At 44.7% G+C, this 69528-nt stretch overlaps 5 protein-coding genes and 2 long non-coding RNA genes across 18 annotated transcripts; 2 read left to right on the forward strand and 5 right to left on the reverse strand.

The window, feature by feature from the left end:
• Positions 1-9248: 9248 nt before the first annotated feature.
• On the reverse strand, positions 9249-11540 carry LOC127344655 (caffeoylshikimate esterase). Its single transcript, XM_051370972.2, has 8 exons — positions 11277-11540; positions 11161-11193; positions 10972-11065; positions 10844-10876; positions 10586-10732; positions 10330-10460; positions 10069-10206; positions 9249-9923 (listed from the first exon to the last, which is right to left on the reverse strand). The coding sequence occupies exons 1-8, from the start codon at positions 11469-11471 to the stop codon at positions 9591-9593; spliced, it is 1104 nt and encodes a 367-aa protein (XP_051226932.1). The 5' UTR covers positions 11472-11540; the 3' UTR covers positions 9249-9590.
• A 1225-nt stretch (positions 11541-12765) lies between these two features.
• LOC127344656 (uncharacterized) lies at positions 12766-18346 on the reverse strand. 4 transcript variants are annotated; one of them, XR_007878113.2, is made up of 8 exons: positions 17850-18346; positions 17525-17649; positions 16326-17403; positions 15613-15790; positions 15098-15174; positions 14302-14508; positions 14073-14151; positions 12766-13776 (listed from the first exon to the last, which is right to left on the reverse strand). It is a non-coding gene; the product is annotated as an uncharacterized lncRNA (long non-coding RNA). The 4 variants fall into 4 exon arrangements; XR_007878111.2 differs by having other exon boundaries at positions 14328-14508; positions 16326-17353; positions 17850-18343; XR_007878110.2 differs by having other exon boundaries at positions 16326-17353; positions 17850-18343.
• A 688-nt stretch (positions 18347-19034) lies between these two features.
• LOC127344657 (uncharacterized) lies at positions 19035-24909 on the reverse strand. 7 transcript variants are annotated; one of them, XR_011755912.1, is made up of 10 exons: positions 24267-24909; positions 24044-24118; positions 23846-23950; positions 23550-23641; positions 22915-23045; positions 22753-22811; positions 20290-22397; positions 19943-20005; positions 19484-19852; positions 19035-19347 (listed from the first exon to the last, which is right to left on the reverse strand). It is a non-coding gene; the product is annotated as an uncharacterized lncRNA (long non-coding RNA). The 7 variants fall into 7 exon arrangements; XR_011755913.1 differs by having other exon boundaries at positions 20290-20370; positions 21308-22811; XR_007878115.2 differs by having other exon boundaries at positions 19484-19849; positions 19961-20005; positions 20290-22811.
• A 1165-nt stretch (positions 24910-26074) lies between these two features.
• On the forward strand, positions 26075-30999 carry LOC127344658 (26S proteasome non-ATPase regulatory subunit 12 homolog A). 2 transcript variants are annotated; one of them, XM_051370975.2, is made up of 11 exons: positions 26075-26213; positions 26356-26544; positions 28365-28472; positions 28559-28663; positions 28789-28845; positions 28929-29125; positions 29677-29776; positions 29849-29961; positions 30058-30211; positions 30298-30375; positions 30489-30999. In XM_051370975.2, exons 1-11 carry the CDS (start codon positions 26211-26213, stop codon positions 30705-30707), a joined length of 1323 nt encoding a protein of 440 aa, XP_051226935.1. In that variant the 5' UTR covers positions 26075-26210; the 3' UTR covers positions 30708-30999. The 2 variants fall into 2 exon arrangements, with proteins under 2 accessions (XP_051226935.1, XP_051226934.1); XM_051370974.2 differs by lacking the exon at positions 26075-26213 and having other exon boundaries at positions 26347-26544.
• Positions 31000-33167: 2168 nt separating this feature from the next.
• On the forward strand, positions 33168-38849 carry LOC127344659 (FBD-associated F-box protein At1g61320). 2 transcript variants are annotated; one of them, XR_007878123.2, is made up of 6 exons: positions 33168-33317; positions 33767-33882; positions 34333-35169; positions 35245-35403; positions 35493-35959; positions 38495-38849. XR_007878123.2 is itself a non-coding variant. In XM_051370976.2 (5 exons), the coding sequence occupies exons 1-5, from the start codon at positions 33248-33250 to the stop codon at positions 35859-35861; spliced, it is 1551 nt and encodes a 516-aa protein (XP_051226936.1). In that variant the 5' UTR covers positions 33168-33247; the 3' UTR covers positions 35862-36274. The 2 variants fall into 2 exon arrangements, 1 of the variants encoding a protein (XP_051226936.1); XM_051370976.2 differs by lacking the exon at positions 38495-38849 and having other exon boundaries at positions 35493-36274.
• On the reverse strand, positions 36315-38013 carry LOC127340083 (caffeoylshikimate esterase-like). Its single transcript, XM_051365862.2, has 9 exons — positions 37981-38013; positions 37880-37900; positions 37689-37782; positions 37564-37596; positions 37334-37480; positions 37120-37250; positions 36860-36997; positions 36679-36777; positions 36315-36575 (listed from the first exon to the last, which is right to left on the reverse strand). Exons 1-9 carry the CDS (start codon positions 38011-38013, stop codon positions 36315-36317), a joined length of 957 nt encoding a protein of 318 aa, XP_051221822.2.
• On the reverse strand, positions 38755-39912 carry LOC127344661 (probable pectate lyase 4). The gene is made up of 3 exons (XM_071827492.1): positions 39663-39912; positions 39029-39591; positions 38755-38914 (listed from the first exon to the last, which is right to left on the reverse strand). The coding sequence occupies exons 1-3, from the start codon at positions 39910-39912 to the stop codon at positions 38780-38782; spliced, it is 948 nt and encodes a 315-aa protein (XP_071683593.1). The 3' UTR covers positions 38755-38779.
• Positions 39913-69528: the final 29616 nt, after the last annotated feature.

The raw sequence follows: 69528 nt of genomic DNA on the forward strand, positions 1-69528 counted from the left end.
TTTCATATTATATTTTTATTGGATATATTTTAGTTTTCTAAGAATTTTGATATCTCATTTATATTTTTCTGAGTTACAATGAATTTTGTAAATTCATGTAAAGTTTCAGCAATTATTGAATTTTGAATTCAAACGAAATATTACTAAATCTACCCAGACAGAGCTACACACAGCCATTGGCCAGTGGGCCATTGCCATGTTGGCTGCCACGCAGGCGTGGACCAAGTCCAAATTGGTGGCGTGTTCAGAGGCACGGTGGCCTGCGAGATGGCCGACGACGGCGATCTCGTTACTGGACGCGCGAGGGCGATTGAATGGGCTTAGGAGACGCGGCTCGGTGTGCTGAACACTATGGAGGCGGCGCCGCTCGGGAATGGTCACCGGAACCTTACCGGTGGCCATGAACTGCGGCGGTTTCCGGCGAGCGACGGCGACAGCGGGCTACAGGGCGAACTAGGATGCAATAATAGGCTCGTGAGAAGCGCATGATCACCTTGATGCTCCCAGGGTTGTCGCCGGCGTGGATAGAAGATGGAGGCGGTCTCCGTTTCCCTCGCAGAGCTGCGGAAGGGAACGGTCGATTGCGTCACCCCCCGAGCTTCCCTTGACGCGAAACTCTACCAGGAGGATGAGGACGATGAGGCGCACCTCCTGGACCTAGCGGTTGGCTCTGGGATGGTCGGAAATGGTGGGACGAGGGGAATGCCGGCGAGCTAGGGTTTCGAGTTTTGGCGCAAACGAGACGAAGAGAGGGGAAATTGAGGGCTTCCTCGCCATATATATATGGTTCCCGGCGTGTGCTGGCGGTCAACAATGCCGACGGCGACCGCGGGAAGTGGCGCTAGCGTTGCCGTGTCGAGCTCCCGTGCGAGCAGGATAGGAGATGAAGACGACGACGTCGTCTCCGTATTTATCCGAAGCGAAGGGGTACGACTGAGGTTGGGCTGTGCTGGGCTGTGGTTGCTGGGCTGGTTTGGGGCTCCGGCTTGGGCCAGTGTTAGGCCACTCCACGGGCTGCACGGCCAGGTAAGTCTCTTCTCTTTTTTTTTCTATTTTCTGTTTTATATTTTCTATTTGAATCTGATTTGGATTCAAATTTTATTTGCAGGTTTCTTGTTATGTTAATTGAATTAAGATGTAGTGCAATGACTATTACACCATTCTTTATTTGAAACAAATATTTTATATTGGATTATATTGCATAATTGTGGCTTGTTCATAATAGCAAATAGGCATGGGTTTCAATTCTCATTTTAATTTCCTTTTCCTTGTGGAAAAACTATTTTGTTAAAGTTGTTTGAAATTGATGGTCTCTTCATAACAGAAATATTACCAAGTCTTGGTAATGCTCTTAATCACATAGTCAGCTCTATGATTTGAGAATGTTGTCATTTGCCTATTATTTTATGTGCCCATTTAATTAATAAAAATTTGAGTCTTAGGTTAAATCTATTCCAAGTTTGCTACTAGTATTGTATTAATTCTATCTTGAATGCCCTAGGGTGAACATTATTCTCAGCATAGTTTGGTTTTGATTTATGAGGATAAGTGGTTGATCACACATATGGTTTTAATTATAGTATTTAGCACTAGGCTAATCTTAGGTTCAATAATTGAAACCTAAGATTTAGTTTGTGTGCAATTCTAAGGTTCTAATGATATTCACCTAATGGCATATGGTTTGGAACTCAAATGTGAACTAGGTTTATGGTTATGATCACCCAAGTGATGCACAAGCTAGGGTTTAGTCTCCCCTATCCATGATAAGGTGATTACTTTCTTAATAGTTGATGTTCTTCATTATTTACTAAGGACTTGAGAATTGGTTTTATCTTCCACCAATTTACTTTTATTACTATCCTCAATTTATCATTAAAGTAACTAAAGTGGTTATGGTTCTTTTTATAGTTAACTTTGGTTATATGGATGAATGGTTTCTCACCATATAAAGTATAGAATTTACTCTAAGGTTTTCTTATGTTCTTTTATTGAGGAGTAAGTGGAATATAGATGTGATAAGATTCTATTTATGATCACCAAGTGATTCACAAGTTAAGGTTAGGATATAAACCTATGGTTGCTTACTAGTTACCTCCCTATGATTTCATGTTGTGAATAACATCTACTACTCCTATTAGGATTTAACTTATCCTCACATACCTCAAGAGTATGATCATGGATTAGGCATGATCCACTTGTTCTTAATATCCTTACCTCGAGTTCTTAGGGTTTATGATCATTACTCAATTTATAATGATCAAGGTTTGGCTTCCTAAGGATCTCTCATTAAATGGGGTTCTCACTTCCATGATCAAGCATTGTCTTGATCAATTAAGGTATAACACTTCTATTTTACTTTTTTGGATAGGCATACTATGGTTGTCTCAACAGTTTATATCCCAGGAGAATGCCTGAGATATCCACTTAGAGTTCTACTCAATGAGTGATGATTTAACAATTTGGATATATGAATAGGTCTCTCCCTTAAATCCAAGTGTTTCCTCAACTATCTTGAGTGTAACACCAAAGCTTGAGTTTTCTTCATATAGGAATAGTTATTCTATGTTTTATGGTGTCCTCCTAGTATTTCTTCCTTACTTTATCAAATCATGGCTTTGGTTTATTCAATTTTATACTAGTCAATCTCACCATGCTATGATTAATTGATTTTATCTCCTTATTCTTTTAGTTCAAGGTTATCCTTGATTCTTAATTAGGTGAAACTAGGTTTGGTATAAATGGTTTCTCTCATTTGGGAAGGACTCTAATACTAATCTAAAGTTAGGCTCCATAGAAAATAATGTGGTCACCAATATCTACGGTTAACATAAATGGATTCTCTCTCTAGGGAATATCTTGAATAATATCCTAGGGTTTCTCTCAAAGATAATGATTTGAATTCATGGATTTATATCCAAGGTTTAACTCAAAGTTTGTTATTGCTTCTCTAGTAAATAGCATAGAACTCTCACCTCTCTAGGTTTGATGTATAATAATTTGTTATAGAGAAGGATATATATTTCTAGAGTTGATATCATTTTATGTTTCCAAGAATGGAGTAGTACGAATACCATGAGGTTCAAGGTAGGATCATAGATTAGTTTAAGACATGGAAAAGATAAGTGAAGAATAGTTTCTCCAATTATTCTTACTTGATTTCCAATTAAATGGATGTTCATATGTTATGGCAAGGAATATCATGTTGTGATCTTTAATAAGATCAAGTAGTTGATCCTTGATTAATAAGTTCTGGTGTTGATTTTAATTCCATTTGATCTAACCCCTTAGATCAAATTATCTCTACCCAAAACAAGGTTTTAGCAAAGTCACATTGAGGTTTATAGCGCTTGACTTGATGAGCTACTTCAATTCCACCAAGGTCAATTGAAACTTCAGTTACTGTGACTGTTTTACTTTAAAGCGCGAAAATTCCCCAGATTTTCTATGCATGAATGCAATGCACACATCTGTTTCCTCTATTTTTGTAACCCCAATACCTGGGATAATACAGCTACTCCCATCGGGAGCGCTGGTCGCGCACCCAACGAAATTTTCTTCAAGGAAGTCTACAAACTTTTCTTCAAAAGAGAACTCGACGAAATCTTCTTCAGGGAGGAACCCGACGAAATTTTCTTCAGGGAGAACCCGGCGAAATTTTCTTCAAGAGAGGACAGGACCCGACGAAGAAATTTTCCTCAAGGAGGATCCGAAGAATTGCCCTCAAGGAGGACCCAAAGAATTTTTCTCAAGTAGGATCCCGACGAAGAATTGTTCTCAAGGAGGACCCGAAGAATTGTTCTCAAGGAGGAACCCAACGAAGAATTTTCCTCAAGGAGGACTCGAAGAAATTTTACTCAAGGAGGAACTCGAAGAAATTTTACTCAAGGAGGAACTCGAAGAAAATCTCTTCAAGGAGGAACCCGACAAAAAAAAGAGAGAAGGGACAAATCTTTGAGCCCATATACTCGTCATTTATTCCAGTCGCATACTCGATGAAAAGCATACTTCAAGGAAGTCGATAAAGAAAAGTTGAGCCTACACCCAAGTGCAAACACTCGGCTGTAGCCTCGGGGGCTACTCCCATTGGGAGCGCTGGTCGCGCACCCGAAGAAATAAAATTTAATATAGCAAGGCAATATAGAAGGAGTATCAAGATCCTATTCGACAAAAGATAGCAGCCCGAAAAATGGGTCATTACATCAGCTGAACAAGGCACTAGACAACATATTCTCGGAGCGCGTCCGCCGCGGTAAAAACTCTGAATGCCGTGACTCGTAAAAAGGTCACGAAGGTAAGACCTTTAGGATCCGTCCTGTGTGGCGTGGCACCGCCTCTGACTGCGCTCTGCTACTTTTTTCCGTATCAACAGATACGAAGAAAAATCCTAACGGACGCGTTAGGTACCCGATAAAACATGACTGGAATTCGGCATCTGGTAAGACCTTAAGCGGCACATGTCGAATTACGCCAGTATCCCGAGATCATGTCCAGGGATGTGATCTTGAAGTAGGTTTTTGCGGATTGCCACAAGAGCAGTTAACTGGTACCTGATCCGTCAGATGAACCAAATCCAACTACCGTTATCCCTGTATAATATATTTCACAAAGAAAATGTAGTGTTTCTTTGGTCTCGAGGAATTTGAAAAAGAAAAAAAGTATGGAAATTTCATTCGATTCTGTAAATATATAAAGGTTTGTAGACTCAACTCGACTCTGCGACTCGAATGGAGCCTACTCCCATCGAGAGCGCCGGATTTCATTAAGTCCTCCAACAGGAGTCGATAAAAAGAGGGGCTACGCCCAGAAATATAGTCAAGTTCTTCATCGAGTAGTACAACTTGAGTCTATGCCCAAGTGCAAGCACTTACACATAGACTCGGGGGCTACTCACATCGGGAGCACTGCCGCGCACCCGATAGAAAAATTAAATTTGAGAATCGTCGACATCATCTACGCTACACATGATCTACGACATGGACCTCGCCTTGTATTTCTTCGACTTCGGAGATGATTATGCTTGGAGTCTCTACGCAAGTCTTCGACTTCCCTAGACACTCGGGGGCTACTGACATAGGTATACCCTTCGGGTACCCATTATTAGTATACCTGGCTTGGCTCGGCCCAATATGGAGAAGGCCCAACAAGGCAACCTGAAGAAGTAATCGACTAGGACTCTTGTAAAACCCTAGACTGGTTGCGTATATAAAGCCAGCTAGGGCACCCGATAGGAGTGACAACAGATAGACAGCATAGCTCCGCCTACGGCGGCACCCTGTAAACATACATATGATCATATAGTGGATTGCTAGCAGCATGTAGGGATCCTCCACCGAGGGGACCCGAAGCTAGGTACGTTGTGTGCCTAATCTCGTCCCCGGAATCTCCATCGTCACTCTCTCCCGAAACCCAAGTCTACAATACGTAGGCACTGGCGAGGGGATCCCTCGTCATTACCTGAGTGGGTTATAATGAAAAATGAAAAAATTAAAGTGGTGTTTGCTTGGCCTTCTTGGATTACCGTCTCTTACTGTGCAAGATAATCAAGGCAAGTATTGGCAGAATGATTACTGTTACAATGATAAACACCCCTACACCACCCATACTATAATATGCATGGATAGCATACGTGTTACTAAACACTGAAGTTTGAGCTTACTAAAACTACTTTTCAAGATTTCCTCACGTTGATAACTTGTTGGACGTGAATGTAAGAATCTAATGCACCATCGAACACACCGATATGCAATATTTTACCTTGATGTGTCATTAAAAACTTGTACATGTGAAAGTGGTAGTCGCACCATGTCGTAGAAAACCACCCGTCTGAATGTTGAGCCAAAATGCTAACATGCCTGAAGTGCTCGAAACAAAGGCAATTGTAAACTTTGGTGTACATAAGTCATGCAGTTGTTTCTATCCACACATGTCTCCTCAATTGTAGTGACAAACCTCTCAGGCATGTTAATTGAATGCCAATCTCTCTGCACTGGTAGTGAGTGCGTCAAAACCCAGATCAAATGTCTCGCTCTACATCGTGACAATATCATTTTTCGTGCTGATATTTTCACTTGAGATGGCTAACTCATCGACACACAGGGGCGGAGCTCCCCTTTGGACAAGGTATGGCAGCTGCCCTACCTTAATTTTTGACAAAAAATTGCATATATATACGTATCTATAGACATACAGTCAGTTTGGTACAAGTTCTATATGTTTCTGAACTAACAAACCAAAGAAAAAAGAGGAAATGGGCCACGGGACCAAACTGGGCTCCTGCCTTGGCTGCCCGTGCGATGCCAGGAGCCAGGTTCACCGTCAAATCGATCGACTGCAATACGGGATCGAACATCAGGCCTCAGCCCCCAGGAAAACCACCCGCTCGCGTGCGACGTGCTCCCAGGAAAACGACTCGCCCAGGCAGTCCCGTGCGCTCGCTTGCCTGTTCGTCTTCGACGTGAGTACGAGACTCCCTGCGCCGCCGGCCGCCCGACGCCCTGCCCTAGCGGCTTCCTTCCAAGCGGATCCGTCCGACTCCCCCTGCCGGCCCGTATATGCACATCGCAGTTCTGCAGATCACCTGGCGCCAGTGGCTAGCGCGTCTAGGTTTTCTACGAGACTTCTGACAGTTTGTTGTTGTGGTTTTGTGATCGAAAGATGGACAACAAGGGGAAGAAAACTACACCTAAGTGTCGAAGTATGTTATTTTTTTCTTTACTTCTTTTCTATGTAGTGTCATTCAACTGATTTATATTATCTAATTGTAGGCATGTGAACAAAAGTGATATTATTGAAATATTTTTGGGTATTTAACATGTTTCAAACACAACATCTCCAGCTTTAAATAAGGCACTTCTGGAGATTTTCGCTAAACATGATCTACTTATTGAAAGATTTGATGACGTGCTACATCGAGCGAGGGATATTCAAAAGTTTTCGATCTTGGTGAAATAAAAAAAAGGAAAGTAGAGCTTTGCCATTGCCTGAAACTTCTAGACAACGTTAAACCTTTATTATCGATATGTTTGTAGGTTCAGCTTATATTTAAATATGTTGCTATTACTCCCTCTATGCCAAAATATAGTGTCTAAGATTTTTTGGAAGTCAAACCATGTGAACTTTGAGCAAGTTTGTACCCAAAAATATTAAAATTTAGAGTATCAAATCAATTCCATTTGATTCATCATGAAGTATATTTTAATATGGTATATATTTGGTATGGTAGATATGGATAATTCTTTCAATAAACTTGGTCAAAGTTAATGAAGTTTGACTTTCGTGCAAACCAATGTGCAATATATTATGGCAAGGAGTGAGTACCATAGTACCGAGTTACTATGCTTAACATCATATAAAATATTTACGTGTCAAGAAAATTTTATTTGTTTGCATCAATTTTTATGTTTGTAAGTTCGCCCGACCTAAATTTTTTTCCGTCCTTCGCCACTGTCGACACACATGAAGAGTGCAAAGTAGGTAGAAGACCAATACTTCCTTTTTTTATCCCACGAGCATCATGTGTAGCCTAGATAGCCTCATTGACGCATGTGTTGCATTACCCTGGCATTGTGTCAGGGCATATGTGACATCACATGTCTCAGTATTTTTTCCGACGGACATTCTATCAGCTATCAGCCGTGGATACCTTTAGAGTCACCGTAAATCATAGACTAGGTTGTGGCTAGTACCAATTGTGGTACAAATTAGCCGAAGCATGTGATATCTTTACTGTTGTAAAAAAATTAGGGGACAACAGCCCCCCTCCCCCACGGTCGGTCTTGTTGTCGCCATTGTGGATGGCGAGGACATGGGTGCTATCCTCTTTGGTAAACTACTCCTTTGAACGAAGCTCCAAAACTGTTAGAATTACATATAACACACATGACATGTATTCAACTGGCAACATTTTCAATGCATGCTAGCTAAGTAAATCTAATTACCATCTTTCCAAGGGACACTCCAAGAGACTGATAGAATTATGCCCGAGAGCCAATAATACAGTTGTATTATTCATATTTGTAACTTCATAATTTGAAGTTTATGTTTCGATGCTATAACTATATTGTGATTTGGAGGAAACCTAATTACATGTGTGGAGTAATAAATGTCAATAGAGTTCCCTAGTATCGCCTCTAAAACTAGTTCATATATTATTGATAGTCTTATTTTCCTGACTATTGGCATAAGTAATTCAATCCTTTGCTAAACAAAGCAAGTGCATGGCTTTCCGAGTCACGAAAAACAAAGCAAAATACCGATTGAACATGGATCTGAAGCATTTGTCATGCTCACTGTACATGTGAATCATACATGGAGAACCAACTTACAGGCAAGACACACCGGGACCAAGCAAGAGAAAAGAAATCCACCGCAAATTGACAAGAACCACCCATTGGGCGATGTGCCTTGTGTGAGTGTGGGAGGATACAAACCATATCTTCTTTACGTGCCCGCTGGCCAGGTTCATGTAGAGTGCAGTTAGAGAACTGCTGAGTTGCTCCTAGAATCCTTCATGCGCGGCCGACGTGTTTAGACTACTCGAATCTCGTATCGGTCAAACTAAGCGTGTGTTGTGGATCTGCTGTGCAGCCATGTTCTGGTCATTATGGAATATCAGGAACAAATTTACTATTGAGGGAAAGTTCCTGCGCAGCCTACTGACGTTTTATATAAAATGTCGTGTGAAAGTCAGTGGCTAGGAGACGAGATCGTGAGGCACTAGAGATGACAGCTGGCCGGATTAGAGCACTTCACGCTTCAGTTCGGGAGGGGCCACCGTCGAGGTGATCTCCGACTACATCCAATGTATCCCCTAGTTGTTGATGTTTTAGCCGTCTGAGTAGTAGTGGCTATCAGACTTTCTTCCTCTTTTCATCTCTGTGGGCCTGCTGGGCCATGGGTCTGCGTGCGTTTTCTTGATACCGTTTGTACTCTGTCGTTGTGGCTTTATTAAAGGGTGTGACTATTTCTCAGTCGACTAAGAATTAACTTCGTTCTCAGTCAAATGATGTTATCAAATCTATATTGCAACTCATGATAAACACGAATCACGATACAAATCAAATGGTGTAAAGTTGGGCTCCTACCGTCTAAAAAAACAAGAACCACCCTCAGAATGGAATTGCAAAATGTGTGAAGCCAAGTGTAACTCTGAATCTCAGTTTCAAGATCATTGTTGAAGCAGACGACACCAACACAAAATACAAGCGATACTCAGCAAAGGCGAGTTTGCGAAAGCGAGGCGTTTGAGATTTTATTTATGATAAAGGGCGTTTTATTATTCAAAATTTGTATGGCGAAGATACAAAGAGAGCTTAAAAAACCGGCCTCTACATAACTAACTGAGGTGCTCACAGCCGAGCAGTTCTGCAACCTCCTTCTGATGGCTCCGAAAGGCAAGAACTTAGGCTCGGAAATGGCAGAGAAGCAAGCGGCAATGTATTTCTGCGAGGTCTGCAATTTGCTACGTGACGGCAGTACAACTCTCCTACGCCATCGTTTTGGGAAGAGGTACAGGTCAAAGCTCGGAGCAAGAAATGAATCCTCTTACTGAACGTCGGCATATGTGGCTTATCTAGGGAAGGTTGGGCCAGTCACTTGGCGGCGCTCACCGTGGCCGTGCCGGTCCTCTCCTCAAGCCACGACGTCACGTCGGCGAAGACCCGCTCGACGTCAGCCGGCGGCTCGGCCATGAGCACGTGCCACATCCCGGCGTACAGCTTCAGGGTCTTGTCCCTGCTCGCCGCCCGCTCGTGGAGCAGCCTGCTACCCTCAGGATCGGCCACCACGTCGTCCTCGCCGTGCAGCACCAGGAACGGCAGCGTCACCTCCTCCAGGTTCTTCTCGATGTCCAGGCTGACCGCCAGGAGCTCGTGGCCTGTCTGCAGCGCGAGGTTCCCCTTGTACATGTACGGGTTGGAACGGATCTGCTCATGGATTCAGACAGAAGAGAAATGTCAAGAACAAGCAGCAACACATTCCACATCTACGTGTTTCTCTGTTCTTTCTTGTGTGATGACTGAGGATAAAGTTTTTTTTTTTTTTGCTGTTGATGTGACTACTAGTACTTACCTCTTTCTTAAACTGGGGATCTTTGCAGACTTTGTCGAGCTTGTCTGGGGCAGGGATGACTCTCCAGCTAGGCACAACGAAGGAGATCATCTTCAAAGCGCCAACCACCGCCGGATGAGGCCGCATGTCATCGCCGAGCTGATATCCGGTCAGAATCAAGAAAAGGTCAGCGATCTTCAGAAAACACTCTTGATTGAAATAGTCATGAACATTACAGTGACATGTCTATCCCCATAAATTGGTCGAAGTCAAGATGTGGACCTTGCACATGGGAGCAAGCAAGACGGCACCGTCCCAGTAGGTAGGATCCTTCCTGTGCAGCTGAATCACCACCGTCCCTCCCATGGAGAAGCCGTAGAGGAACCTCTTCTTCATCTTATTCTCCGGCTTCTCTGACATTGCAAGATCAAAGAACCCTTCAGATATCATTTCAGTGCAAAATAACGCAAACAGAGATCGCGCTGCAAAATCTGCATGTCTGTCATGGAGTTGTAAACTATGCTCAGTCATCTCTTACCACAAACGCCCTTGAAATAGTCGGCACAATCCTTGACGATGTCGCTGAAGCTCGATATGTATCCTTTTGGGCCGGGAGATTTGCCATGGCCCTCTTGGTCTATCCCGTACACAGCGTAGCCGGCGTGCACCAATCGCGCGGCGGTGTCTGAATTTGCGCGGAGTTTGTTAGCAGATAGCATGGAAGTTTCACTTCATCCGTCTTGGATGGTGAAATCGTTCTGAATCCGATGAACTTTGATTGTAAAGAAGTACTTACCTGCCATCGATATGCTGCACTCTCCTCCATAGCCTGCAAGTTTTGAGACGAAACAGAAATTAATTCATTTACTTCTTCTCACAAGCTTCAAGTATGCAGAATGTTAATTATGGGGAACGGATTGGTACCATGGCAGATAAAGATCATTGCTTTGGGCTGTAATTTCTTGGGCGTCCATTTGCAGGTGAAGAGCCTGTTGCCTCGTGAATTCACAGTGAAGCCCTGCCCAAAGTCGAAATGTGCATCTATGCGTTAGGAAACACGACCACAAAGACCCCCGGATACAAAATTTCATGACCAACATTCACAGATCATACCTCTTCATACTTGGTACCATCTTTGTAATGAGCCTGCAAAGATCGCAAAGAGCTAAGATTCACAAGAGGCAGAACAAAAGCAACCTGAAAGAAGAGCAGGTTGTTTCTGAATTTACCATGGAAAAGGTCTTCGAAATGCCGCGTATGGATACGCCAAACAATCCAAGACTCCAAGCAAGCAACCTCTCACGGTAAAAATAACCCAGGGGTGCTGAATATATATACTCCTTTTCTGTCTGAACAGGAATCACAACCAACTGATTGAGACGAAGAATTGTCTTCGGTGTTGAGAGAAGAAACACAAACATCATGCTTCAGCACTAAGAGAATGCAACTTTTCTAATCTAGCTGTCTTCGCAGGAAATATCGTGCTGGGAAGATAGGGTGCCTGGTCTAGGAATGAGTCAAAACTCAAACGAGGGAAAGCTACATGGGAAGATAGGGTGTCAGATCTTCGAGTGTATGGTGGATGTCTATATTTTTCTGCTGCTACATGGCAAAGATGCTCCGGCGCAAGAGCGCGAATGTTTTCAGGTGGTCAGCGTCACTTAATTTTCGTTGGATCCTACAATCCCATGCAATCTTGGGTTGATTGGTTCATACCAGCTTTCAACGATCCAATCTTTTGGCATACAAATCTTACAACCGTTAAGCCAAAGTCTCGGGTTGCGTTTAGGCAAATCCATCCCTCAGAAAAGCGTATAATGATCAGTCAGTGGGCGTTGGTCGACATTGATTAAATTCTGGTGTCAATGTCCGACGATGTTGCACAAAAAAAAGTCTTGAACGAGCATGTGCACACATGTTGTATTAAGGTGCCTTACTTAGAGCAAGAGCAATAATACAGCTCGTTGCCGGCTATAAACACATGCCAGGTCACCTAGAGCCTTCATAAAGTAAACATATGTACAATAGTCTGACTCTTACGTGAACTCTATGTAATATTTAACTAGTACAAATGCCCGTGCGTTGCCACGGGTCCTCAAATTTAATTTCGCAATGCACATATATAATTAATAACTCACTATGAAAATTCAAAACGAATTAGGGATATCATAATGTATTAATACCGAACACAATAACAAGACATCATTGATGTGCATTTGCGTGGTTTCAAGTTCTAGGTCTTCTAGTTACACTTCCACGGTAAGTTTCACACCTGTGTTCTGGACCGTCATAATTGTCAACTCAATAACCTCTCCTTTTGGATGTATAGTTAAATATACGTCTGTTGCCACGGTTCATAAAAAGTATTTCTGGTGGCACATGGGATATAATGCACATAAATATTTAAAGAATTCGACACATCGAGCCAACAGAGAGAACATGCATTGCCTCAAGAGCACGAGAAAGTTTGAGCTGCATTCTATCGAAAGGGTTTGACTATAAATTCTTGTTTGGTCAAGTTGATGTAGGAAGCAAGTTTTGAGAAGCGGTGGTGAATGAAGGGGTTTTGTTCAAAATTACAACACTTCTCCTCAAATACCGTTCTACAAATGCACTTCGAATTTTCTCTTAAGAAAATTCTCTTGAATGTTACTGAAAATAACAATAAACTATAGTTTAACAATTTAAGTTAATTTCTTAGGTACAATTTTCTTCCAGTTAACAGAAAACTCTGGCTTTTGATACCGTGAGCTGTAGTTCTAAGACAAATGGAATGCCAATTATTAGAAAAGTCAAGCTTATGCATCACATCCACCAACAAAGAAAATGAAGCACAAAACCTGGGAAACCATGCTCTTCATGAGCAGCAATCCGTGACAGCCAAAATGTAATGCTTTCACAGCTCTTTTCCACTTCGTATGATTCTGGTATTAGGATATTTAAACCACGTAGTAGGGTATTTAAACCAGCGTAGATGCATGTAAAATCATACAAATTCATGTTCTTGCCTATCCTTGGGGTCATGGAACATTCAAATATGAAGTTATGCGAAAAGTGATTTTGGCTCCCGACCTCCTGTGCTCTCGCCATTCTAAAAAATTTAAAAGATATTTTTACAAGTTACTAAAAAAATATGAAAATATTTTTGGAGATTGTCCGTGATACATCCCACAATCATGCAAAATCTCAACCTAGAATTATTTTTATTTTGTGCAAATCAAAAATAACAAAATCTGATATGTTTTGGAGATTTGAAAATGACTACTCAAACCTACACTTTGTCATTTTTGCGAAATTTAGAAAAAACTATATTATATTGATTGTTTACACATTTATGAGATACATCGTAGACTATATTCTGATTTGTTTTTAGAACTTTTTGAAACTCAAAAAAATATGATTTTTGATTTTGTTAAAAAAATGAGATCAGTGGTGGCCATGTGCACCAGATCTCTATCCCAAGTTACCGGAGTTTAGGACATGCTCCCAGATGCATTGAAGCAAATAGAGGCCTTCTTCATGATTTCCCATTATTTCATATGCATCGAAAATGGACGATAAACTCTTAACGCTAGGCTTGTGTCCTTGTAGACATGAATTCTTTAGGAGCATAGCACCCTAGGAAATGTTGGCTTGATTTCATGTCTTGCATAACTCCTGCAGTCGCATCATATTCACTTCCTTTCACTTCCCTCTCAAACTTGCCAGCGAGAAATATTATAAAGGAACCTAGGAGACATTTGAATATTTAGATCATGATATTAGTTAACAAAAATTGCAACTACATGTTCAAAGAATGAGTTTACATCCCAAAAGAATGAGGGCATACATATTCTCTTTGCATATAACACAGATATATCACCAGCAGAGAAGGTACTATTGTTAGTTAGGTACTCAGGTTCACTAAAATATCTATGCCAAAAGTTCCAAAAGTCAATCCATATTTCATAAGCCATCATTAGATCTTGACATTCAATGAAAAGTGAAACCAACAATATCTTCGTGGTTAAAGCACATCATTTTACCTGCTCAGTCGTTGCATATGAGCCATCATGAGATTCTTTACGAGACAATTCTCCCTAGTGATGTAAAAAATGATTGAATCTGCCAAACAAACAGTTAAATGTTAGAAGGCATCGACTAAATATCACTTCTCAAATTGGGTCAGGTATGTATAACACGTTGTCCACCACAGATGTGAATTTAAAGTTGAGATACAGTTAAGAGATTAGAGAAAAAAATAGGCTGACATACTCCTTTCTCAAGAAAAAAAAGATTACCACACATGAGGAAGCAATATTGCACGGTAGAGGAGCACGAGATATTCAGGAAAATAGGATCCCATACTCCATGTGTGCTACCCCTAAAATCGGTTTTTAGGCAACTTGGGCACCAGCATGCACCTCCGATCATCAGCTCCCCTAGCTCTGCCACTGTTTATGTGCCACCTTCAATCATCCCCTGTCATTCACCAAATGGGAATAGTATCAAGCATGAATTAATGTCATTTGCATTTTATCCATGAGATCATTTAAGTAGTTTTAACAACATGTGCTTATGCCTGATTCCAATCTTGTGAAACTGATTATATGGTACCACAAAAAACACCATCACATCAGTTTCACAACAGACAAACATCTCAAGTATTTACTAACAATAAAATCAAATTGTTACATCAACTTTACATCATCCTTTAAAATCATTGTGGATTCCTCGGAGCTAAAGCTCCAGATTATCCTTGCATTTCACATTTCTCCCAACTCATATAGCATGAACGGATTAGAATTCTAGTAATATATGTGCAGATTGTAGTAAACCAATCATTTGATTCACTGCTGCTCGCATAGCAAGAACATACACGAAGAAGTTGGGAAAACAAATGTCAGCCATTAGTTCATGATACAATATAGATGGCCTCTAAATAATCTGGCGTAGAGGAATTATACTATAGAAGAAACACAGACAATAAGCACTAAGAAAAGGAAGCTGAACAAGAGACAATTGAAGCTGCCAGGTGCCCGCACAAACAAAATAAATGAAGGATACATACATTGGTTTATCAGTGCTGAATGTTGGGACGAAGAATTCGGTGCACACGGATTATGCCATACTCTCAAATAGAAAAATCTAGCAAATGAAAAGGGTCGTTAATTTGATAACAAGGTTTTTAGAATTTTGATGAAGTTTAAAGAAATTCAATCATTTCGGTTCAGAACAGAAGAGAAATCTAAAGGAGTACATGCTCACTTTTATGATGCAAGCCGAGTGATGAAATTGTAAGCCTATGACTAATGTGAAAGGCACTGAACAAAAAATACCATTAGTTTAGCCAACTATAACCTATGGACTCAATGTGGTCATTTTAGTTCATAAGTCAACATAAGTTTGTAATCAAGAACTTTGCAGACATTTATAAATCTTTATGATAGAGAATCTAAGTGACTGCTAAAATATGAAAGATGGAAAACACATGATTGGAGATACTTTTACCTTTGGAAAGATAAATTCTTAACAAGCGCAAATTCCACACACCACTATTCGCATGAACATGAATGAAAAACTCACCAGAGTCACCGATGTGCATCTCCTCTTCCCTTGAACAGCCTTGGCATCGGTGGAGAAACAAACTCTACATTGTCGCATCTTTCTCTACCATATCTCCCACGTTGTGGCGCAACTGGTGAACACAAGCTCCTCACCGTCCTTCCATCTAATCTTGTCTAAGCAGCGAGTCGATTTAGACCTTCAAGGCACAAGAGCACACATGTTAGTGTAGAAGAAAATTAATAACTGGCATATGACATTTTGTTTGTGCAACATAGTAAGTAAATATGACCTCTGGCAAAATAAACTCACTGAAGCAATCCACTAAAAGATGATCTCTAACTACTACTGTAGTCCAAAATTTACAGCCATGCCTAGGCAGACGATTGTGACATAAAAATTAGATTTCTATAGTTATATTTTGGCACAATTAGATAGCATCTAGATGCAATAGCAAGACTGAGTTTTTTTTAGACAAGTTGTCTTCTAAATCTTAAGGTGTCATACTACATAAATAAGAAATATATGAGTAGCGCCAATCTGGTATTTATTGCATGACAAGGAACTAAAAGTAAGCTCAGTAAAAGAATAATGTTCATGCAAAAAGCATTAGGATAAAGAAATCTTGGAAGCTATAACTCAACTGGACAAAACTTGCACACAAATCATTTGGAAGCTACAGCAGATTAGCCCCATCATTTTGGACATCAGAGATCTGATAAGTTTCTACTTACTCCTAGCAAACATGGCGTGATCCCGCACTCATTTATCTCGGAATAGACCGGCCCTTTGCTCTATCCCGCCTCATGTGTCCTCCTTTATCCCTCTAAACAGACCATCGTCTACCTTTGGTCGCCAGCGTCGCTGATCCCATCCAGAAATTGCATGAGGAAAATATCACAGTTGCATACAATTCTTATTAGTATCACAAACTACAAACATTGTATGCTTCTAAGCAAAATAATCACCATTCAGTTCAACTATGAACAAATGGTATGTGAGTCTACAGTAGAATTCATTTCCTGATGCTCGCTTTCCTGGGTGGACATGGTGGTAGTTCCATCCACATAAATCCGCAAGTGCAACCAACCAAAGGAGAGGTTCAGGTTTGCCAATAGCATATATATATGAGGGAAACTTAGAGTAGAGTCATCCATCTTACTACAGAACTCAAAACTACAGAGCATAAAGATAAACTGTAAAGACTGACTCCAGATGCATGATATGAGAACAAACATTTGCTGCATATATATATCAAGCATGATATATTATAAATCTAATAAGAACTTAAGAAGAGAGAGAGAAGGGGTGCCACACAATCAGAATACCACAATACCACTGTTTGTAATTCATGTTCAGAAAGTATGGTGAGATTAATGCAATACTTGAAATACATTGGTCAAATAATAACTGATAGAGAAGGACACGTACATAGCCGAATGTATGCTTTACATGTAGGAGGCATCTTTCTAATTTTTAGTACACAAAATCGAAACTGAATACTAAAGAGAATAAAGGGATCGGGACTTCTGTTTTGTAGCACGATACACCGGCTTCTCATATATGATGAGTGGTTCAAAAAACGAATCTCCATTTACGATTTCGCAGAATCTTAAATACACTGATTGACTATATTTTCACTATTAGAAATCCATAGATGTTATGCGCGATGAAGGAGAATTTGTGAACCATAAGTGCTGAAGGCTGTATTTTTTTCCGAAATGGGGCATCGCCCAGCCTCTGCATCAATAAGTGTTGAAGGCTGTATATAAGAGGAAACAAATTGTAGTTACATTTCTGTAGAATACACATCTTGCAGCATTAACATTTGAACGGGAATCAACAATGGAATTAGTCATTGATCCATACAATACTCAAGGAAGCTTAAGGCAAAAGATAAAGAGAGGATATCACGTAGGACTAAACGACATACCATAGGAGTAGGAGGGGAGGCAAGATCTGAAAATAAGCCTGCACCTTGTCTTGCCCATCATCGAACTCCCCAACAGACAGTCATCCCGCATGTTAATAGTTGGCGAAAGACCTAATCCAAATCCCCTGAAATCAAATCAAAGATTCAATGATTAAATGCTAAGATCAGGCATACCTTGACAATGGCCTGGATGAAGTTTGTCATGCAAATATTTGCGAGCGGGTGTTGTGCTGGCGAAGCAACAAAGAATAAGGAGTAGGATGACTATGTGTTTCAGGAAAGAGATGACTGCAGCCGGCATGGAGGGGGAGAAGAGAGAACCCACTGCCAGCAGATGGTTGGTGAAGCTGCCGGCTACAGCAAGTCGAAGTTGCGGCCGCCAGTAGGAGTAGCAGCTCTGGAATGTGACCGGCGGCAGCAGTTCGTGGACATGGTCGCCGGCAGCAACACCCCGGGCATGCGACCACCAGCTCACATCCACCCCACCGTCATTCCTGCGCCGCGGTGACCTTTCTCCTCCCGCGTCACATCCGCCGGCCGCGACCGTCGCCGAGCGCCATCGTCGACCTCGTCGGCCATCAGGGCCATGCCTATCCCTTGCCTCGTTATCCCCTACCCTCGGTTGCTAGCCGTGGCGCGGCCGGCCACGGGAGCGAGCGCGAGCATGGAGGCCGGCCGGCAAGCGCGTTGCTCTGTGGTCACCAGTAGGAATGGAGGCGGCGACGCGATTGGATGGAGAGGCGGGGGAGGCGCACGACTGCGTCCTGGGATTGTGCGTTGAAGCCTTGACGGATACGGGCCGTGATTTCTGGGCTTGGCCCATTGTGGGGCGAGTGATGCGTGAGGAAGTCGAACCAAAGGAGCGACGCAGCGAGGAGTACGACAAAAGGACGACGAAAGTAGGAGGGAGAAGGGGGAACAAGTTCCTTCTTTTTAAGTACTAGCAAAAATCAGCGCGGCGGCACGCCGCACCAGGTAGTGGCTGACTGTTGGAAGATTTGGTGCAAAAATATGGATACACTAAAATTATACTAAGATTTGTTTTTTCATTATTGTTTTCACCTTGGTCTGTGAACTGGCAATAGAGAAAAATGACCACAGCAGAGCAGACAATATAGGAGCCCTTCTCTCCTACATATTCGACATTTGTGGCTTATGATGAGAGAGAGAGAGAGAGAGAGAGAGCTTGCTAATTTCAATCCCTGTCGTAAATCATGATACTGAGAATTTGCCTTCTCTAATTAAGAAACTTATTGATCTAAGCTGTCACTGAATGACGAAAGAGATCCGCGGAGAGGAGCTGGAAGTACAATTTGCATTTAGTACAGCGATTCCAAGCCAGAGTATGTTGCTTGCTGATTTTCCTTTCCAGAAGTGTGACATACCTTTGGCTTAGCTGCCATTACAATCTTGTTTCACATTTCTCCTATTAAGATAGCAATTCATACAAATCAAGAGCCATAACAATTCAACCTAGATCAATCTCTATTACTATGTTCAGGGACGGACCTAGAGCAAAATCAAGTCGGTGTCATTGTATAAGTCAGACAAAAATTTCACTTAGAGCCAGGGGTGCCATATGCTACAAATGTACAAAATATAGCAAAGAAAAGGGATTTCACCAGGCACCTGCTAGTATAACGTGGGTACTCCCCTGACTATGTTCGAACAAGTGCAAGTTGATTTACAATCTAATAACAGTCAGTCACCTACTGATATCACAGTATTTCATTTCCACACAAATGACCTGGAAGAAAACACCACTAATTGTCGGCCTTCATGAACACTGGTAAGTTCACGTCATGTCCAGTTCAATCACCTACCTGACACAGCTTAATGACATCAGAATGGAATTAAAGAATCTTGAAAACTATTCAGTGACCTTTCAGGAAAATTAACATCTCCATTATCTGCAAAAAATCATCTCATGGCGGTATTATAACATCAAAGCAATATTACCCTTGTTGTGTTCTCGAGCGGTCAAAGCGGTGCTCTCAATCTTTCTTTATGACCTCCGTCCGTCCGTCCATATCTTCCCCAATCCCCATCGAGAGCTCCACCTCGATGATTTGTTCACCTTCTATCTAGTGGAGCCCTACCTCCACCCACCTCCTGCGTTGAGCGCTGAGCTACCGCCTAACCCAAACTATTCCCCATCCAATCTCTCCGCTGCCCTGGTCTCCCTCTGATCGAGCTCCTCTGTGAACCACGGTTGTCGTCTGCGTTGGGTCTACAGGGCGATGCCTCATGAAGCCATACCTGGAGGAGTAGCACCGAGGGCGCCACCTCGGATCTGCGGGAGCTAGGTTGACGCCGGAAGCAGACCTTCTTCAAAAAAAGAATGAACTCAGATACCTCGTGTAGTCCAAAAGGTCATAGGTTCTCGTAGAATTCGTCCAACCCAACAGAGAGACTCACGGTAAATGAAGAGCCTACCATGAGTCAGAATCTATAGTTGTCTGCTTCAAAGTCTTGCATTCACTGGTCCAACAAATAAATATGAGGGCAAGTTACCAAAAATCTAAGAAAAAATGGAAACCAGCAGCAAAATTTTGTGAACATCATGGACACATGTCATGGCCGAAAACTCTTCTTGTGAAGCTATATTCCAGTGTTCATAATACAAATTGTCCAATAAACAAAAACTTCAAGGTAAACTAATATATGTTGTTTTTTAGGAGAAGGTGTTTCTTTTATTAGAATAAAGTAATTTGTATTGCTTGTGTTTGGAAGAGAAAGTTGTACGGTAACCGGCATCAACTAACCTCGACTCTCAAAAGAAGTTAGCATGACGGTAAGCCCAAATTCAGCTGCAACATAATATATAGTTTTGGACTCGCATGATCCTGGATAAGAAATTCATAGTAAAAAAAAGACTTGAGAAGATGCATGTGTTATAATCCCAATGAACGCATACAGTAAAAATGTTGTTGACTTAGCGACTACTGAAAGATTAATTCCATGTATTTCCAAATCAATAATGCATCAATAGAATGCTCATGAGATTATATCACCAAATGATTAGAATAGAAACATTAATCTAGAAAACATTAGAACAAAAGTTAATAATGGCTCTGCATTGCTTCAAAAAAACTTGAAAACGATGGCAAGTAACAGTCAGAGTGCACAATAAAAATTATAATTTAACTGCAGTAAGATTTGGCAGCCCTCAGCTTATAAAGAAAGAATCATTTCATGTAATTTGAGAACATAAAAAGCATCTTGGATGTCGCCTTCAGAGTCCTTAAACCCAAGTACATGACTTGGGTAGATAAATTTGATTTCAAGGGAAAAAGGAAAAGCACTGTGAGAACTTAGTTGTATTACAAATATCTCTCCAACAGAAACTTAAAGAGATTGCTAATTATACTTCTTATTTGAATCAAACATTGATCTGAAATAAGTCATCTGAATATTGCATGATGATTTGTCCCCTTGGCAGCAAATACAATAAGTTGCTTCTCATCCTCTTATCTTTTCTAAGAAAGACCATTAAGGCGCTACTAAGCTTAGTGCTACAGAATCGAATCATCTTGGCGATAAAAAATGCGTACCCTATAAAAGGAAAGACATGATTTCCTGCAAATATTTACAGAAAATGCTGGAAACACAAAATGATGGCAATCATGATGCGACTGAACTATAGCACCTTGCGCGTAAGAAAACACTCGACGAAATACAAAAGAAATAGCATCTTTACGTTTTAGACAGCAGGTGCAATCATGGATGATAATTTCTTTCGGAGGTATGTTAAAGAGATAAATGCTGATTACAAAATATTACCCAGCAAAATTTTCATAATGGCAGACTCGAAAGCATCTTCATGTGCACATTTTACCGAACTCACGTCTGCCACATGTATTAGATGATGCTCACCAAATATATAGCAGCTAATATATAAAGGAAGATTAGATCAGATACCAGTCTGATGTCAATGGTGTAGTCTTTTGCACATCTAAATTTTATACAGCTAGACGTCTACATCATCATGATTGTTCGATCAGGCCTTAACCTGTCTTAAGACCAAAAAAATACTGAAAAAATAAAAACATATATGCTAACAACAGACGGACAAAGACAACAAAGCAATGACTGCACCATCTAGTGGCAAAATAAAGCAGAGGGAGCCTTTAAAGCATGCTCACATAATACTAATGTCCATTCACACAACAAACAACCATCTTCTTAACATGACATTTGACCTCTCATTTGGAAAATGAACAGAGGAAGATGGTAAATATTCTCATGATATGACTAACTAACAAGAAACCAGCATTTCAAGAGAGGGGTATGACTATATATGACAAACATGTCCAAAGAACAACAATAGACTATTTTTCAGCGGCCTCATTTTTTTTGTAACAGCTGTCTGAACTGGCCACTATTACATCACATTTGAATGTACATGAACACCACAACTCTTGACATGGAAAAGAGGAATATTTGCCGCACCATCAGTTTCAGATGAAGCACGTCAACGCTAGCATCTGAGCAGTTTAAAAATCTGAAAAATGAAATAACCATGTCCTGTTTGGATTGTTGCCTATTAGGGCACAACATTCATAACATTACTGATTTATAGTGCATAAATGTGTCTATGTGAAGGTCTATCTCATGATCTTACTGATTTATTCTTGAAAACACTAAGAATGTTGATTGTTTTCTCAATAGAACTGTAACGATATCATGGTCTCTAAGGTATGGAGAGAACAAAGATATGGACAAATCAGGCTCCGACATAAACAATCGATATTCTTAGTGTCTTCAAAAGAAACATTGTTTAAGATAACATTTGCATAATTTCTCATTAGCAAGAGAAAGACATTCCTTGACCTCCATTGCATGCATGCATATAATGGGCTCAAACATCTGACTGTACATAAAAAATGAAGATTGTCAGATCGCACCCGACGGCCCTAAGATATCAAAGCTAGGAAGAAGAAGAAAGACCAAATGCACTGTATCCTACGCAGGTGAGTTAATCGGGTTGAATACATTACCTTAGCCTACACAGAGCAAAAGATAAATCTTAAAATACACTAAGTTGGTTCTTATAAGCATAACAACAAATACACACCAAAATCACAAACCAGAGAACCTAATAAATTTGGATCTTTAGTGGCAATCATGGAGATCCAACTACACTTCGCATGATCTTTTTACCAGTGGAGACTTTAAAGCATTACAAAAGTATTGGGGAAGGAGGAGATTGCGATGTTCAATCTCACCAAATCGCGCGAGCTGGCCGTCGGGGAGGGAGCTTCCCACACAAATCGGAGCCATGGTGCTGTAGGATGGGATAGAAAAGACGGGTCGGAATCAATGTAGTGAATAAAAGAATTGTGCGGCAAAAAAAATGTTGTGGGAAAGGAGAACCGCAAAACTGGTACCTGCCAAGAGATGTAGGTTCCCGTGCATTGATGTCACATGTTGTACCATCTTTGTTGGGCCAATCATCCTGCAATCCAACCTCCGCACAACCGTGCTTGCGGCCGTCACTGTAACTACCGGGCAGCTTCTCCTGCAAAGAAAATGATTGTATCATCCACAAGATCTATATGTGATATGTCGCCGAGGCCTACATAGCAGCAACAACTGCATGTGTCATTTTTGACACATGGAAGGTCTAGGAAGATATCTCGTATAGCTATCTTCTAGAATCATGATTAAGAAAAAAAATCAATTATTAGTTAAGCAATGAGGGGGCATAGTTGACAGTTTATTATAGGAAATATCTGTTTCTTCTTCAGATGCAGCATATCTAGTATTTTGCACTGCATGGAAGCACAAATGCATTATAAACTCAAGTTTTTAGTATTGTATTTAGCAAGAAAAGATTCAGACAACGGATGAACTTACTTCATTGATTGATATGTAAATAAAGTATATCAGCTGACTATTTCAGCTAATGATTTGCCAAAATGAGATAACTGAACTGGAAAACAAGACTCATGTACCTTCCAACAAAATACAAAAGCACATATAAATCGATAAATCTGTGGAAGTTAAATCATAAAATGCTCACCTTAGATCAGCTTTGGAAAAATATGATGAAATCATCAACTGAAGACATCTCTGCTTGCCGAGCTAACTATTATCGCTAAAATAAAAGGCTACCTGAAATCAAGCATGGTATTTTTCTGATGTTAAGTCTGATAAAGAAAAGAACTACAAATTCTCTATTATTGGGGATAATATCAACCTCCCTAAGAAACCATTAAATTAAGGACAATGCTCGGTAATAAACATCTATTTATAGTCAACCTGAAGCAAGAAAAAAAGGCACCAACGCCTAGATTTATTAGAGGAGCTACAGCCAACCTGAAGCTCAAAACTCAGAGCACCAACGATGTTGCAGAGTCTAGGGTGTCCTTCATAGTTGGTCCCATGTAAAGCCTAAGGCGAGAGAACGGAGGGGCACCCATACTGTAGAGCAAGGAACGGGGAAGAAATATCAGATCAAAAGGGAAATTACATGCAGCAAAAGAAAAACAAATAAGGGGCAAAGTGATTTCGTACACATGGGGCAAGCACGGCTACAGATTGATCCAGCAGCGGCAACCACGCTGATATCATTTCATTTCGTTTCCTCTCCTTGACTCACCATCAAGACTCCGATTAATTCGAGATCTTGTGCTGCTGCCTCATCATGAAGAGGCCAAATGGAGCAAACTATGCACAAACATCTATGAAGTAGAAGAGAATCAGGGGAGGAGAAGACAAATCGACCGCGGACACTGACCTGCTCTCGTCCTGGCCGTGGCCGACTGCTGCTACCGTATCTACGACGGTCATGAAGTTGAGATCAGATGGGTTGGAGTCGACAGACGGCTCGGGCAACAGCTTCTCACCGCCGCCCACCCCCTCTCCGGCTAGGCCCGCCTCCTCTCTAACGTACACCCTCGACGACTACAACCGTCTGCTGCAAGCCCTGGGCGCAGGACGGGGGTGGCTCCGCGGCGCTATGCGTTCTGCACATCAGGCGTCAGGCTTCCCGCCGGGAGGGACGCTGCGGCATACGTAGGTTGGAGGGCTCGCGGCGGAGGTCGACATCGTCCTCCCGTTGCCGGCCGCGCATTGCGTCAAAGTGGAAGGAGAGGGCGAGATTGCGAGAAAATAGATGTCTCTGAGAGAGAGAGAGAGGATGGGGAGCAGCTGGGGGTGAGGCGACCTGTTATGGAGAAGGCGCCGCCGCCTTCCTTCAGGCTTGCGGACGCGGCAGAGATGGACATCGCTGCCTCCCTCCCTGTTGCTGGACGTTGCAATATCTATCCCCCTCCGCCGCTTCTTTCGCTTTTGGACGGCGCGACAACCACCCGGTCTGTTGCCTCGGCGAGCGGTGCTGAGCGGCGATGCAGGGATAGAAGGTGGGGCCGGCCGTGTTGTGTCCCTTGTGGTGAAGGAAGAAAGACTTGATTAGGGTCCGGTGGGGAAAAGATTTTTCTAGATGGCCAGAAGCCCAGAACGGTGGTCAAAGCGGCGGTACATTAACCAAGGATATGACCCACCATATGTAACTACGGTCACACATCATAGAGACACCAGTAGATCCCCATGCAAAAAGCACACGGAAGGACTCTACAGCATACCAATTCCCACGCCATGAAAAAATACTATGGACACCTGAGTTGCACACAAAAGAATCCCTGTGAAGATAAAACATCCAAAGTTTGCACGTGTCACCACGTTGTTAATTTTAACCAGGCCCCAAAATTCTGAGAAAAAAGATGTTTGTTCCCAAATAGTATAGTAGTTACTAGTAGAGAAGAGGTTTCAGTAATCAGTGCTGCGCATGCCATGCATTGCATGCAAGACTGCAGGCCATCCAAGAGCTAGCTCAAAGCGCCGGCAGCTGGCTATTAGTGGGCTGCAGTGTATCGTTTATTGCGTTGTAGCCGGGCGCTAAGCGAAGAGCCTGCTCTCCTCTCTCTCATCTCGTCTCTCTCCTTCAGCTGTGATTTTGCTGATGTAGCATTGCTTGTAGCGTGCTGACTAGGAGCTGTTGTACATGCTCTTAGTTAAATTTCATTGAACCAGCCTATGGTTGCATGAGGAGTGGTACTAATAAAAAAGCGATATTTCTAGTGAAAAGTGCCCGCCGATAAATGTATCAGTCTCTATTTAGATGTGCTCATAGGATATATTGTGCGTGCATATGGATACATATTCTTTTTCCGCTGGGGCAATTCAACTTCACTTTAATTAAGAGAATAAATGAATGGCCCATATCAATTTATGGGTGCAGTAAAAGCTCTCTACTTCAATTGTATACTTGCAAAATTGTCTGATGACAACCTTATATTGTTACGAAGCAAAGATCAAATATTAAAAGGATTTAGTACTCGTAGTAAACTTTTTTTTCCTCGAACAATGTAGTGGAGTAGGGTATATAGATAGATTTCCAAAACTCTAGGACAATTTAGGATTTAAAATACACTTTCCCAAAGAAAACTATTTGATGCAGAGCGGTGCCACGTAGACGAGGGACCGAGCCGAGAGACCCCGGCTTGGGCCGGCTGGACCTGGCCAAGACGCGCCGCGTCCGGCTCGAGCCTGACTCACCATCAAATTCACACAGCTACTCCCATCTCCTCTCTCTCGATCCGTCCGCTCCCCATCCCGGCCGCCGTCGTCTCCCCGCCGCCGCCTCCAACTCCACGCCGCCGCCTCCCTCCAAATCCCGACCATGGTGAGCACCTCCCCTCCCGCCTCCCCCTCTCCGCACGGCCGTTCCTCTCCCCAGCCCATCGGCCGCCGCCCAGACCCCAGTATCCCTCCCCCTGTCCTAGGGTTTCCGATCTGATCTGCTGTTTACCGTGTGGATGGCGCAGGAGGGGAACCTCGACGCGGCGATCGAGTCGCTCCTGAACGTGGAGAAGCAGTGTAGGCTGGCCGGGGACGTGGCCGGCACGCGGAAGGCTGCCGTCGACATCGTCGAGCTCTGCTTCAAGGACGCCGCGTGGAAGACGCTCAACGACCAGATCGTCGTCCTCTCCAAGCGCAGGGGCCAGCTCAAGCAGGTATGTAGCACCTCCGCTTCGTGTTCGTTATTTTTTTTTGCCAGATTGATACCGTAGTTATGATCTAGCTATCTGGATGGATGGATGTACGGCACTAGACTCGTTAGTAGAAATATGCTCACAGAAGCTGCTCGGATAACTGGCTGGGTTTATGTACTAGTAGAAGTATGTTCAGAGAATTGGCTGGATTTACTTTGTAGAAATATGTCCAGCACTAGATTAAGGGTTTTTTTTCCAGGATAAGCTGGAACTTATGTACTCCCTCCGATCCGAAAAAAGTGTCCAATCCATTAGTACAATGTGATTTTACAAAATAATCCTTATAGTCATTGAAAACTCTGACTAAAACCGTCTCAAGACCAGGTCAGCCGCTTGCAGGCTCGATCTCCGGCCCGTCCGTCGGAGGAGATGCAGGACGTCCAAGGGGCGCCGACCTGCTGCTCCACGCGAGGGCGCCGCCGTGTCCGGGGAACCCATGCCGGCGAGCGGTTGAACTGAGAGGCGACGGCCCCCCCCGACCTGCTGCTCCAAGCGATGGCACCGCCGGGTCCGGGAATCCCTGCCGGCGAGCGGCTGAACAGGGAGGTGAGAGGGGGATGAGGGCGCCGCCGGCGAGGGGGCGGCCGCTCCGAGCTGTTGAGGAGGGGCCTCGAGCTCGAACCCTGCGCACGTGAGGAGGGCGGCTTCGCGTCGTGCCTCGCACTGGATGGCTTGAGGAAGAGGAACTCTGGCCGGTGATGTGGGATCTCCGGCCGGCGTCGGCGAGGTTGCCTCCCTCGTGGCCTGCAGAACCAGAACGAGGTGCGGGTGCGGGGAATGTGCGGCGCCGGCGAGGTTGCCTCCTTCGTGGCCTGCAGAACCAGAACCGGCGAGGTTGTCGTGCGGGTCTAGTTGTCTGATTTGACTGCACGGGGAAAGAAATTAGAGGACTGATTTGCAATATGACCACTTTAGACACTTATTCCGGACCGGAGGGAGTAGTAGAAATATGTTAGTGGGGCTATGTGTGAAGGAACTTGGTCTCAATTATGTTCTGTTTAGATTGATGCTGTTATGTAGTCTGATATTTTGCCGCATCAGTAAGGGGCCATGAGGAAGGCGCACCATATTGCCTTGTAACACCATTCGGTGCAGTGATCATCATTATAGCGAAGCTTCATGTCTTAACTTGACTCAAGAAGTACTGACTGATTGCTCTGTTTCTAATGGACTGTTTCAAAACCAACAGTTTTTTTAGCACACCGGATACATTTAGAGAGCAAGATTAGGCACGTACCCTAATTGGTTTTTCTTCTAGTCAAACTTTATAGTAATTGTCTTTATTTTGTAGTCGCATTTAGGCATTGTCAAACAACATTAAGTTATTGTTTGCTTGCACCAGCTGTTTCTACTTATACTTCTTCTATGCCTGTGTCTTATATACTTTTCTGTTTGAGGTCACGTGCAAATACTCTAACAACAACAGCATCACTGCCTTATTCTGAGAATTACACAATATTACTTCTTGCTATTGTTTTATCACACAACACAAAAACAAACGTGAAGTGATTGCATGGTTTTCTGGCGTTTTGTCCACTATAAAACTAATTTCCTACTCCTCTCTCTCTCTCTCTCTCTCTCTCCCTGAAACAGTTGGAGCTTTGTTTGCTAGAGTCAGTATCTTGCCCTTAATGTTCACCTGTCATCTTATTTATTTAAGTATTGAACAATATGCCACAAGCACTTAAGAACTTCTTGCTGCCTCTGCAACTGCTGTTACTTTTGGTTTGTAGTTCTGAGTTGTGCGCATATCTCACTTTCTTGTTCTTTATTATATGTAGGCCATTACTGCTGTGGTTCAGAAAGCGATGGAGTACATTGACGTGACACCAGATGTAGACACCCGTATTGAGCTTATCAAAACATTGAGCAGCGTCGCTGCTGGAAAAGTGAGAAGAATGACGACTTCTAATTTTTAATTACTCATGTAACATTTGTTGGCTTTCACAGTCTCATTGTTGAGCATCCGCTGTAGATATATGTAGAGATCGAGAGAGCTAGATTGATCAAAAGACTTGCAAAAATCAAAGAGGAGCTGGGAAAGATTGACGAGGCTGCTGATTTGATGCAGGAAGTTGCTGTAAGTTTGCACGCACTAGATTTCTGGATAAATGGTTCATACGCTATAAACATGATGTGCTCAATTTTCTGGTGCTCTTTTCCAAGTACCTTTAATAATATCTCAACTAACAATTTGATCCTCAGGTTGAAACATTTGGCTCAATGGCAAAGACAGAGAAGATTGCATTTATTCTGGAGCAGGTATGTTGTTGATTGGCCATAATTGAACTTTGAAGGGTCACAAAAGTCTGATTCGTGAAGAACTTTCTTTATCATGGCTGCAGGTTCGGTTGTGTCTGGATCGTCAAGATTATGTCCGGGCACAAATATTATCCAGGAAAATTAGCCCTAGGGTCTTTGATGCAGATACATCAAAGGAAAAAAAGAAACCAAAAGACGGTGATAATATGGTTCAGGAAGCCCCTGCGGAGATACCGTCACTCTTAGAACTGAAGCGCATCTACTATGAACTGATGATTCGGTATGCGGTACTTCTGCTTACTATTTCTTAATCATGATAGGTTCAAATATCTTATCTGGTAATGTTTATTTCAATTTAAAGCAACTTTTTTATTGGAGAAAGGAAATATCTTACCGATGCAGTTTACCTAACCGACAATAACACTACTTAACGTAGCGTTACTGTATGCCTGGACCGTGAAGACAAAAGAACTCACGAATTTTCATATACTCCCAAGTGTTCAACATGCAATCTGTTTACCATTAAAAAACCCTTTTAAAATTTCTGCATTTTCCTCTCAGCTGTCCTATATGTGTTAGTTGTGTTTACATTGTCATGTCATGTGTACTGACTGAATGTCTTACCTGTAGACGGCAGCAATATCTGATTTAGGGTCTGCTATTCTGAATTCAAGCTATCATCTGCTTTAGTTTCCTTATTTGAATTGCTTGATATATGTGAAAATAGACTCTTAATATGAGCTGTTTGGTATCTGAATTTCTTAAAACTGTTAGTCTCTGCAAGTATTTTCAGTTTTGGTGGTCAATTATGATTCTAATTGTCTTTTTCAGCTATTACTCACATAACAATGATTACCTTGAAATCTGCCGTTGCTACAAGTCGATTTATGAAATTCCATCAGTAAAAGAGGATCCAGCAAAGTGGATACCGGTAATCCCTCACTCTCTGGTTACATGTATGTGCTCTACCTACCTGTGTCTAACTGTCTGATTCCATCTGTAGGTTCTTAGGAAGATTTGCTGGTACTTGGTGCTGGCTCCTCATGATCCAATGCAGTCGAGCCTTCTCAATGCTACACTAGAGGATAAAAATCTTTCTGAGATCCCAAATTTCCGGTACAATTGCCTGCTTTCTGGTTTTAGAAATTCTGATTAACACCAATGGGGATTACCTAATGCTCACTTGCCTTTCTGATGTTTGTACGAAAACAGGTTACTACTGAAGCAACTCGTTACCATGGAGGTGATTCAGTGGACAAAGTTGTGGGAATTCTTCAAGGATGAGTATGAGAATGAGAAGAATTTTCTTGGAGGAGCTTTAGGTACCAAAGCTGCGGAAGATTTGAAGCTGAGGATCATCGAACATGTATTGTCTAATTGGCTTTCATTGTATGTTCATTTAGTTTCTTCCTTCGTGCTTGTCATTTGATTTCCAGTTCTTGCTGTGTTCAGAATATCTTGGTTGTTTCGAAGTACTATTCAAGGATCACCCTGAAGAGGATTGCGGATCTTCTTTGCTTGAGCTTGCAGGTCTGTATTTCCTACCTCTCCTTTAGCAGCACTTTACCTTGTTTCCGTTGATTCTCTGTTATAGACATGGTGTATGCAGAGTAACTAATTTGCCCAGCATTGTCCAACTCCAGGAAGCAGAGAAACATCTTTCAGACATGGTGAACTCAAAGGCCTTGATTGCAAAGATTGACAGACCAATGGGGATCATATCGTTCCGTACAGCTCAGGACAGCAATGGGGTGCTCAACTCGTGGGCGTCGAACCTCGAGAAGCTTCTTGACCTTGTTGAGAAGAGCTGCCACCAAATACACAAGGAGACCATGATCCACAAGGTGGTGTTGAAAGCGTAACGTGTAACCGTTTTGAGTTAGATGGCCTTCTTTAAGCCTCTGCCCTGCCTTCTGAATGGTCTAGTAACACAATCTCAGGATGGGCAAAACTATTCTCTGCTCAAGCATCACATGTTTGCTTAGGGAACTGGTGTGTGAATGTCTGAAATACTGTAACCACAGAACGATGGAATACCATTGGCTGTGCTCGTTTTCACAGCTCATATACTTTTCTGAACATTGTTTGTATTCATTGCCATCTGCTCTTCTGAACCTAGATGTATCCGCTTTTCAGAACTAGACCCAGTTTCTCGTTGATTGGCTTTTGAATGATGTGTTCTCTGTGTAGCCGGATGGGGTTCGGTTCACAGCTCAACTGCGGAACCCAAAATTGAGCATCCTCTACTCTCTTGAGTGATTGATTGTCTATGCTAATACTAGTGAAGTAGCTGGAGCAGTTGGCGAGATGATCTGCCGTGTCCCTCGTGATCACATCGCATACCCGGGGTGCACCAACAGATCATTGGTTTGATGCAGCTTATCAGTAATTCAGTTTCTACTTGGACGTTTAAGAGAAGGTAAAGATCATTGGTTTGATGCAACTATATTCTGGGAGGATATTTGGGTGAACAATTTATCACTATCAGCTGAATTCGCAAGCACGCCTTGTTGTTTTGGAGACAAAGAGAGCTTCTTTTCGTAGGTGTGAGGATGGTACTCTGTTCTGATTGGCATCCTATCCTGATGACCTAATATCAGTTTATGAGACTGAATGTAATATTCTCTGATTAATAAAATCACTCATTGCCCCGCAAAAAGGAAAATAAAATGTGGGATAACCGGGATGATTATTTTGCCTCTAATAGTGAACCATGTAACACTATGTGCGATCAATAAAGTTGCCATAATTTATTTAATACTTATATGGAATTTCACGGATAAGAGCATCTTCAGTCGCGTCCCCCAAAGGGATTTGGGGCGCGCCGGACGAAAAAACCGTTCCCAGCCACGTCCCCCAAAGCCGCTTTTTGACCGGTGCGCCCCGATACGGTGTCCGGCGCCCCGAGGCCGTCCCCGCCCCACAGGGGACCCACCGGGGCCTAGACACACCGAAAAGCGATGCGGGGAGTGGCGGGACCGACCCGTCAGCGACACATTGAATTTTAACCTAACCGTCGCCTACCTCGCGACGGAAATTATTGGCGTGCAGCGACGGTGCAGTTCCCGCAGAGCGCAACGAAGCGTCTCGTCGTACCTTGCTCTGCGTGCTGGCGTTAATGAGCGCCACCGCTCCCCCGCCTCCCTCCGGCCTATAAAAAGGGCCGCCTCTCATCGTCCCTCTCACACACAAACCCTAGCACCTCTCTCTCCAACCCTAGCCGCCACCATCTCAAGAGTCGACGCCATGGCTGGTAGAGGCGCAGGCCGAGCTCGCGGCCGTGGCCGTGGCCGCGACAGAGGTGCACGCACGCCGTCGCCTGCGACGCTGTCGTCTTCATCTTCGAAGATGGACACGGAGGGGCCCGTGTTGTTCGAGTTCGTCCTCGTCCTCAAGGGCGACCCACGCGGCATCCAGAGGCTGTCGGACAGCTTCGCCGACTTAGTCGCCGGCGATGACCGCCCGGGCACGCTGCATCTGCGGGAGGATTCGTGCGGTTACTACCGGTGGATCCTGAACGTGATCTACGACGCGCGCGGCAAGATGTACCTCCACATCGGCTGGGAGAAGTTCGCGCGCCACTACAGCCTCCAAGCCGGCTTCGTGCCCGTGTTCTCCTACTTTGGCGACAGGGACATGAGTGTCAAGGTCTTCGACGAGACGCGTTGCCGTCGGAACTACCACGTCGACAGCACCGACGAGGACGACGACTGAAGAGTGTTGTTTATTCGTAGCGAATATATACACGAAGGTTTCTGGTTGTTCTTCCTCGGAAGAACCAACAGGGGCACCCTCACCAGATGGATTTTCCAGTTTGAGTGACTGGGTGTGCCCTCGAATGTTCTTTCTTGGCAGCAAACACACCAAACCTTCGATGCCCGACCTAGTTAGGTTTAGTTTTTTTTTTATTTGTGTCAACCATGATTCAAACTATGTATTAGTTTGTGGAAAACCATGTTCCAAACTATATCTTCATGTAAACCACGTTCCAAATTATGTATTAGTTTGTGAAATATTTCTTCTCTTTATTGAAATAAAAATGCAAAAGAAAAACGAAAAAAATAATATTTTAATGTTTGGGGGCGGCGTTTGGGGGACGCGGCTGGGAAGCGATGTCCCACAAACGCGGCAAGAACGAAATACGTCCCCAAACGCTCAATCCGGCGCCGTTTGGGGAACAGTTTGGGGGAGATGCTATAATATCGACAATTATAAAGAGCATGTTGTCATAGATGGTCTCTCCTCGTCATAGATAGGTGCAGGATTTCGTTACGGTTGCGACCCATAAGCGACTTTTTTTTTGAGAGGACGACCCATAAGCGACTGATTATCCTTCCTCGGCGAGGTCGGAGTCGAAAACACAAGCCGCCGTCGGCACCCAGGGCCTTGTCGATCCCAACCCATGCAGTTCGGCTTCGATGCCGCCGTGCGCACGACGCAGCGGTGGCTGCAGCAAGTTTTTACTCCTGCAGGTATGTGCGCACGGCACGATCCTCTCTAGTCTCCTCCCGCGTCGACCTCTGTTCTCTGCAAGGGTTGCGCTCCTGAGATCCGGTTTCTCGCCTGAAGTTTCTCCCATTATTCGTCGTCGAGCAACATGTTGAACTGACTGACACGCGCTCCGCCGTCACATTGTCGATCTAGGGTGCTGCAAATTCATCGAGTTAGATTGCGCCAATAACTCTGTAGACATATGTAAAATTTCAGTTCAGCTTTGGGTATTCTGAGAAAGGAACTAATCTGGTGCTCCAAGAGCAGAAATAAACAACTTCAAATTATCAACGCTTCATAAGCAGACCGACTGTTGCCGCTTTTGTCATCATGCACTAAGATTTTGTCTTTCCCTTCCAATCAAGAAGTTAAATTAGAGACTCATGCGCAAAACTGATACGTTCTAACGAAACCTGTTGCTGCACTGCAGATAGTGGATCGGCGACGTCATCGGCTGATTCAAATGCCACAACCTGCAAACAAGACGATGTTTCTCAAGCTGCTCAAAATACAAGACAGGAACCTATGTTTGAGGAACTCCCAGAGGTAAGGGTTACTGGCTGTGAAGTGTCCTGTAGTAACATGTAAAAGTTGATGCAAAGTATTCTATGAAGTAATTCTTGTGCATTTGGGTATCAGACTTTGGTTTCGAATCCACAATTCCACATACGCTCAATAGAAAAACCATGATGAACTGATAGGCTTGCACTTTGCTGATTTCTCAATAATGGCAGTCTTATGGATTGTATAGCCATGCATGTTTCTGTAAGAATTAAAGGTACCCGTGCATCATAAGCCTGCCAACAAACAGTTACGTAAATTCTGTTTCAGGCACTCTCTTAATCTATGATGTAGGTCGTTATGCAAAGTACATGCAGTAGTTAACCAGCCATATATCCCCTGTGCGTATATATATCTGTTTTGTTTTTTGGTTATTCCAAATGAAGTATACTAGCTACAGTCTAACTGTTGAGCTCGCAAACCTTGGTTGTGCAGGACATCCGTTACCATATACATTCCCTCTTGCCAGTGCAAGATGCTGCCCGTGCTGCCTGTGTATCTCATGGTTTTCTGCGTTCCTGGAGATGCTATCCCAATCTCACACTCAACGAGCGTACACTTGGGTTGGCTGGCAAGAAAATTAAGGGCAGAGAAATCGATCTCATCTGCATAGTTGACCCCATTCTGAAGAACCATTCTGGGCTGAAGACACTTATACTTGATCTTTTACCTTTCAGAAATATCAGCGCCTCCTGCCTGGACAGGTGGCTCCATGCCGCTGTTCATTCTGGGGTCAAAGAACTTAGCTTGGCGCTGTCTTCACACAGCGAGGAAAGTTACAGCTTCCCATGTTCGGTTTTGTCTGGTGAGGCGGCTGCAAGTTCAATTCAGTCTCTTTATCTCTTTGGTTGCGCTTTTCATCCCACAGAAACAATTGGCCACTTGAGAAGATTGAAAATATTGCATCTGTCTTGTGTCCACATTACTGAGGAGGGATTGGAGCACCTGCTCTCGAAATCTTTTGCCCTGGAGGAGCTGGAAATCTTCAAATGCAGCAACATAATTTGCTTGACGATACCTTGTACACTGCAGCAACTCAAGTTCCTCAAGGTTGCATGGTGTCAAGTGTTGCAGGCGGTGGAGATTAATGCCCCAAAGCTCTCCTCGTTTTACTACAGTGGGACAGCCCTGCTTGGAATCTCTGTTGGAGATTCTTCACAACTTAAGGATGTGCATTTGGTCCATCCGCCCTGCATTCTCTATTATGCACGTGCTAGGCTTCCGTCCATCGCACGGAATGTTAAGAGCCTTACCCTGGCCTCTTGTGGCGAGGTACGTGTTTGTTTCTACATCTTAATCTAGTTATAAGGATACGTACGATTTATGCATGGACGTATTGTTCTTCAGAATGTCAACACTCCGATGCTTCTCTCCAAGCTCCCACGCCTCAAGAAGTTGGACATTAGACTCCTTGGATTAGAACCAGCCTTCTCTCCTCACTATGATGCCCTGTCTCTGATTTCTTTTCTTCAAGCCTCTCCTGCCTTGGATTCTTTTATACTGCGTGTAAGTCACTATCCATACACCTCTCAGACCAACTATGACAGAAAAATTGCATTAATGATCATCCTACATGGCTATTCATGTATATGCAGATCAATCAAGACGTCATGTGTCACGATTCTGTTGTTGGAGATGACTACATTTACCTGAGGAAGAAGCCAGAGTTCCGGCATGAGCACCTCAGGCAAGTGATGATCACAGGTTTCCGTGCATCCAAGAGCCTGGTTGAGCTCGTGATCTACATCCTTGAGAGTGCGCCTTCGCTCGAGCGCCTCAAACTAGACACAACAGATAGCGATGATAGGAGTTCTTGTACCTCAAGAAAGCCATGCAGATGCTCGTGGATGACAAAGAGTAATGTTGCGGACGCTCATGTAGCTATGGAGGTTGCTGCCAGATGCATCGCGTCGAGAGTTCCCTCTGGTGTTGAATTCAAGGTCCTAGGGCCCTGCAAGCTGTAGCGTGGCAGTTGCTGTGACATAGTAAGCAGTTGGGTGATGCACAATATAAGCAAAAATGCTCCAAACTGGTCCTACACTCCTGCTCGACTCTTTAAAAGGTATATCTTCCAGTTCCTGAGTGATATGCGTATGAATCTCCATAGATGTTTTTATATTGATCCAATGCCGACTAACCAAAACTATATCATTCATTCATACATTTCCATAGTCCCCACAGAGTTGTGGAGGGATACAGCATACATCTTTTATTACTTATATTAGCCAGAAAGTAGAGATATGTTGGAAACCAGCAATATAAATACCAGTAGATGTGGAAACCTCATATTTTCATACTTTGCTTTCATCAGTACAAATTAACCCTACAAATAACACATCTGGAATCTGTAAACCTTCAAGCCCTGCCCCCAAAGGGCGTGAAATGACACATCTTTTCCTTGGAAGAATTAAGATCTTTCAGGCACTTGCTGTGCCAATATTTTCTGAAACATTGGCTCCACAAGTAGCACGATTCACCCTCCGGTCCAGCCAAGAGATGATATCGGAGTAGACGAGGTCGGCGTCGGGAGGGAGTTCTGCCGAGAGCGCGTGCCACATCCCAGGGTAGAGCTTGAAGGCCTTGTCTCTGCTCGACGCTTCCTCGAACAGCATCTTGCTCACTGTTGGATCTGTCACGATGTCGTCTCCACCATGCAGGACCAAGAACGGCAGGGTCACCTGCCAACTGAAAACGTTAGCAGCCTCTCCATGGATCATAGATTCTTAGGCACACTTACTGCGGTGTGCAGAGTAATGCGAGTTTTCCAACTAGGAAGGTTACCTCATGCAAGTTCTTCTCAATGTCCAGGCTCACCATAAGGAGTTCATGGCAAGTCTTGAGTGGGATCTTTCCCCTGTAAATGTACGGATTGGAACGAATCTGCACGCACATACCGACACAGGCAGAAAGTTCAGTAACTATGATCAGCCTTTTTCTTTCGCACGTGCAGTAGCTGTAGTACCTGTTTCCTCATCTCTGGATCTTTGCAAACTTTGTCAAGGATATCCGGAGTTGGTATGATCCTCCAACTAGGCGCCACCGCGCATACCATCTTGAGAGCGCTGACCACGACCGGATGAGGCTTCATGTCATCAGAAATCTGACAAGATAGCAGCTTATTGAATAACCATTGAGGCAAGAACCGTGGCAAAAATCATCATGGTAATTCTCGTCATGTAGATGGTCAAATAATACCGCATGCTATATAGGAAATATTAGGACCTTGCACATAGGAGCAAGCAGAACGGCGCCATCCCAGTAAGCCGGCTCCTTCCTGTGGAGGAGAAGCGCCACGCTCCCACCCATGGAGATCCTGTACAGGAACCGCTTCTTCTCCCTGTTCTCCGGCTTATCTGGAACCAAGGCACCACAAATTCAGAACTCGATTGGTGTTTTCAGTTTATGTATCCGGTATCTTCCAGTGAGCTGTCCATACCGCAAACACTCTTAAAATAACTGGAGCAATCGTCGATAACGTCGCCGAAGTTTGGTATGTAGCATCTCAGGCCAGATGACCTGCCGTGTCCCTCGTGATCTACCCCGTAGATGGCGTACCCGGCGCGCACCAAACGGGAGGCGGTATCTGATCATTGTTTTTGTTGCAGCTTTGTCAGTAACTTAGTATCTACTGACACGGGTATGAGAAGGTCAGGATGGTCTTGGTACCTCTCATTGATACGCTGCACTCTGCTGCAATTCCTGGCGAAGAGAAATATAGTAGCAATATGCTGTTCTCTTAGTTATGAGTCGAGTGAGCAGAGACAGTGGGGAATGTACTAATAGTCTGGTACCATGGCAAATGAAGATCAAAGCCTTTGGCTCTAAATTGCACGGTTTCCATCCGCAAGTGAACAGCTTGATGCCCCGGGAGTTCATAATAAACTCCTACGGAGATTGTGTTGCAGAGTTAGAAAAGGTAACAAATGATAAAAGGGAACCGTGTTCACTTGAGATCCAGCGTGCTCTGGTAGTATGAACCGACCATCCTGAACATGTACTCGTCCTGCAAAAATGACGCTTGGCAGTTTCAGACATGTATCACAAGAGTATGAAATCACCAGAGTAGGATGCTCCTGAACGTACCATGGTTATCTCTTCAGAGCTTCTTGTGAACATGTGAACTTGATGCTTATGCCTGTACATGCATATATATTGCACCTTGAACATACAAATCGATTCCTTATTCGAAGAAAGCAAGCCAACGGTATGGAACGGTGTAGTACTAGTCTGTGTGCAGAAAAATAGAACTGATTCTTCACTCACAAGGCAGGCAGATTTTCAATTGCAACTTGCCAGGGGAAACTCCGGCAACCATAAAAAACAACGCGCATGCAAAATCTCTGCGTACACGATCGGTCGGAACCAAGTAGAACGATCAGTTGCGCTAAGCACTATCCCCTGTTTATCCGTCATGCAAAGCTCATTCCAAAAGGATAATCCATAGATTGGGTTACAACAAAGTAAAGCCTTGACTTAAGAATTCCGACATCGTCCACATTATTGATTATATTATATCTGCCAGATATAATGCTACTATGGCTACGATTATTCGGGTAAATTTATTTGGACCGCGTGCTCTAAAATTTCAGCGGTTCAGATGTGCAACAGCAGGTTTTCCTTGGAAGCAAATGTCTTCTGGCAACGGAACCGGCTGCCAGCCGGTGCGGTACTCCAGGAGCTCCTTGAGCGCCAATGACGCCGGCTGGACGGAACAAGGCTGGTAGCATTCCCGGACCTCGAAGTCCCACGGGTTGTCTTCTGCAGTTTCTGAATCATCTCCGGTGTGCTCCTGCGCACAGTTCAGGAACAGGTCGCCTTCAGACCGGATGCGCCCACCTGAACTCCGGTCCTTGTCTGCCGCCTGTATCAATCACATGTTCAACTATTTTTCAATAACAAATCGCATTGACAGAGAAATGGATTTGTAGAATCCTGTGTAACCAATGACCTGCTCTGGCATGTACATGAACACTTTTTTCTTGTCCCCTGCTTCGTAGATGTTGCACTGGGAGATGATCTGCAGCCAAATCAAGCGTGTAGATTAAAGCACTACTAAGCCAAGTGGCACGTTATTAGATAAACTCAAGAAACACACTTCAGGCAAAGTGGCCTAAGACTAACACACGATTACCTGTGATTCTACGCTGGCGCAGACGGCGTAGATGCCCCAGTTCCTGGTGTAGTTGTTGTAGAGGTGCACCCTGCCGAACCTGACGCGCGGCTGCCGCTGCCGGGTGCCGTCGAAGAAGCAGTGGTGGATGGTCACCCGGATGCGCCGGTCTCCGACGTGGCCGCTGCTGGCGCCGATGAGCACGGCCTTGTCGTGCGCCCAGAAGCGGCACCGCGACACCGTCACGTCCGTGCTGCCGCAGGTCACGTCCAGGAGGCCGTCGGCGAAGTCGCGCAGGCCGCACCGGTCCACCCACACGTGCCTCGACCCGGGCTTGATCTGGACGGCGTCGGCGTCGTGCCCGCGCCCGCCCTCCACCTCCAGGTTGCAGAGGATCACGTGCTCACACTCCCGCAGCAGCAGGCCCTTGCCGGAGAGGACGATGCGCTGCCCGCGGCCGTCGACGGTCTTGTAGGAGGACACGCGGAGGCCTGAAGCGAGGCGGATGGTGCCGGATACGTCGAAGACGATCCACAGCGGCTCGCGGCGGCGGCAACCATCCCGGAGCGAGCCGGGCCCGTCATCTGAAGACATCGTTCAACTTCAGTGCTACAACGAATCTAATGCGGAGAGTTGACGGAGAGAACGTGGGTACCATGGAGGTTTGTGACGTGGTAGACGTCGCCGTGGAGGCCGCCGATGGCGTGCCGGCCGAAGCCCTCGGCCTGACCAGCCATGGCGCGCAACGAGGAATCGACAGCTGCGTACGGCATAAGCACAGTCTCCTGCACGGGAGCCGGCTCCTTCCAGACTTGGTCGTTAGGTAACTGAGGAGGGGCTGTGTCGCCCATGCTCGGGTCATTGCCGAGCTGCTCGTATGCTTGAATAGGCGTGACGTCCGCCATTGCGGGCTCGTCCCCGGGTTGATCGTTGGATGGAAGAGGCGACAGTGATTCAGTGCACGAACATTGAACGTATTCGTTTGGTATTTGAGGAGGCGCGTTCGGGAAAGAACGGCTGCCGTTTAACGTGGGACTTAATTGTGTGGGCTGTTTCAATATATCTCGCATGGGCGTTTCAGGCCGGCCCAGAGAAAACACTCCTAATTCTGAAACGAAGAAACGTTCATAATCATAGAAACTTGGAGGGAGCATTCACCGAATAAAAATTCCCCTCGTGCTAAGGTATCGAAAATATTAGGAGATAACTATGAAAACACCTCTCTAGATCCTCGAATTGAAAGAGAGATTGAGAGGGATCAAGAATCCTAATTCTTGCTATTTGAAATGGATCAGTCCACCGAGAAATTCTCAAGTCTCAGCCACATGACAAAAATGCAAAAGCAGTTTTAAAAAAATATAACTGTAATACTTTTTGAAGTAGTGTTAAACTTTCTTTTAGGTGACTGGGACAAGTAATTTTCAGCCGACTGAGACATAGAAAATCCGTTAACCGAAACATCTAGAGGGCGTGTTAAGCCTGATCCGAGCAAATTCTAGCCCCCAACACTACCATGGGAGAACCTTCTCACACTCCCGCATGTTGACTATGCATTGGTTGATGTTTTTGTTGGTTACTCTTTGTCCTAGATCTTGTTTCTTTAGTAATTTAGTTGTGTGTACCCTCGATGTTTTGAATTCTCATGGGTCGAGAGCACTCTTGTTCCCACAAACAACCTTTGTCCACATCCTCTTTTCTTATGAGCTGCATCTGCATGGGTACCATACTACCATTGACCCATTGTGTCAACACTTGCTCCATTGAATTGTTACCTTTAGGGCTCCAGTTTCGATCCAAAACCTTGACAGGAGTAGAAAATTCATCAGTAAAAGAGGGAATGTTAAAAGACACCTTCTAATTAGGACGCAAGACACTGCGTAGCTAGGACACATGGAAGACATGCATTGAACTGTTACATAGGTGGGATGTAATTAATATCTTCTCCATCATAATATATTTGTTATAGAAAAAGTTAATAATGACTTCTCCATTATAATATAGATTTTTGATAAATCAACACCAGTGACACTATTATTAACAGATTAGCTACGTCACATCATTGGGCAAAAGGTTGTACCATGACCAATCAATGAAGATTGTTTTTTCTACTACTGCATGTGTTATTGTCGGTCATCTACACAAACAGATTCCCCTCATCTCAGGTAACATTCTAGCAGTTGGAATGTGGAGAATCTTGGATCGTATGGCCATTATTTTTCTATATTATTTTTGTCTATGTTTTGTGAGAGGATTGTGTCAACGACGATGCCTTTGTGGCTAACTTCCGGAAGCTCATGGTGTTTTTGTTTGTCCCTTTTTTTATGTCATCATTGTGTTCTTTTTTGATATGGATATCCGGGCCTGGTACTCTAGGACAGCCATTGATATGATATTTGGGTCTAAGGTTGTACCAGTAGTTTATTATAATCTTGTTATTAGGAGATAATAATGTAGCCAGGTCATGCTGTGGGCCATCTAGGGTTTTAATAGAGTCTGTTTGACTTGGGCCTGTCCAAGTCGAACTAGGTTAGGCCCAATAAGGGGGGCCGGCCGGCCAACTCTCCCTCTCATATAAGGAGATGGCACGGCTAGGGTTTAGGGTAGAACAAGTTTAGTCTAAAAGTTTAGGGTTTCCCTATTGCGTGTGATCACGTGTATCATCCCTCCGGGGGTACGGCGCTGCCGTTATCTATTATATCCGCTGCGAAGGTTCTTGTGTTCATCAAGGATTGTCTAGCTCTTGGTTTGAGGCGTATCGTTCATCGATCCGTTGCTTGCTGGATTCGTTCCCTCTTCTCCAGGCTGCGTTCATCGCGTTGTTGGGAGGATTCTCTACCCCAGGTTCTCGTTGTGAAAGATCGGGCATCAATCTAGGTGGATCCACTGGGATTCCCCGTATCATGTGGTATCAGCTTTCTGGGTTGCTCACGGCGAGGTGTTGTTGATCGATCTCTTTGATCGGTTTGCATCGGAGAATATTAGCTCTAAGATCGGAGGAGTTTGGCTTTCGGTCGAAGGAGGTTGGTTGGAGGAAGTTTGGCATAGTTTGGTGCAGTTTGGAGGTCATCCATGGCTGTTTCGGAGGTCAAAATCGCGAAAAATCGCGACCAGAATCGGGAAGAAGACGAAATTTCGCGACCAGGAAAAATCCGGTCTGGAATCCGGTCAACCGGGCCAGTGACCGGGCAGCCTGGCGTAGAATCCGGTCAACCGGGCGCCTAACCGGGAAGTTCGCAAAAATTCGTCCGGTTGTGTTCCGGTCCGATGCATCCGGTTGGCGACCGGTCAACCGGGCCAGGGACCGGGCTGGCCGGTCTGGAGGCCGGTCCAACCGGGCCCTGGGCCGGATCGGCGCCTGGTACTGCAGTTGTTTCTTCGGCAAATTTTCATGCTGTTGATCGAGTTTCATCTCCAGCGATGCTACTTGATACTACTACTGTTGTTGCTTCATTTTCCGATGATATAGCTGGCATACGGTGTTCACGTGGCACGAAATCTGGTGATGTTTTCAATGATTACCTTGATATCCGCCGTTGGGAGGAAGTACCGCGTCCCGTGTCGGAACTAAAGTGGTATTTACGTCGTTCCGCGACAATTGAGCAGTACGAGGACTGGGAGAAGTACATGGAGTTGGGTTTCCAACGATGTCGTCGCTACAAAGGGAAGTTCACTGGGTATGATGCCTGTCTTCTAGCTCACCGGTGTGTGGATGCCGAGTTGGACATATATTGGTATGATGCCGTTGATAGAGGCGAGTATGCTTATACTTGGGCGGACTTCAAAAAGTTTCTTCGTGGTGGTTTTGGGTTACCATTGCAGCAGCGTAAGCAGTCGTCCAGAGTTGTGCATGCAATAGAGGAAGTGGACAAGTGCATAGTTCCTATTCAGGAGATTGTTCCACTACCAACAGTCACTAAGGTTGAGGTGAAATCTTCAGAGGAGAGGAAACCTGGCTCTGATACCAAGAGCGCTACTGTGACTGTTGAGGCGGATGTACCATTGAGTGGGCTGAATATGCAACTCAAGAAGGTACAAGGTGATGCTTGCAAGACAGTTGACAAGGTTCAGCGATGGAGTTTGTTTCAGACTCAGTGCTTTATCAAGGGCAAGGCTTGCAAGTTGATGGTTGATGGTGGTAGCTGTACTAATGGCATTAGCAAGGCGATGGTGACAGCATTGGGGTTGTCTACATGGCGTCTTCCTGAACCTAAGCGTCTTGAGTGGTTGAATAGCTGTGGTATGCTGAAGATTACTCACAAGGTGCGTGTGCCATTTGCAATTGATGATTATGTTGATGAGATCGATTGCGATGTGTTGCCATTGGAGGTGTGTGGATTGGTACTTGGGCGTCCTTGGTAGTATGATCGCAATGTGACACATGCTGGGCGAGCAAATACATATTCTTTTATGCATGGTGGCAAACAGCGGACTTTGAAGCCTATGGGTGATGATCATATCAAGTCCGATGTGGAGTTAGTGGTGCGTAAAGAGAAGTTGCACAAGCCTAAAGTGCAGCAAGAGGTGCATGATGTTCCGAGCATTGATGTTGGTGATGTTTCAGCCAAGCCTGTAGATGACAAGCAAGTTCTTGTTGGTGACAAGTCGGATGAAGCTACACTTGTTGTTGATGTGGATGTTGCAGCATGTGCTACAGTTCCAGTTTGTGTTGATGCCAGTATACAGACTGATGATATTTGTGCTGATCATACTTTAGTACATGTGGCGCAGATGCGCGTGGGAGGAGTGGGAGGCGAGCGCGTCAGTGGAGATGGTGGGCAGCGGCACTACCGTGCTATGAGTACTGTCCAGTTTTCTGCGACACCGCGGATGCATCGAGGCAAGGATGGACGTGTGAGACATCTATGTGGCCCAGGAATTACACATCTTGTGCAGGGTCATGTGCAGCGACACAAGGGTCCATCAAAACCTCGCAAGAAGAAGGAATTGGCGCCAAAGGCCAAGTTCATGTGGAGAAGAAAGGAGGCGCCAAGTGCTGTATCAAGTCGAGAAGGCCGCGAGGGAGGATGTGGTGTGGAAGGCAAGCAAGACTTGAGGACGGCGAGGACGTGTCATGTTCATATCACGTCACCTTTTTCCAGAAGACCCTCACGCGTTGGGGACAACGCTTCTTGAAGAAGGGGAGAGATGATATGGATATCCGGGCCTGGTACTCTAGGACAGCCATTGATATGATATTTGGGTCTAAGGTTGTACCAGTAGTTTATTATAATCTTGTTATTAGGAGATAATAATGTAGCCAGGTCATGATGTGGGCCATCTAGGGTTTTAATAGAGTCTGTTTGACTTGGGCCTGTCCAAGTCGAACTAGGTTAGGCCCAATAAGGGGGGCCGGCCGGCCAGCTCTCCCTCTCATATAAGGAGATGGCACGGCTAGGGTTTAGGGTAGAACAAGTTTAGTCTAAAAGTTTAGGGTTTCCCTATTGCGTGTGATCACGTGTATCATCCCTCCGGGGGTACGGCGCTGCCGTTATCTATTATATCTGCTGCGAAGGTTCTTGTGTTCATCAAGGATTGTCTAGCTCTTGGTTTGAGGCGTATCGTTCATCGATCCGTTGCTTGCTGGATTTGTTCCCTCTTCTCCAGGCTGCGTTCATCGCGTTGTTGGGAGGATTCTCTACCCCAGGTTCTCGTTGTGAAAGATCGGGCATCAATCTAGGTGGATCCACTGGGATTCCCCGTATCATTTTTCTTCGGCGGTCTGATTATGAATTTCAACAACCATCTTCGTGAGAGGTGTGTCCTCGACCGCATTTCATTCTATGGTTTAAGATTCTCACCCTATTAGTGGACAACTCATGCGGTTATTTAAAACCTTAGAAGCTAATCAAGCTTGGACGTGCATGGTCTTCTACAACTTCAACAAGGTACATGAAAAACATCTAGATGCAATTTGCAAAGAAGAGTTAAAAAAGGCCGCGTAATCGATTGACTAGCATGTTAGTCGCTACCTAGAGAACCATCCATTCGATTAGGGTGTATTGAGTTAATTGGCATGGTTGATTAATCAATATGTAAATCCGGTTAATTGACTACAATTTTATGCACATGGGGAGTCATCGAGGCCCAAAATCTCTCGGCCCGTGACCCTGACATGTGCCCCAAATCGACTATGCTTGGGGTTTAGGGCATGCTCCCATTCTTAGTTCACCGACTTAATTTTAGTACCTACCGGTTAGTTCCTTTGTCATCCATGAGATATCCCCTTCCCCCTCACCTGTAGTTTGAGACCGCCTTCTCATGTCAGTAGAGCTGATGAACTATGTGGCAGGAGAGGATGTAGATGCAAGAAAATGCACCAGGAGAAGAATGGTGAAGAGATGTGTGGTGACAATTGTAGCTTAGCGGAGTTTTGATCATGTCACATACTAGAAAGGAGTATAAGTTTTTAATGGGCTTTTGGGCCTAGAAATGTAATGGGTTGAGTCTGTAGATGTCATATATTGTCAATTTATCTCTTATGTATAAAAGGGGGCACATCACTTTAATGTGCTTTTGGGCCTACAAAGGTAATGGACGATTTGTTGGCACTAATCGTTGCTCGCCAGCCAACCAAGTAAAAGTTACTGATATCCTTACCACCACCAAAGATTCATATGATGATTTACTTTTTTTGGTTGGTCGCGTTTGTTTTGGTTTATTTGATCACCAATGAAAATTGGTTCAATAATGGCTCCGAGTGGCTGATGTTTGGAAGTCGAGGCGGCGGCCTCGAAACCCATGGTGGGTAGTATATTCATGTGGTTAACGTGTACTCCACGTGGCTTGGGCGACAATCTTGTGTTGCTAGTTGATACGTCTCCGACGTATCGATAATTTCTTATGTTCCATGCCACATTATTGATGATATCTACATGTTTTATGCACACTTTATGTCATATTCGTGCATTTTCTGGAACTAACCTATTAACAAGATGCCGAAGTGCCGATTCTTTGTTTTTGCTGTTTTTGGTTTCAGAAATCCTAGTAAAGAAATATTCTCGGAATCGGACGAAATCAACGTCGAAGATCTTAGAATCCCCGGAAGCATCCAGAACACACGAGAGAGGCCAGAGGGGGGCCACAGGCCCACCAAACCATAGGCCGGCGCGGCCTAGGGGTGGCCCGCGCCCCCCTATAGTGTCGGCGCCCCTTCGACCTTCTGACGCCGCCTCTTAGCCTATATAAAGCCCCTCGACCTAAAACCTCGATACCGAAAAGCCACGGTACGAGAAACCTTCCAGAGCCACCGCCATCGCGAAGCCAAGATCTGGGGGACAGGAGTCTCTGTTCCGGCACGCCACCGGGACGGGGAAGTGCCCCCGGAAGGCTTCTCCATCAACACCACCGCCATCTTCATCAACGCTGCTGTCTCCCATGAGGAGGGAGTAGTTCTCCATCGAGGCTCGGGGCTGTACCGGTAGCTATGTGGTTAATCTCTCTCCTATGTGCTTCAATACAATAATCTCATGAGCTGCCTTACATGATTGAGATTCATATGATGATGCTTGTAATCTAGATGTCATTATGCTAGTCAAGTGGATTTTACTTATGTGATCTCCGGAGACTCCTTGTCCCACGTGTGTAAAGGTGACAGTGTGTGCACCGTGTGGGTCTCTTAGGCTATATTTCACAGAATACTTACGCTGTTATGAATGGCATAGTGAAGTGCTTATTTATATCTCTTTATGATTGCAATGTGTTTTGTATCACAATTTATCTATGTGCTACTCTAGTGATGTTATTAAAGTAGTTTTATTCCTCCTGCACGGTGTAATGGTGACAGTGTGTGCATCCGTGTTAGTACTTGGCGTAGGCTATGATTATGATCTCTTGTAGATTATGAAGTTAACTATTGCTATGATGGTATTGATGTGATCTATTCCTCCTACATAGTGTGAAGGTGACAGTGTGCATGCTATGTTAGTACTTGGTTTAGTCGTATTGATCTTTCATGCACTCTAAGGTTATTTAAATATGAACATTGAATTGTGGAGCTTGTTAACTCCGGCATTGAGGGTTCGTGTAATCCTACGCAATGTGTTCATCATCCAACAAGAGAGTGTAGAGTATGCATTTATCTATTCTGTTATGTGATCAAAGTTGAGAGTGTCCACTAGTGAAAGTATGATCCCTAGGCCTTGTTCCTAAATACTGCTATCGCTGCTTGTTTCTTGTTTTTCTTTGCGTTACTACTGCTGCGTTACTACGCTTGTTTCTTGTCCTGGGCAAAGCACTTTTACGGTGCCGTTGCCACTGCTCATATATATTCATACCACCTGTATTTCACTATCTCTTCGCCGAACTAGTGCACCTATTAGGTGTGTTGGGGACACAAGAGACTTCTTGCTTTGTGGTTGCAGGGTTGCATGAGAGGGATATCTTTGACCTCTTCCTCCCTGAGTTCGATAAACCTTGGGTGATCCACTTAAGGGAAACTTGCTGCTGTTCTACAAACCTCTGCTCTTGGAGGCCCAACACTGTCTACAGGAAAAGGAGGGGGCGTAGACATCAAGCTATTTTCTGGCGCCGTTGCCGGGAGGAAAGGTAAAAGGCACTCATACTTCGGTCCCAGGTACTAAGTACTTTTCTGGCGCCATTGTGTTTGTGCTCGAAGCTATTTCCTTTAGATCCTGCAATTGCAACTTTTTGTTTCTTGTTTACACTAGTTAGGCATAATGGAAAACAACAAAAATATGAGCGATCTTTATGAACTTTATCTTGAATTAGGACATGATGTGTTTGAAGAGAGAATTAAAAAACCCATGGAACTTTATATGCATACTAATGGGAATGTTATTAATATGAATGCTTTGAACACTATTGTTGCTAATGCTATGGAAAATTCTAAGCTTGGGGAAGCTGGTTTTGATGAGCTTGATCTTTTTAGTCCCCCAAGAATTGAGGAGAAAATTTACTTTGATGATACTTTGCCTCCTATATTTGATGATGAGAATAATAATGATAGCTACTTTGTTGAATTTGCTCCCACTAGTACTAATAAAATTGATTATGCTTATGTGGAGAGTAATAATTTTATGCATGAGACTCATGATAAGAATGCTTTATGTGATGGTTATATTGTTGAGTTTTCTCATGACACTACTGAAAGTTATTATGAGAGAGGAAAATATGGTGGTAGAAATTTTCATGTTACTAAAACACCTCTCTATATGCTTAAAATCTTGAGGTTGAGCTTGTCTAGTTTTTCTATGCTTGTTGCATTATGCTTCTTGAATTTGTTTATTTACAAGATTCCTTTGCATAGGAAGCATGTTAGACTTAAATGTGTTTTGAATTTGCCTCTTGATGCTCTCTTTTGCTTCAACTACTATTTCTTGCGAGTGCATCATTAAAACTGCTGAGCCCATCTTAATGGCTATAAAGAAAGAACTTCTTGGGAGATAACCCATGTGTTATTTTGCTACAGTACTTTGTTTTATATTTGTGTCTTGGAAGTTGTTTACTACTGTAGAAACCTCTCCTTATCTTAGTTTAGTGTTTTGTTGTGCCAAGTAAAGTCGTTGATAGTAAGGTTCATACTAGATTTGGATTACTGCACAGAAACAGATTTCTTTGCTGTCACGAATCTGGGAAAAATTCTCTGTAGGTAACTTAGAAAATTATGCCAATTTACGTGAGTGATCCTCAGATATGTACGCAACTTTCATTCAATTTGAGCATTTTCATTTGAGTAAGTCTGGTGCCCTTTTAAAATTCGTCTTTACAGACTGTTCTGTTTTGACAGATTCTGCCTTTTATTTCGCATTGCTCCTTTTGCTATGTGGGATGGATTTCTTTGTTCCATTAACTTTCAGTAGCTTTGAGCAATGTCCAGAAGTGTTAAGAATGATTGTGTCACCTCTGAACATGTGGATTTTTGATTATGCACTAACCCTCTAATGAGTTTGTTTCGAGTTTGGTGTGGAGGAAGTTTTCAAGGGTCAAGAGAGGAGGATGATATACTATGATCAAGAAGAGTGAAAAGTCTAAGCTTGGGGATGCCCCGGTGGTTCACCCCTGCATATATCAAGAAGACTCAAGCGTCTAAGCTTGGGGATGCCCAAGGCATCCCCTTCTTCATCGACAACATTATCAGGTTCCTCCCCTGAAACTATATTTTTATTCCATCACAGCTTATGTGCTTTGCTTGGATCGTCGGTTTGTTTTAGTTTTTGTTTTGTTTGAATAAAATGGATCCTAGCATTCTTTGTGTGGGAGAGAGACACGCTCCGCTGTTGCATATGGACAAGTATGTCCTTAGTTTCTACTCATAGTATTCATGGCGAAGTTTCTTCTTCGTTAAATTGTTATATGGTTGAAATTGGAAAATGATACATGTAGTAATTGCTATAAATGTCTTGGGTAATGTGATACTTGGCAATTGTTGTGCTCATGTTTAAGCTCTTGCATCATATACTTTGCACCTATTAATGAAGAAATACATAGAGCATGCTAAAATTTGGTTTGCATAATTGGTCTCTCTAAGGTCTAGATAATTTCTAGTATTGAGTTTGAACAACAAGGAAGACGGTGTAGAATCTTATAATGTTTACAATATGTCTTTTATGTGAGTTTTGCTGCACCGGTTCATCCTTGTGTTTGTTTCAAATAACCTTGCTAGCCTAAGCCTTGTATCGAGAGGGAATACTTCTCATGCATCCAAAATCCTTGAGCCAAACACCATGCCATTTGTGTCCACCATACCTACCTACTACATGGTATTTCTCCGCCATTCCAAAGTAAATTGCTTGAGTGCTACCTTTAAATTTCCATTCTTCACCTTTACAATATATAGCTCATGGGACAAATAGCTTAAAAACTATTGTGGTATTGAATATGTACTTATGCACTTTATCTCTTATTAAGTTGTTTGTTGTGCGATAACCATGTTCCTGGGGATGCCATCAACTCTTTGTTGAATATCATGTGAGTTGCTATGCATGTTCATCTTGTCTGAAGTAAGGGCGGTTTTCACAACCAAATGGTTTGAGTATGCATACTGTTAGAGTAGAACATTGGGCCGCTAACTAAAGCCATGAATCATGGTGGAAGTTTCAGTTTGGACATAAAACCTCAATCTCTTATGAGAATATTAACTGTTGTTGAATGCTTAAGCATTAAAAGAGGAGTCCATTATCTGTTGTCTATGTTGTCCCGGTATGGGTGTCTAAGTTGAAGAATGATCAAAAGCGAGAAATCCAATGCGAACTTTCTCCTTAGACCCTTGTACAGGCGGCATAGAGGTACCCCTTTGTGACACTTGGTTGAAACATATGTTATGCAGTGATGATCAGTGTTAACCCAAGCTAATTAGGACAAGGTGCGGGCACTATTAGTACACTATGCATGAGGCTTGCAACTTGTAAGATATAATTTACATGATACATATGCTTTATTACTACCGTTGACAAAATTGTTTCATGTTTTCAAAATAAAAGCTCTAGCACAAATATAGCAATCGATGCTTTCCTCTTTGAAGGACCATTCTTTTACTTTTATGTTGAGTCAGTTCACCTATTTCTCTCCATCCCAAGAAGCAAACACTTGTGTGAACTGTGCATTGATTCCTACATACTTGCATATTGCACTTGTTATATTACTCTATGTTGACAGTATCCATGAGATATACATGTTATAAGTTGAAAGCAACCGCTGAAACTTAATCTTCCTATGTGTTGCTTCAATGCCTTTACTTTGAATTATTGCTTTATGAGTTAACTCTTATGCAAGACTTATTGATGCTTGTCTTGAAGTACTATTCATGAAAAGTCTTTGCTATATGATTCACTTGTTTACTCATGTCATTTACATTGTTTTGATCGCTGCATTCACTACATATGCTTTACAAATAGTATGATCAAGGTTATGATGGCATGTCACTCCAGAAATTATCTTTGTTTATCGTTTACCTGCTCGGGACGAGCAGAAACTAAGCTTGGGGATGCTGATACGTCTCCGACGTATCGATAATTTCTTATGTTCCATGCCACATTATTGATGATATCTACATGTTTTATGCACACTTTATGTCATATTCGTGCACTTTCTGGAACTAACCTATTAACAAGATGCCGAAGTGCTAGTTGCTGTTTTCTGCTGTTTTTGGTTTCAGAAATCCTAGTAAAGAAATATTCTCGGAATCGGACGAAATCAACGCCGAAGATCTTAGAATCCCCGGAAGCATCCAGAACACACGAGAGAGGCCAGAGGGGGGCCACAGGCCCACCAAACCATAGGCCGGCGCGGCCTAGGGGTGGCCCGCGCCACCCTATAGTGTCGGCGCCCCCCTATAGTGTCGGAGCCCCTTCGACCTTCTGACGCCGCCTCTTCGCCTATATAAAGCCCCTCGACCTAAAACCTCGATACGGAAAAGCCACGGTACGAGAAACCTTCCAGAGCCGCCGCCATCGCGAAGCCAAGATCTGGGGGACAGGAGTCTCTGTTCCGGCACGCCGCCGGGACGGGGAAGTGCCCCCGGAAGGCTTCTCCATCAACACCACCGCCATCTTCATCAACGCTGCTGTCTCCCATGAGGAGGGAGTAGTTCTCCATCGAGGCTCGGGGCTGTACTGGTAGCTATATGGTTAATCTCTCTCCTATGTGCTTCAATACAATAATCTCATGAGCTGCCTTACATGATTGAGATTCATATGATGATGCTTGTAATCTAGATGTCATTATGCTAGTCAAGTGGATTTTACTTATGTGATCTCCGGAGACTCCTTGTCCCACGTGTGTAAAGGTGACAGTGTGTGCACCGTGTGGGTCTCTTAGGCTATATTTCACAGAATACTTATTCGCTGTTATGAATGGCATAGTGAAGTGCTTATTTATATCTCTTTATGATTGCAATGTGTTTTGTATCACAATTTATCTATGTGCTACTCTAGTGATGTTATTAAAGTAGTTTTATTCCTCCTGCACGGTGTAATGGTGACAGTGTGTGCATCCGTGTTAGTACTTGGCGTAGGCTATGATTATGATCTCTTGTAGATTATGAAGTTAACTATTGCTATGATGGTATTGATGTGATCTATTCCTCCTACATAGTGTGAAGGTGACAGTGTGCATGCTATGTTAGTACTTGGTTTAGTCGTATTGATCTTTCATGCACTCTAAGGTTATTTAAATATGAACATTGAATTGTGGAGCTTGTTAACTCCGGCATTGAGGGTTCGTGTAATCCTACGCAATGTGTTCATCATCCAACAAGAGAGTGTAGAGTATGCATTTATCTATTCTGTTATGTGATCAAAGTTGAGAGTGTCCACTAGTGAAAGTATGATCCCTAGGCCTTGTTCCTAAATACTGCTATCGCTGCTTGTTTCTTGTTTCTTTGCGTTACTACGCTTGTTTACCGTCTGGGCAAAGCACTTTTAGGTGCCGTTGCACTTTGCTCATATATATTCATACCACCTGTATTTCACTATCTCTTCGCCGAACTAGTGCACCTATTAGGTGTGTTGGGGACACACGAGACTTCTTGCTTTGTGGTTGCAGGGTTGCATGAGAGGGATATCTTTGACCTCTTCCTCCCTGAGTTCAATAAACCTTGGGTGATCCACTTAAGGGAAACTTGCTGCTGTTCTACAAACCTCTGCTCTTGGAGGCCCAACACTGTCTACAGGAAAAGGAGGGGGCGTAGACATCACTAGTGTGGCGAGATTATTAGCTCAGTAAACGCATCTTAGAGGAGGCGGTTTGGCTTTATGTCGGGGCGGTGGCCTCAGATGTTTCTGCAGCGGTTGAGGTCTGCATGTAGTTTTCCTTGTGTACCTTGGGTTGCAGGTGGCCGGATTGTGCGGCATTTCGGTTCGAGCGCCAACATGGTACGTCGGGTTGGTTGTCTTGAAAGTTGGTTTTGGTGGTTCGCTCAGTGTGACGGAATAGTTGGTGTACGGGCATTTCACCTTTATCCATTATTTTGGTAACAATGACACCATAACTAGAGTATTGAACTAACACTTTCCTACAAGATGATTCCCTGGTTTAGTTCATCAAGCATATTGGTGTATCAATGGAACTGGAAGGTGAAGGGAGACTCCTCCCCCCATTTCAAAGAAAAGAAGGAAGAGGAAATCACCTGAAGCTCGGTGCCTAGCCCAGTGGCACCGGCTGGTCCGGCGCTTGGCCCGGTGACACCGGTTGCGGCGCCGGCTGGTTCAGCCTGGACCAGCCCTGGCACCGGTGCACACCGGATGAAGTTCCAGGGGCCAAGGCAAGTTGGCCCGGTGTCTACCACCGGATGGCCCGGCGCATGGCCCGGTGGCACCAGGCGAGGCACCGGTTGGCCCGACCAAAACCAGACGAGGCACCGGTGCACACCAGGACAATTCCAGGGGGCTTGGACGCTCACCCGGTGGCGGTCCGGTGCCTGGCCTGGTGCCTGCCTGATGGCCCGGTCTGTGGCCCGGCAGCACCGGGCGCTGCTGATGTCTACGCACGCTTCTATTCCTGTAGACAGTGTTGGGCCTCCAAGAGCAGATGTTTGTAAAACAGCAGCAAGTTTCCCTTAAGTGAATCACCCAAGGTTTATCGAACTCAGGGAGGTAGAGGTCAAAGATATCCCTCTCAAGCAACCCTGGAATTAAGATACAAGAAGTCTCTTGTGTCCCCAACACACCTAATACACTTGTCAGATGTATAGGTGCACTAGTTCGGAGAAGAGATAGTGAAATACAAGTAGTATGGATGATTATAAGTAGCAATTGCAATCTGAAATAAAAATGGCAGCAAGCGAACATGTAGCGAAACTTGTTGGAAACGGTGTTTCAATGGTTAGAAACAAGGCCTAGGGATCATACTTTCACTAGTGGACACTCTCAACAATGATCACATAATTGAATAAATAAATGCTACTCTCAAACACTCTCTTGTTGGATAACAAACACCATTCATTGTGTAGGGCTGCAAAAGCACACCTCAAGCCGGAGTAAACAAGCTCCACAACGTCATAAAGGAGTCACACACGATGCGCACACTGTCACCATCACACTGTGGAGAGTAACTCCGGAGTTCATATTAAAGTAGCCTCTAGAGTGCATAATAGACAAGAGTAACATCTACATATTCAACTAGATCACAAAGCTCATGATCACATAAACATCACACCATGGGAGAGAGAGATGAACCACATAGCTACCGGTAGAGCCCTCAGTCTCGGGGGAGAACTACTCCCTCCTCATCATGGGAGACAGCAACGGCGATGAAGATGGCGATGAAGTCGATGAAGATGGATTCCGGGGGCACTTCCCCATCCCGGCGGCGTGCCGGAACAGAGACTTCTGTCCCCAGAACTTGGCTTCGCGATGGCGGCGGCTAGCTACGTAACTTTTCGTGGAGGAAGACCGATGCCTTTAGGGTTTTCGGAGACGAAGGAATATATAGGCGAAGGGGCAGTGTCGGGGGAGCCAGGGGGTGGCCTCCCCACACCTGGGCGTGCCAGGAGGGTGGGCCACGCCGCCCTATGGGGTGGCCCCCTGCTGGCTGTCTCCGACTCTTCTTCGATGTTCTGGAACCCTCCGTGGAAAATAGGGCCGTGGGCTTTTGTTTCGTCCAATTCCGAGAATATTTCCTGTGTAGGATTTCTGAAACCAAAAACAGCAGAAAACAGGAACTGGCGCTTCAGCATCTTGTTAATAGGTTAGTACCGGAAAATGCATCAAAATGATATAAAGTATGAATAAATCATGTAGGTATTGTCATAAAACTAGCATGGAACATAAGAAATTATAGATACGTTGGAGACGTATCAAGCATCCCCAAGCTTAGTTCCTACTCGCCCTCGAGTAGGTAAACGATAAAAAGAATAATTTCTGAAGTGACATGCTACCAACATGATCTTGATCAATACTATGGTAAAGCATATGAGATGAATGAAGTGACTCAAAGAAATGTTCTATAGTTTACTAACAAATAGATAATGACTAAACAACTGAATCATATAGCAAAACTTTTCATGAATAGTACTTTCAAGACAAGCATCAAAAAGTCTTGCATAAAAGTTAACTCATAAAGCAATAGATTCTTAATAAAAGGTTTTGAAACAACACAAAGGAAGATTTAAGTTTCAACAATTGCTTTCAACTTTCAACATGCATATCTCATGGATAATTGTCAACACAAAGTAATATAATAAGTGCAATAAGCAAGCATGTAAGAATTAATGCACACAGTTGACACAAGTGTTTGCTTCTAAGATAGAAAGAAGTAGGTAAACTGACTCAACATAAAGTAAAAGAAAGGCCCTTCGCAGAGGGAAGCAGGGATTACTCATGTGCTAGAGCTTTTTATTTTGAAAACATGGAAACAATTGTGTCAACGGTAGTAATAACTCATATGGGTTATGTATAAAACCTCCTATAAGTCGCAAGCCTCATGCATCGAATACTAATAGTGCCCGCACCTTGTCCTAATTAGCTCGGACTTCCATGGATTATCATTGCATTACATATGTTTCAACCAAGTGTCACAAAGGGGTACCTCTATGCCACCTACACAAAGGTCCAAGGAGATAAATCGCATTTGATTTCTCGATTTTGATAGATCTCAACTTGAGGACATCCATACCGGGACAACATAGAAAACAGATAATGGACTCCTCTTTATGCTTTAAGCATTCAACAACAGATAATATTCTCATAAGAGATTTGAGGATTAATGTCCAAGCTGAAACTTCCACCATGATACATGGCTTTGGTTAGCGGCCCAATGTTCTTCTCTAACAATATGCATACTCAAACCATTTCAACTCATGGAAAATCTCCCTTACTTCAGACAAGACGAACATGCATAGCAACTCACATGATATTCAACAAAGGTGTAACAGGTTGATGGCGTCTCCAGATAACATGGTTACCGCTCAACAAGCAACTTATAAGAACTAAGATACATAAGCGACATATTCTTTACCACAATAGTTTTTTAGGCTACTTTCCCATGAGCTATGTATTGCAAAAATAAAGAATGAATTTTTTAAAGGTTTTAAAGGTAGCACACAAGCAATTTACTTGGAATGGCAGAAAAATACCACATAGTAGGTAGTTATGGTGGACACAAATGGCATAGGTTTTGGCTCAAGGTTTTGGATGCACGAGAAGCATTCCCTCTCAGTACAAGGCTTTGGCTAGCAAGGTTGTTTGAAGCAAACACAAGTATAAACCGGTACAGCAAAACTTACATAAGAACATATTGCAAGCATTATAAGACTCTACAATGTCTTCCTTGTTGTTCAAACACTTTTACCAGAAAATATCTAGACCTTAGAGAGACCAATCATGCAAACCAAATTTCAACAAGCTCTACAGTAGTTCTCCATTAATAGATTTAAACTACATGATGCAAGAGCTTAAACATGATCTACTTGAGAGCTCAAAATAATTGCCAAGTATCAAATTATTCAAGACAATACACCAATTACCACATGAAGCATTTTCTGTTTCCAACCAAATAAAAATAAGTGCTGCGGCTTTCAGCTTTCGCCATGAACATGAAAAACGAAGAACACGAGTGTTTATATGAAAAAGCGGAGCGTGTCTCTCTCCCACACAAGGATGTTTAGGATCCGATTTTATTCAGAGAATTAAAATAACAAAACGAAAATAAAAGCACACAGACGCTCCAAGTAAAGTACATAAGATGTGACGGAATTAAAATATAGTCTCACTAGAGGTGACCTGATAAGTTGTTGATGAAGAAGGGGATGCCTTGGGCATCCCCAAGCTTAGACGCTTGAGTCTTCTTGAAATATGCAGGGATGAACCACAGGGGCATCCCCAAGCTTAGACTTTTCACTCTTCTTGATCATATCATATCATCCTCCTCTCTTGATCTTTGAAAACTTCCTTCACACCAAACTCAAAGCAATCTCATTAGAGGGTTAGTGCATAATCAAAAATTCACATGTTCAGCAAGGACACAATCATTCCCAACACTTCTGGACATTACCCAAGGCTACTGAAATTTAATGGAGCAAAGAAATCCACTCAACACAGTAAAAGAGGCAATGCGAAATAAAAGGCAGAATCTGTCAAAACAGAACAGTCCGTAAAGACGAATTTTTTCGAGGCACTTAACAAGCTCATATGGAAAAGGTCCAGTTGAACGAAAGTTGCGTACATATCTTAGGATCACGCATGAATTTTTTCAGGATTTTACGAGTTTCCTACAAAGATATGAACTCAAATTCGTGACAGCTAAAAATCTGTTTCTGCGCAGAAATCCAAATCTAGTATCAACTTTCCTATCAAAGACTTTACTTGGCACAACAATGAAATAAACATGATAAGGAGATGTTGCTACAGTAGTAACAACTTCCAAGACACAACAAAACAGTAGCAAAATAAAAACATGGGTTATCTCCCGAGAAGTGCTTTCTTTATAGCCATTAAGATGGGCTCAGTAATTTTAATGATGCTCTCGCAAGAAATAAGAGTTGAAGCAAAAGAGAGCATCAAAAGCAAATAAGAAATACTTTTAAGTCTAACCCACTCCCTATGAAAAGGAATCTTGTAAATAAACAAGTCATGTAAGCATAATGCAATAAGCATAGGAAAACAAGACAAGCGCAACTTCAAGATTTTAAGCAAAAAGAGAGGTGTTTTAGTAACATGAAAATCCCTACAACCATATTGTCTTCTCTCATAAAGATTTTCAGTAGCATCATGAACAAACTCAACAATATAACTATCACATGAAACATTCTTATCATGAGCTACATGCATAAAATTATTACTCTCCACATAAGCATAGTCATTACTATTAATTGTAGTGGGAGCAAATTCAATAAGATAGCTATCATTATTATTCTCATCACCATAATCATCATATATAGGAGGCATATTGTAATCATAATTAAATTTCTCCTCAATAGTAGGTGGACTGAAAATATGATAGTCATCATTGTAATCATCATATATAGGAGGTAAAGTATCATCAAAGTAATTTTCTCCTCCATGCTTGGGGAACTAAAAATATCATGCTCCTCAAAACCAGCTTCCCCAAGCTTAGAATTTTCCATAGCATTAGCAACAATTGTGTTCAAAGCATTCATACTAATAACATTGCCATTAGCATGCATATAAAGTTCCATAGGTTTTTTAATTTTCTCTTCAAACACCTCATGTCCTAACTCAAGATAAATACTATAAAGATCTCTAATATTTTTGTTGTTTTCCATTAAGCCTAACTAGTGAAAATAAAAACAAGAGACAAAAAGGTAAAATTGCAGAATCTAAAGGAGATACCTTCGAGCACTCACACACCGGCAACAGTGCTAGAAAATAGCTTAGTAGTTGGAGGATGTGAATACCTTTTACCTTACCTCCCCGGCAACGGCGCCAGAAAATAGCTTGATGTCTACGCACGCTTCTATTCCTGTAGATAGTGTTGGGCCTCCAAGAGCAGAGGTTTGTAGAACAGCAGCAAGTTTCCCTTAAGTGAATCACCCAAGGTTTATCGAACTCAGGGAGGTAGAGGTCAAAGATATCCCTCTCAAGCAACCCCGCAATTAAGATACAAGAAGTCTCTTGTGTCCCCAACACACCTAATACACTTGTCAGATGTATAGGTGCACTAGTTCGGCGAAGAGATAGTGAAATACAAGTAGTATGGATGATTATAAGTAGCAATTGCAATCTGAAATAAAAATGGCAGCAAGCGAACATGTAGCAGAACTTGTTGGAAACGGTGTTTCAATGCTTAGAAACAAGGCCTAGGGATCATACTTTCACTAGTGGACACTCTCAACAATGATCACATAATTGAATAAATAAATACTACTCTCAAACACTCTCTTGTTGGATAATAAACACCATTCATTGTGTAGGGCTGCAAAAGCACAACTCAAGCCGGAGTAAACAAGCTCCACAACGTCATAAAGGAGTCACACACGATGCGCACATTGTCACCATCACACCGTGGAGAGTAACTCCGGAGTTCATATTAAAGTAACCTCTAGAGTGCATAATAGACAAGAGTAATATCTACATATTCAACTATATCACAAAGCTCATGATCACATAAACATCACACCATGGGAGAGAGAGATGAACCCCATAGCTACCGGTAGAGCCCTCAGCCTCGGGGGAGAACTACTCCCTCCTCATCATGGGAGACATCAACGGCGATGAAGATGGCGATGGAGTTGATGGAGATGGATTCCGGGGGCACTTCCCCGTCCCGGCGGCGTGCCGGAACAGAGACTTCTGTCCCCCGAACTTGGCTTCGCGATGGCGGCGGCTACGTAACTTTTCGTGGAGGAAGACCGATGCCTTTAGGGTTTTTGGAGACGAAGGAATATATAGGCGAAGGGACAGTGTCGGGGGAGCCAGGGGGTGGCCTCCCCACACCTGGGCACACCAGGAGGGTGGGCCATGCCGCCCTATGGGGTGGCCCCCCTGCTGGCCGTCTCCGACTCTTCTTCGATGTTCTGGAACCCTCCTGTTATCACCAGAATTTGACCGAGTCAGAGGTGGGCCGCGATCAAGATGGACTTGAAGAATATACATGAAAGGAATACGTGAATCGGCCTTTATATGCAAAGTTTGGGCTAGTTAGCCCGTATATCTGTAACATAGTAGGATACGTGTCGGTTAGTTAGAGTTTGTTTCGTGCACGGTTGGGATTATTCCCACGTTAGAGAGTCTACGGACTATAAATATGTATCTAGGGTTTATGAAATAAACAACAACCAACGTTCACCACAAATCAATCTCGGCGCATCGCCAACTCCTTCGTCTCGAGGGTTTCTTCTGGTAAGCATCATGCTGCCTAGATCGCATCTTGCGATCTAGGCAGCACAAGCTTATTTGTTGTTCATGCGTTGCTCGTACTGAAGCCTTTTTGATGGCGAGCAACGTAGTTATCTTAGGTGTGTTAGGGTTAGCATTGTTCTTCGTATCATATGCTGTCGTCGTGCGACCCTTACACATCTAGCCGCCCTTACACCTATCTTAGGTGTAGGGGCGGCACCCCGCTTGATCATTGTTTAGTAGATCCGATCCGTTACGGTTGCTCCTTGTTCTTCAAGGATTAGTTTAATATCTGCAATAGTTAGGCCTTACAAAGGGTTGGAGGATCCAGCGGCGCGTAGGGTGTCGTTTGCTAGTCCTAGACAGGATGTTCCGGGGATCAACCTCGTGTTGGTTTTTAGGCCTTGTCTAGGATCGGCTTACGATCACCGTGCGTGGCCTCGAGGCCCAATCGTGAGTAGGATGATCCGATTATGCGGTGAAAACCCTAAATCGTCGTAGATCGCTTTAGCTTTATCTTGATCAAGTAGGACCACCATATATTCGTACACCTCGTACGAATCATGGGTGGATCGGCTCTTTGAGCCGATTCACAGGATGACCTGAGAGCCGATCGAGGCTCGTATTTAATGTTTACATGTATGCCATGCAGGAAACTAAGCGAGGCATCTACATCACCTTCCTGACCAGGTATAGGTCAGGTGGCACGCCCTTGCACCACCATCGGGCGTGCGTGCCGGAGGCTTTGCGGGCCGTCGCTCGGAGGGACCAGGGCCAGCCGCAGCCCTAAGTTGTTCCCGGCTCTACTGTGTTGCCCGTCGCTGCTCGCCAGTGGGTTTCTGACCGCAACACATTCTGGCACGCCCGGTGGGACACATCTTCGACATCAACCACATCGCCATCTACATCTGAGATGGCGGACGGCACCCCAGTCACGTACGAGGATCTGACCGACGAGCTCAAGAAGAAGTATGACGAGGTCAAAGCTATCCTCGAGGCCGATCTCATCGGCTCTTTTCACAGAACCCGTTCACATGGCATCAGGTGGAAAGGGTTCTCGCCTGACGGTGCGCTCGATGGAATAGACCTGTCCGCCCCGTCAGAAGAACGCACCAGGTCCCTGCGTCAGGAGATCAACTACATGGTGGCTCACTCGCTGCACCGCCACTCTGAGAACCTGGTGAACACTTTGGAGCGTGTCGCTCTTCGGGTGATCCAGGAGATCATGAGGCACCAGTACTCTCCGTCAGGACCAGCTCTCGGGACACACCAAGGAGAGATGCCACTCCAGTCCCGTCCACCGCTGCCGTTTGCATTGGCAGCACCAGAAGTGCCGAATTCACCGGCATTCGTCGTCTACAAGATCGGTGGTGACCCTAGTGACTGCCAGTTCTTACATGAGGCGCCCAAGGAGATCCCTCACGGGTACATGTGCACATACGTGCCAGACGGCGGTAACTGGGCTCTCACAAACCAGGCCGCTACATCAGGGACTTCTGGAAAAGCAGGAGGAACGTCAGCGACAGATCTTGAGAAGCAGACGTGGCTAGCTAAGTATGCCACTCCGACGAACCTCCAGAGCTCAGCTCCTGCAGTTGGCTCAGAGCTGGAAAAGCAAGCATGGCTGGCTAAGTACGCCACCCCGGCGAATCTTCAGAGTTCAACCCCTGCAGCCAGCACCGCGGATCAAATCAGTACCATACTGAGAGACCAGTTTGGCATGGTGCCGAAAAGGAGGACAATCGGCTATTCCAAGCCGTACCCCGACGAGTACGAGTTGGTCCCGCTACCACCCAAATATCGGCTCCCTGATTTCTCCAAATTCAGTGGATCAGATGGTTCCAGCTCCATCGAGCATGTGAGCCGATATTTGGCACAGTTAGGAACGGCCTCAGCGTCGGATCCACTACGCGTGAGGTTCTTCGCACAGTCCCTCACGGGATCGGCTTTCGGGTGGTACACTTCGTTGCCACCGGACTCGATCCGGACTTGGAAGCAGTTGGAAGAACAGTTCCACATGCAGTTTCACTCAGAAGCTTCCGAGGCCGGCATTGCCGATCTAGCTCAAATACGTCAGAAGCGTGGAGAAACTGTGGCAGAATACATCCAGCGCTTCAGAAACCTTAGGAACCGATGTTATTCGGCTCGTGTAACTGAAAAGGAAGCAGTCGAGTTGGCAGTGGTGGGCCTTGCATCACAAATCAAGGACATGGCCTCCCAAGCAGACTACCCTTCACTGGCGCACATGGTTCAGAAACTGTCGGCATATGAACAGCGCCACCCGGACTTGTACCAGGACAAATTCAAGCGTGCAGTAGTCCTGGTTGAGGCAGATGAAGACGAAGGCTCTGCGGGAGATCAGGAAGTAGCAGTGGCTGAATGGACTCGGGGGGCAACCCCCGTGTCCTGCAAATGGGTTAAGCCACCAGGTCCGCCCAGAGGGTTTGATTTTGACGTGACCAAAACTGAGCAAATCTTCGACCTCCTACTCAAGGAGAAGCAGTTGAAGATACCCGAAGGCCTCAAAATCCCCACGGTACAGGAGCTGAACGGAAAGCCATAATGCAAATGGCATAACTCGGTCTCCCATGCCACCAACGACTGCAGGGTGTGGCGTCAGCAGATCCAAATGGCGATAGAACAAGGACGTCTGATTTTCAACCAGTACGCCATGAAGGTCGACACCCACCCCTTCCCCGCCGTTAACATGGTGGAGTGCACTTACCCTGAAGGTTGCCAGCCAGGATCCTCGTTCAGCATCAACATGGTAGGACCTGGAAACAACGCTGGCAAGGACGGAGACGAGGGCAGTTGCTCTCGTAGCAAGGACACAGAGGAGGCCGCTCCACGCGATCGGCTCCGTCACGATGGCAAGCGCTACATAATAGAGGGAGAAGTAAGGAATGTGAGATATCAGCGACCTCTCTCTGATCACCTCCTCAACAAGTATGTGAGTCAGTATGACCAACGCCGACGATCCAGCGACGATGATGATAGAGACCGTCTGGTTAGGGAAGCTAGAAGACATCGTCGGCATGATCGCGATGAGGAGGAGTACGAGCGCCGTGCCAAGGAAAAGTCAAGGGAGCGAGACGACGAGGACAGGCACTGGGACTGCCCCTTCTTCAGACACTGCTGGGATTCAGGAATGAGCCGATTGCCTACAATCGGCAATTGCCCAGAATGTAACCAGAAGAAGAAGGAGGCAGCTAACGTGTCCGTGTTCCAACGCCTAGGGCCTCTCCCGCCTCGGAACAAGCACGCTGAGTCCCCTCGAGTAGAAGATCTCGAGGATGTGGAAGACAATGAAGAAGAAGAAGACAGGTACCACCGGCCAAGGTGGTGCCCTGATGGACTCAGCCACTCCCAAAAGCGTAGGGTTCAGCGACTGCGTGGCTTGGAGGAAGCCAAAAGGTTATACCTGCACACGCTAAGGAAAGCGCGGCCTGATCTGGCCGTGAAAATTCAACGAACCCTGGATAAAGAGGGTCGACCACAGAAAATGGAGTGGCGCCCCAAGCAAAGGAAAGCCGATGATGAAACATCGGCTGGCACAAACATGGTGTTCATCCTTCCTTCGGAGTTAAGTGCTCCAGGATTAGACGAGGCACCTGTGGCACAACTTGACTACGGCCCACGGCCGGTTATCTTTGAGAAGCCACGAGAAAGAAGCTACAGACATCTGAAGGCCCTGTACTTGAGAGGTTATATCGATGGGAGGCCTGTCAACAAGATGCTGGTGGACACCGGAGCGGCAGTCAACATTATGCCATACTCTATGCTACGTCGGTTGGGACGCTCTAGCTCGGATCTGATCAAGACCAACGTGACATTGAGCGATTTCAACGGCCAAGCATCTGACGCACAAGGTGTTCTGAACGTGGATCTGACCGTAGGAAGGAAAACTATCCCTACGACGTTCTTCATCGTCGATAGCAAGAGCACCTATGCTGTTCTGCTAGGAAGAGATTGGATCCACGCCAACTGCTGCATTCCCTCCATGATGCACCAATGCGTAATACAGTGGGATGGAGATGAGGTAGAGGTCGTCCAGGCCGATGACTCAGCCGAGGTTTCAATGGCTAGCACGAACGCTTGGGAAACAGCAGGCCAAGAGCCACTCTCAGGTATCAATTTGGACGACTGCGAGCGCATCGATGTGACGAAGGGCAGGGTTAGGCTGGTCTTATCCACTGGCCTGACCGTGTAGCAAGAACATACCGATGAGCAAACGTGGCGAGGCCGATTCTTGGGATCGGCCCCAAAGATCTATGGAGGAACATTACAAAGCCTTCATTGAGCAATTCAATATGGAGGCCGATTCCAGCAATTGGCCAAAATTATCCTCACCACATGTTCTGCTTATGTTCAGCATCGATCTACTGGGCAGCGGTCACGTCGGCGGATGAGAGTCAACATGAATCCTAACGGAGCCGACGTGCAATTACAGTGCCTTGACTAACCACAAAGCCGATATCTGCAGTCACCTGGCAGATTCGGCTCGGGGGGCATATAATCAGATGAACATGTGCAGATGGACATGTGTGCAGTGAAATGTTAGGGGCCGATAGGAAAAATCGGCCGGTAAAAAAAATTTCATGATATACAGCCGATGCAAGGACATCGACTTTAGAACTAAGAAACGAAGCCGATGCGCAGCCATCGACTCTAGTACGATTACGCAAGATCTACCGGACAATGTACATCGCTTCCTCAGCTGCAAGGAGCCGATTGCAGCAGTACTGTCCGAAGTCAGTTTTGGCGTGCAAGGCGGCCTTTTGCTCGTTATGCCGTTGGTGTTTCGTCTATGATATCGGCTTTCAACAGAGGAAGAGACAGTCGATGGGGACAAGTTCGGCTGGTTCGGCATGGTGGCTGTCTCAGAGTTACCTGAGTTCGAAGCCTGTGGTCTGATCTGGGCATCCTCACCAATATTCTCGCCATGACTGAGGCTCGGGGGGCAGCTGGCCCGGTAGATGCTCTGATTAGGAGCCGATTGAGATGTCATCGGCTGATCTTTCGTTGCAACCTTCTTCACAAAATGATGAGTGCTCGCAGAAGAGGATCGCTGAAACTGGTGGGAGAAATTTAAGGACTCTCTTGAAGACTCCACATTATCCACCAGATAAAAAATCATCAGTTGAAGAATTGAAGGATGGATGTTAAAGGACCGATGCGTTGCTATCAGCTCATTAAGCATTGGCTAAGGGGACAAGTCGGCAATATCAGTATGAGGAGGAATCGGCTAAATTAAGCTCAAGGGAAATCGGCAAAATCAAATTGGGAGAAGTTCTTCATTGATAAGCAAGATTTCTTACATAAAGAGCTGATTGCTCTCAAAAGGAAGTACTAGGGGATACATTGCCCCATCTACTACTACTGATCCTATGCTAAAGGTCCTATCTACGGGCCGTCGCTGCCCTCGTCGTCGCCGTCGTCGCCACTGTCGGCGCTACTCCCGGCGGGCTCGTCGTCGCTGCTCCAGCGGCCGCCGACCGGGCCCTCATTGTCCTCATCCTACTCGTCAGCATCGTCGTCGTCGCTGTCGAAGTCGCTGAGGTTCCCCGGCCAGGGACAGAAGCGTTTGGCCGGTGGCTCGTCGGAGGAGGTGTCGTCCTCCTCCTCCTCCTCCTCCTTCTCCTCCTCCTCCTCCTCGGGAGAAGTGAAGTCGTCGTAGGAGAAGCGATCGTCATCGCTCTCCTCCTCCGTTTCCCCGTCGGCGAGGAAGCGGAGGTCGCTTTCCCCGTCGGTCAAGGACTTGTCGTCCTCAGACCAGACGGAGAAGTCATGGCTGGGCTCCTCCCCGGCCTCGATGGCGCGGCGGGTGTTGGCCGCGTGAACCTCCTCCTGGTTCGGCTCCGGCGTCGGCTCACGGGACGAGGAAGACTGGGTGGAAAGATCCGATGAAGCAGAGGAGGAAGAAGACATGGTGGCGCAGGAGGGCTTTTTGAGTGCTAATGCGAAGGAGATGCGGAAGCAAACTGTTTGGAGCGGTTAAATAAAAGGGGATATAGTGGAAATTCAATGCCACAGCAGTTTCCGAGGAAGTGGTGCCTAAAAGAAAAAAAAACTGCCAGGTCACGCGGAGAAGTTGAGAAGGCAAGGCATCATGATGAAGGATACTGTGACGGTTCTGCCACGACATGACCCGACGAAGAAAAAGCAGAGTGATTTTGGAATTATCAATTCCAAAACCAGGGGGGCATGTGTTATCACCAGAATTTGACCGAGTCAGAGGTGGGCCGCGATCAAGATGGACTTGAAGAATATACATGAAAGGAATACGTGAATCGGCCTTTATATGCAAAGTTTGGGCTAGTTAGCCCGTATATCTGTAACATAGTAGGATACGTGTCGGTTAGTTAGAGTTTGTTTCGTGCACGGTTGGGATTATTCCCACGTTAGAGAGTCTACGGACTATAAATATGTATCTAGGGTTTATGAAATAAACAACAACCAACGTTCACCACAAATCAATCTCGGCGCATCGCCAACTCCTTCGTCTCGAGGGTTTCTTCTGGTAAGCATCATGCTGCCTAGATCGCATCTTGCGATCTAGGCAGCACAAGCTTATTTGTTGTTCATGCGTTGCTCGTACTGAAGCCTTTTTGATGGCGAGCAACGTAGTTATCTTAGGTGTGTTAGGGTTAGCATTGTTCTTCGTATCATATGCTGTCGTCGTGCAACCCTTACACATCTAGCCGCCCTTACACCTATCTTAGGTGTAGGGGCGGCACCCCGCTTGATCATTGTTTAGTAGATCCGATCCGTTACGGTTGCTCCTTGTTCTTCAAGGATTAGTTTAATATCTGCAATAGTTAGGCCTTACAAAGGGTTGGAGGATCCAGCGGCGCGTAGGGTGTCGTTTGCTAGTCCTAGACAGGATGTTCCGGGGATCAACCTCGTGTTGGTTTTTAGGCCTTGTCTAGGATCGGCTTACGATCACCGTGCGTGGCCGCGAGGCCCAATCGTGAGTAGGATGATCCGATTATGCGGTGAAAACCCTAAATCGTCATAGATCGCTTTAGCTTTATCTTGATCAAGCAGGACCACCATATATTCGTACACCTCGTACGAATCATGGGTGGATCGGCTCTTTGAGCCGATTCACAGGATGACCTGAGAGCCGATCGAGGCTCGTATTTAATGTTTACGTGTATGCCATGCAGGAAACTAAGCGAGGCATCTCCATCACCTTCCTGACCAGGTATAGGTCAGGTGGCACGCCCTTGCACCAGCATCGGACGTGCGTGCCGGAGGCTTTGCGGGCCGTCGCTAGGAGGGACCAGGGCCAGCCGCAGCCCTAAGTTGTTCCCGGCTCTACTGTGTTGCCCGTCGCTGCTCGCCAGTGGGTTTCTGACCGCAACACCTCCGTGGAAAATAGGGCCGTTGGCTTTTGTTTCGTCCAATTCCGAGAATATTTCATGTGTAGGATTTCTGAAACCAAAAACAGCAGAAAACAGGAACTGGCGCTTCGGCATCTTGTTAATAGGTTAGTACCGGAAAATGCATCAAAATGATATAAAGTATGAATAAATCATGTAGGTATTGTCATAAAACTAGCATGGAACATAAGAAATTATAGATACGTTGGAACGTATCAGCTGCACCGGCTCGTCAGGTGTCTGGTCCAGCAGACCGGGCTTCCTCGACCAGATGATGAGCTCGACTTCACCAACGGCCAGATTTCAAGCTGGAGTATAAATACCCCTTCACCTACCTCAGAACAGCTGTGCATTACACTATACTTGTTCTTGAGCTCTCTCTCTCATACTCCATTGCTGCAAGCACCAAAAAGCTCAGATCTCCCTCCTCCTCCACCCAAACTCAAATCCCTCCGGGGAAAAGCTAGAGGAGGTCCAGATCTACAGTCTCACCAAGCCAAATCCCATTCCTCCTTGTATTCTTCAAGTCATCTACTCTCTAGGGTTTCTTGGTAACCCTAGGTGGGTGGAATCGTCCGGAAGCATCTGGGTAGTGGATTTGCTCCTGACAAGATTGTGAAGGTTCGGAGGCTACCTTAAAGTCTACCACAAGTGAAAGAGCTATTCCTTTGTGGGATAGGCACGGAGAAGAAGGTGAGCCTTCGTGGCGTTGGGAAAATCCTTCGTGGGATCCCCACCTCTCCAAACGTGGTGTACCTTCTTGCAAAGGAAGGGAACACAGGAATACATCTTCATCTCCGCGTGCTTTCGGTTACCTCTAACCGAACTCTTTACTTGTGCTATCTTATCTGTGAGAGCCTTCGTGCTTGAGTTACTTGCATTATCATCTAGGTTGCCTCACCTAGTTTGTATCAGGCTCTGTTATCACCAGGAATTTGACCGAGTCAGAGGTGGGCCGCGATCAAGATGGACTTGAAGAATATACATGGAAGAAATACGTGAATCGGCCTTATATGCAAAGTTTGGGCTAGTTTGCCCTTGTATCTGTAACATAGTAGGATATATGTCGGTTAGTTAGAGTTTATCTCGTGCACGGTTGGGATTGTTCCCACGTTAGAAAGTCTACGGACAATAAATATGTATCTAGGGTTTATGAAATAAACAACAACCAACGTTCACCACAAATCAATCTAGGCGCATCGCCAACTCCTTCGTCTCGAGGGTTTCTTCCGGGTAAGCATCATGCTGCCTAGATCGCATCTTGCGATCTAGGCAGTACAAGTTTATTCGTCATTCATGCGTTGCTCGTACTGAAGCCTTTTTGATGGCGAGCAACGTAGTTATCTTAGATGTGTTAGGGTTAGCATTGTTCTTCGTATCATATGCTGTCGTAGTGCAACCCTTAGACATCTAGCCGCCCTTACGCCTATCTTAGCCGTAGGGGTGGCACCCCGCTTGATCATTATTTAGTAGATCCGATCCGTTACGGTTGCTCCTTGTTCTTCAAGGATTAGTTTAATATCTGCAATAGTTAGGCCTTACAAAGGGTTGGAGGATCCAGCGGCGCGTAGGGTGTAGTCTGCTAGTCCTAGACAGGATGTTCCGGGGATCAACCTCGTGTTGGTTTTTAGGCCTTGTCTAGGATCGGCTTACGATCACCGTGCGTGGCCGCGAGGCCCAATCGTGAGTAGGATGTTCCGATTATGCGGTGAAAACCCTAAATCATCGTAGATTGCTTTAGCTTTATCTTGATCAAGCAGGACCACCATATATTCGTACACCTCGTGCAAATCATGGGTGGATCGGCTCCTTGAGCCGATTCACAGGACAACCTGAGAGCCGATCGATGCTCGTATTTAATGTTTACGTGTATGCCATGCAGGAAACTAAGCGAGGCATCTCCATCACCTTCCTGACCAGGTATAGGTCAGGTGGCACGCCCTTGCACCAGCATCGGACGTGCGTGCCGGAGTCTTTGCGGGCCGTCGCTCGGAGGGACCAGGGCCAGCCGCAGCCCTAAGTTGCTCCCGGCTCTCCTGTGTTGCCCGTCGCTGCTCGCCGGTGGGTTTCTGACCGCAACACATTCTGGCACGCCCGGTGGGACAATCTTCGACATCAACCACATCGCCATCTACATCTGAGATGGCGGACGGCACCCCAGTCACGTACGAGGATCTGACCGAGGAGCTCAAGAAGAAGTATGACGAGGTCAAAACGATCCTCGAAGCCGACCTCATCGGCTCTTTTCACAGAACCCGTTCACATGGCATCAGGTGGAAAGGGTTCTCGCCTGACGGCGCGCTCGATGGAATAGACCTGTCCGCCCCGTCAGAAGAACGCACCAGGTCCCTGCGTCAGGAGATCAACTACATGGTGGCTCACTCGC

The sequence above is a fragment of the Lolium perenne genome, chromosome 3 (assembly GCF_019359855.2).
Source record: "Lolium perenne isolate Kyuss_39 chromosome 3, Kyuss_2.0, whole genome shotgun sequence".
Taxonomy (NCBI): domain Eukaryota; kingdom Viridiplantae; phylum Streptophyta; class Magnoliopsida; order Poales; family Poaceae; genus Lolium; species Lolium perenne.

Coding starts and splice junctions, on each gene's coding strand:
- LOC127344655 (XM_051370972.2), bottom strand. CDS start 11,471: ATGATGTTTGTGTTTCTTCTCTCAACACCGAAGACAATTCTTCGTCTC. Junction 11,066..11,160: donor ATGGTACCAAGTATGAAGAG/GTATGATCTGTG, acceptor GACTTTGGGCAG/GGCTTCACTGTGAATTCACG. Junction 10,733..10,843: donor GTGCAGCATATCGATGGCAG/GTAAGTACTTCT, acceptor GCGCAAATTCAG/ACACCGCCGCGCGATTGGTG.
- LOC127340083 (XM_051365862.2), bottom strand. CDS start 38,013: ATGTTCACAAGAAGCTCTGAAGAGATAACCATG. Junction 37,481..37,563: donor GTGCAGCGTATCAATGAGAG/GTACCAAGACCA, acceptor AACAATGATCAG/ATACCGCCTCCCGTTTGGTG. Junction 37,251..37,333: donor TTATTTTAAGAGTGTTTGCG/GTATGGACAGCT, acceptor CCTTGGTTCCAG/ATAAGCCGGAGAACAGGGAG.
- LOC127344659 (XM_051370976.2), top strand. CDS start 33,248: ATGCAGTTCGGCTTCGATGCCGCCGTGCGCACGACGCAGCGGTGGCTG. Junction 33,883..34,332: donor TGTTTGAGGAACTCCCAGAG/GTAAGGGTTACT, acceptor TTGGTTGTGCAG/GACATCCGTTACCATATACA. Junction 35,404..35,492: donor TGGATTCTTTTATACTGCGT/GTAAGTCACTAT, acceptor ATGTATATGCAG/ATCAATCAAGACGTCATGTG.
- LOC127344658 (XM_051370974.2), top strand. CDS start 26,347: ATGGCGCAGGAGGGGAACCTCGACGCGGCGATCGAGTCGCTCCTGAAC. Junction 29,962..30,057: donor TCTGAGATCCCAAATTTCCG/GTACAATTGCCT, acceptor GTACGAAAACAG/GTTACTACTGAAGCAACTCG. Junction 30,212..30,297: donor AGCTGAGGATCATCGAACAT/GTATTGTCTAAT, acceptor TGCTGTGTTCAG/AATATCTTGGTTGTTTCGAA.
- LOC127344661 (XM_071827492.1), bottom strand. CDS start 39,912: ATGGCGGACGTCACGCCTATTCAAGCATACGAGCAGCTCGGCAATGAC. Junction 39,592..39,662: donor CCACGTCACAAACCTCCATG/GTACCCACGTTC, acceptor CGATGTCTTCAG/ATGACGGGCCCGGCTCGCTC. Junction 38,915..39,028: donor GCGCCAGCGTAGAATCACAG/GTAATCGTGTGT, acceptor ATTTGGCTGCAG/ATCATCTCCCAGTGCAACAT.